The 72,089-nt window shown below is 37.5% G+C and overlaps 1 protein-coding gene across 3 annotated transcripts; it reads right to left on the bottom strand.

Annotated features, from left to right (window-relative positions):
- Positions 1–26,365: 26,365 nt before the first annotated feature.
- Positions 26,366–58,927, bottom strand: ZBTB10 (zinc finger and BTB domain containing 10). 3 transcript variants are annotated; one of them, XM_060116259.1, is made up of 6 exons: positions 58,815–58,927; positions 45,949–46,837; positions 34,447–34,545; positions 29,426–29,602; positions 29,055–29,227; positions 26,366–28,776 (listed from the first exon to the last, which is right to left on the bottom strand). In XM_060116259.1, the coding sequence occupies exons 1-6, from the start codon at positions 58,908–58,910 to the stop codon at positions 28,471–28,473; spliced, it is 1,740 nt and encodes a 579-aa protein (XP_059972242.1). In that variant the 5' UTR covers positions 58,911–58,927; the 3' UTR covers positions 26,366–28,470. The 3 variants fall into 3 exon arrangements, with proteins under 3 accessions (XP_059972242.1, XP_059972240.1, XP_059972241.1); XM_060116257.1 differs by lacking the exon at positions 58,815–58,927 and adding an exon at positions 56,917–57,931; XM_060116258.1 differs by lacking the exons at positions 34,447–34,545; positions 58,815–58,927 and adding an exon at positions 56,917–57,931.
- Positions 58,928–72,089: the final 13,162 nt, after the last annotated feature.

Genomic DNA, 72,089 nt, shown 5'->3' with positions numbered 1-72,089 from the left:
AAAAGGTAGCTAATGAAAAAATGCCCACCATATCAAATAATATGTTTTTACTCTTTGCAATAAATTTAATAATATTGCAGACTTTGACTATTATTCCTTTGTTTTATCCATAAAGTGGTCACCATGCTAGTTACTCTTTCCCAGGTGAATCCCTTCACCTCTGTATTTGATCCTCACCCTTACCCCCAAATATACCAACACCTTACTGCATTAATTAATCATGCCCTATCTTGGCCTCTCCACTGGTTCCTTTCCCTCAACCTGTAAAAAATATTCAAATCTCTTCCTATTCTGGAGAATATCTGCCCACAACCAGGCTCCTTTGCCAGTGCTTACCCTCATCATCTGTCATTTCCTCTGTTTCTAACTATCCGTTAACTCTCTGCAACCCAAAATGGTTATGTGAGTCTGTTGCACTATTGTATTGTAATCATTTATGTGTTACCCACCCAACACTATCAGACTAGCAGCAGTGAAGAGACCATGTTTATTCACCATCTATCGGCAGAACCAAGTACAGAGTCTTCCTTTCTGAAAACTGCATGCATCGTTACCACCAGGAAACTGTTGAGTAAGCGATTCCCCCCGTGCCATGACAGAAGAGCACATTTCATCTCCTTCATCACACCACCACTGCCCCTCCCTTGGAGTTTAGATCTCCTCTGACTCAAGTTTCCTAGAATTGGTTAGTCCTGTGATCTCTGGAATCTAGCCTGCCTACCACTGTTTTCCCAATAACTGACCATGTGCCCAACTCATGGTAGGGGCCTCATAGCTATTCCTCTAATAAATGAAATGAGGGAATAAATGAATGAATGTAAAAGCAGTATGGAAATAACCTGAAGTAGATTGGCAACGTTCTTGGGGCTGGTCCAGAGAAAAGACGTTTCTAGTTTTCATCCTTTGTTGTACTTGGACTAGAGCAATGTTTTTCAAACTGCTCGTTAAGATCAACTAGTAAGTTGTGAAATCAACTTTATGAGTCACAAATGACATTTTAAAATGAAATAGAATAGAACAAATAGAGAGAATAGAATAGAATAGGATGCAATGGAATAGAATGGAATGGAATGGAAGAGAAAAGAAAATATTAGTGAATTGCAAGTAGTAGAGGAAAGCAATATTTCATAATACTTTTTCTCAGTTGTATATATACATGTACGTGCCTACTCTAAACTTCCATTTAAAATATTTCTTATCTGTGTCAGAGTCAAAAAATTGGAAAACTACTTCCCTAGTAGCCTGTGCAGGATATCATTAATGGAACTTCAAAAGGTAGACAGTCGTGAGAGAAATTAGGTTATGGTAAAGATCAGCAAAGTTTGAGCTACTTATTTCTTTATTATTTTTGGTTATCATTTGGTATTTTGGGCAGCATAAAGCCTTCTAAACAAGTTAATCTTCAACTCAGAGCCACAGTTCACTTTGAAATGTCCACAAATACTTTTTGAAATAGGGGATGGATAAATCAACTATCCATATAGAATGTATTACTGTACCAATGTCGCAAAAACACACTACACAGGGCTCAATGTGGAAATAACATGCATTACTTTTTTGAGTGAAAAAATAAAGTTTGAATACATTTCAGATATACATATATCTGACACTTACTTGATTCTCAATTCTCTAAAAATGTTCTCAGGGTTGGGTCTGCCTTTACATTTTCTTCATCCATTAGCAGTTTCTTATATAAAATCTCATTTTATTTTTATATTATTTAATATAATCTAATTTCCTAGCTATACTTCCAATCAGATTGAGCCAGTGGCCTTCACTGCAACCTGTTCACGTTGATTCTCTTTGAACATGACCCCATAGTTAGAAGTTACATTAGGGACTTTCCTGGAGGCACAGTGGTTAAGAATCTGCCTGCCAATGAAGGAGACACGGGTTCGAGCCCTGGTCTGGGAAGATCCCACATGCCGCAGAGCAACTAAGCCCGTGTGCTCCAACTACTGAGGCTGCGCTCTAGAGCCTGCGAGCCACAACTACTGAGCCCATGTGCTGCAACTACTGAAGCCTGCGCACCTAGAGCCCGTGCTCTGCAATAAGAGAAGCCAACGCAACGAGAGACCCACGCTCCACAACGAAGAGTAAATCCCGCTCTCCACAAGTTGAGAAAGCCCGCGCTCAGCAACAAAGACCCAACGCAGCCAATAAATAAATTTATTAAAAAAACAAACAAACAAAAAAACCCCAACCAAACAAACCAAGATATCCTGCTAGTAGGTCTCCCAGCTTCCAGGCTCCATCCCACATCAAGTTGTTCTCTGTATTGCTATCTGTTGAATTCATGAATGAACTATACTGATAGGGAAAGTCCAGTTGTCACACATTAATATTCTGCTTATGGAACATATATTCTTTTAATATTTCCTAAATCCAGATTGCATCTAGAAGAAGAGATAGCAAGTCTGAAACAGTCAAGACAGAGAATCAGACCCGACAGCTAACTTGAAATACTTTCCGACATGTAGGAGAGCAGTTTTGTGAGGTTTTCTCAAAACCTATAGTAATTGTAAAGGGAAAACAAGGAATGAACACTGACCTCAGGTGTGATGAGATGTCTGTCTTTGGAACTATTTAAGTGCAAGCCACATGATTATTGTTTGAGTTGTGAGGGAGAGAACACCAGCACTGGGAGGTGAAGGATGAACCCACAGCTCTGAGGCCCTTTTAATTCCTAGAATCTGTTTCTAGACGTTCTCCCAAAACACACAAACAGGCAAAAGGCTTTTCAACTCCCTGGCACTACTAAGGGCAGAGTTATCTGTTAAAGACATGAAGGCATTCAGGGAGCCCTCTGACAGCCACTGATTTTTACAGATGGTTAAAGTGACTCTCAGGGAAACACCGACAGCAGGTTTTTTTGCATTTACTATTTTCTTCTTGTGCTTTTAGAGACCTGTACAAGAAAAAAAGATTGAACTCTATAAGCTTTGTATATGAAAGCCTCATAAAAATATTCCAGGGAGGGGGGAAAATGGGGAGTTGCTTAATGGGTACAGAGTTTCAGATGTGCAAGGTGATAAAGTTCTAGAGATCTGTTTCACAGTGTTTTCTCACAACACTACTGAGTGAGTAACACTACTTTAAAATGGCTAAGACGGTAAATTTTATGTTGTCTTTTTTACCACAGTAAAACAGTATCTTACTGTGTGTGTTTTTAAAAGTACTATTTAAGTAGGAAAATTAGATTAAAAATTTCATTACTCTTCAACAGTCCCTAGAATCAACAAGGGATCACAAATCAAATCAAAGGGTTTTGAAGTTCTGTGCCATATGGTCGGCATCCTAACAGTAATAATAGTTATGAGAACCCAGGCACCCAGGACCTTTAACGGTCTTATCCAAGGTGCTGCCTGGGTGCAAAATACTATTAGTCACCTCAGTCAATAAACAGACAGAGCTGGATGTAGCCCAGGGGCTAGGGTGCAATTTTCATGAGTGCTTAGTGCTAAATAAAGAAGAGCTGTGAGCCAGAAAAGGAACTTGGTAAAATTTATAATCTATAAAAGGATATGGCATAGTTAGTGATAATATGATGACCCCTTTTGTCACTCAAAATAGAGTTAAAAGAGATTAATGTAAATTAGAAATTTTACCCCATTAAGTTGAAGTGCACCATGACACTTGGAAAGTTAATTTTCACAGCGTGTGATTAAACGAGATGATACAGTAGAAAACATCCCGCCCAGAGCCAGACACAGCACAGATTTTTGTCTCTTCTATTTTATAGTGTACCTAGAACAGTGCTTGGCATATAGTAGACACTCAACGCATATTTGTTGAATAAATGAATAGTAAAGGGCTTCCCTGGTGGCGCAGTGGTTGAGAGTCCGCCTGCCGATGCAGGGAACACGGGTTCGTGCCCCGGTCCGGGAGGATCCCGCGTGCCGCGGAGCGTCTAGGCCCGTGAGCCATGGCCGCTGAGCCTGCGCGTCCGGAGCCTGTGCTCCGCAACGGGAGAGGCCACAGCAGTGAGAGGCCCGCGTACCGCAAAAAAAAAAAAAAAAAAATAGTAAGGACGTAGTAAATGTTAGCTAACAGTGTCTTAGATTTCCAACATGAAAGAAAAAAAAGCACTCTCTGTGGAAGATGTGACCAAGCTGACAAAAGTGGAACAAATTGCAGCTCAAGATACTGTGCAGAAGGAGACTTTCTAAAAATTCGGATGCCATAAGAAAGACAGTGAAACCTGTGAAAGATGATAGAGAAGCAGCTTTTGGAAACCTGAGAACACGACAATACACTATGTTGATGGATAATATTCTCACACTGAAGCCTGCAGGTTTCAGACTTTCCCTTTTCTCTTAGTGCCTCAATTTATTCAATATTCATTTGACACACATTTAATAAGTGCCAGGTGCTGTGCTTGCCCTAGAGATATGAACACGTATAAAACCTAGATCCTGTCATTTAAGGAGCTCACAGTGAGGGGGGAATCAACAGAATTCTTAATTTTTTTAGTGATTTCAGATTTTGAATAAGATTTTATATGTATGCATCAGGTATTTTGGTGTTTAAATATTTAAATAAAACATTTCTTCACAGAGATGATGTAATGTACTTTTGCCTGGAACTAGCAAATGCACAATATATCGACAAATATTACATGCTTATATTTATTCAAGCTACCACAACAAGGGAAATATGAATGAAGACTAAGAAATTTATGAAAAATTTTTCCAATGCCAGATAGGATGCTTATGTGTAGAGGGAATGATATTAAATACAAATGAGATAACTAAAATTAGACACATGTAGCACTGTGTCTACTATTTTCTTTTCCTTATTCTCTTTTTTCTTCCCTCTGGCTCAAGCAATCAGAACTGAGTAAATAATGTGTTGTTTGATATATTTTTTAAATGTGGTATGAATCCTATGAAGAGGATCCAGAAAAGCACAAAAGAACAGCATAGACGAATTAGTCCATTTCCAGGCCTAAAGGTAGCGCTGCAGCTCCACAGTACTGACCAGTGGGCTCCTTGCATAAATCATTCCCAGGTTGACCGTCAACACATTGAGAAGAGGATTAAAAGGTTAGAAAGGAAAGCTTCAGAAAAGGTGAAGGCTGGGTTGAAAGGACTAAGTAAGGCTTCAGAATTGGCTCAGACCTGTTATTTAATTTCATTCCGCCTAAGGCAAAAGATTCTACAAACACAGATGACATATAGCTAATAGTATTTGTTATTTGAGTGCTTGATAATGGAGCAGTAGAAAATAATTTTTTTTTTAGTCTTGCTCTTTTTTCATTGTATAGGTCCAAGACTCATCTGTCACATGGATCCCATAAAGGAAAAGGGGTCATGGAGAATATTTTTCCTTATTCTCAGGTTAAAGAACCTGACGTTTTGGGGCTTCCCTGGTGGCGCAGTGGTTGAGAGTCCGCCTGCCGATGCAGGGGATACGGGTTCGTGCCCCGGTCCGGGAAGATCCCACATGCCGCGGAGCGGCTGGGCCCGTGAGCCATGGCCGCTGAGCCTGCACGTCCGGAGCCTGTGCTCCGCAATGGGAGAGGCCACAACAGTGAGAGGCCCGCGTACCACAAAAAAAAAAAAAAAAAAAAAAAACCTGACGTTTTAACCAAGAAAAAGGAGCATGATAACTTGAGGATATGAAAGGCTATCAGTTTTCCTTCCCACCCCACAGAGGGCTGAGAAAAGGAGGGACTGAGAAAGTGAGGAATAATGTCCTAGCTCTCTGGACTGTTAAATTTGTACATAGACCAATACTAAAATAACTAAATATATAAAAAGGAAAATCTAGGGAAATATTAAAATATACCAGCCCTATCTCATTTTAAAAACGATCCCCCTAACTTGCAGAGAGTGGCCCAAGGAAGGACACCAATGGCTCTTCTTGAAATGTATACCCACCAGTCACTGAGCCCAGGAGATGGGCTGCTATGATTGGCCAGGTGCAGAGCTGGGGGTACAGAGGAAAAGTTCTGGGGAACCAAGCTCAGGGGTTACCATAATGCACCGCAGAAAGACAGAAGCAGAGCTGCGACAAGGTGTTTTGTTTTGTTTTTGTAAAGTAAAAAATTTTTAATTGAAGTGTAACGCATACAGAAAAGCACACAAATTTTAACCCCGGTATAGAGTTTGATGAATGTTTACAAAGTGGAAACACCCATATAACTATCACCAAGATCAAGAAATGAAACATAAGGTTTGAATTTTGTATAAGTTCACTTAGGTCTTGATTGGCTTCATTTGAGTTCCTTTCAGGGCCGATTTCTATATATGCTAACTCAATAAATGTTTCCTCAAAATGGATAAATCATAATCACCAGTGCTTGTAATCAAAGAATTAATTCAATCCTCTAAATAATAAATACAGAAATCTTTTGATTCTCATGATTTTTCTCTCATTCTAAGAAATATTCCTTTAAAAAAAAAGAAAGAAAAGAAAAAGGATATGAAATGACCCTCAGAAACTTTATGTCTTCCCACCATTTGTCAATCACCTGCCTGCTTTCAGTTCCCATGTTTTGGCGTTTTCTTCATCTCCTTACTTTCTGCAGTGCTATTGAATAAAGCCAATAGCTTAATAATTATTTTTCTATATTTTGCTGTATTTCTACTTTTACGTTTTTACTCAGAAATAAAGTTTTTAGAATTATATCGAATAATATCTATTCCGGTATGTTTTAGTAAAAGGTAATAGTTCTGGGCTTCCCTGGTGGCGCAGTGGTTGAGAGTCCACCTGCTGATGCAGGGAACACGGGTTCGTGCCCCGGTCCGGGAAGAACCCACATGCCGCAGAGCGGCTGGGCCCGTGAGCCATGGCTACTGAGCCTGCGCGTCCGGAGCCTGTGCTCCCCAACAGGAGAGGCCACAACAGTGAGAGGCCCGCGTACAGCAAAAACAAAACAAAACAAAACAAAACAAAAGGTAATGGTTCTATGTTTTTTTTTTCCAAATACAGTCATACCTTGGAAATATTGCAGGTTCTGTTCCAGACCGCCGCAATAAACAAATATGAATATCATAATAAAGTGGGTGGCGTTAATTTTGTGGTTTCCCATTTCGTATAAAACTTATATTTACGCTATTCTGTAGTCTATTAAGTGTGTAATGGGGTTATGTCTTAAAAAACAATTTAAAGCTACTTTATTGCTAAAAAATGCTAACCATCATCTGAGCCTTCAGCAAGTAAATAGTAGAAACATCAAAGATCACCATCACAGTTCACTGTAACAAACATAGTAATAATGAAAGTGTTTGAATTATTTCAAGAATTATCAAAATGTGACACAGAAACTTGAAGTGAGCAAATTCTGTTGGAAGAATCGCACTGATAGACTTGCTTGACGCCGGGTTGCTACGAACCTTCAATTTGTAAAATATGTAGTATCTGTGAAGTGCAATAAGACGAGGCATGCCTGTAATTATTTTCTGTGTAATATATGTTCATGTTAAAATTTTGAAAATAACAAAGGAAAGTATAAAGAAACTGAAAATCATTAATCCCACCACACAGGAATAGCCACTTCAAACTTTATGATTTTCCAGATTTTTTTTCTGTGAATATATACTTCTCTTCTGCTTCACAAAATTCATAACTTCTGTCAGTTATGTATACTGCTTTTTTCTCACTTCAAAATCTTTTTTTTTTTTTTTTTTTTTTGCGGTATGCGGGCCTCTCACTGTTGTGGCCTCCCCCGTTGCGGAGCACAGGCTCCGGACGCGCAGGCTCCGGACGCGCAGGCTCAGCGGCCATGGCTCACGGGCCCAGCCGCTCCGCGGCATATGGGATCCTCCCAGACCGGGGCACGAACCCGTATCCCCTGCATCGGCAGGCGGACTCTCAACCACTTGCGCCACCAGGGAGGCCCTCACTTCAAAATCTTATGGCTTTGCACTTCTAATTAGAAAACACATAATGAGGAATGTAAGTGAAATGAAACGTACCCGCTACTCAGTAGTATTTCACCTTGAGCAGACGGCAAAGGGTATAGAATCAGAGGAACTCTGCAGAATCAAAAATCATTAAAAAAAAAAAAGGCACTATGAAGTTCTAACGGCCAACTCCTAGATGCAAACCAACAGAACTCATCTGGTGACTATAAATCTCAATTAGGAGAATAGCTAAAGAACTTAGTGGATCTTTCAGAGATTGAAATTTTAGCCAGTTCCTCCACAAGCAACATATGGATCATCCATTGTGTGTCACAGTTCTACAGAGAAGCTATACAACTTCTGAATTAAGTTTAATCTCTTATGGGAAATTAATGAGACCATTTAGGAAATCAGTTAAGATATGAGCTAATAATTTAGATAGCAATCTGAGATTAATCTCTAGGAAAAGGGTCTGTCTTCCACAGTTCATGGGTTTCTCTGCAATTGATAAACATGAAGCATGGTTTCAAAGGTAACTGAATTTGTTCGAAAGTGAAGTTAATTTTGAACATGATAAATTCAGGTATCAAGACTCGTAACAGGGAAGAGAATGTGGTTGTAAACTTGTTATCTAAATTGTTGGGACTGAAATGAAGGCAAAAGCATACTAAACTTAAATCCTCTGACATAGATTTCATGTAAATAAATCTCCAGGCAATCTTACAAACAGCTTGGAGATTGGTTTACTTTAAGAGAAATATTGAAAGGAAAATAGGAGATTACTTTAATAAATTTGAATTGGAGAAGGTAGAAACCATAATGAAAATAAAAATGATTTATTTGATTATGTTAAAAAGTGGTCTATACATTTACATTTAAAAATCTACAAAGCAAAAAGGTAAGACAACAGATAAATGAAACAATGTTTTAAAGTTTTTGTACGTTTATTGTATCACAAAGACACACACTTTTCACTGAGGTTTTTTTTTTTTTAATGTAATTAAGTTTGTTGGGCTTAATTTATTCTGAGTCTCTGACCATATTGGCCAACCAACTTGTTTCTGGGTGGGAGATATGGATCTTGTAGAGGTAGGCCTTTGCAACTACATCAAATAACTCTAACAAGGTTTTTACTGAATACCAAAAATTATACTTCATCAGGGTGGCAAATAAATTACAAGGATGCAGGCTAGCACTGCTCAAGGGCATTCATGGCTTGAAAGACTCACAAATCTAGGTTTAAATTCTGATCCTGCACCTGCTGGCTGGCAGGTTATTTACCTTTCTGACCCATAGTTTTTAATCTGGGAAATGGACATAAATACCTACCACACAAAGGTTTATATGATGACTAAATAAGATAAGGTATATTAGGCCCTTGAGAGAGTACGTGGAAAACAAAACATTTCTAAATACATGGTCACTACTAAAATGCAATATTTCTTTGTGGCAGTCAACTAAGGAACAAACTATAAACAAGAAGCATATATAATGAAGCTTAGGAGCATGGCTTCCACAGGACAACACTAAGGTAAAGTCTTCAGTATCAAGTCAATTTCATCTCAGTAAAAGTATAAAAGCAATGGGAAATTTTTACAAGAAAAGGAAGAAATAGAATTTATAAAATATACTAGTGCATTCAGTGAACGTGTTCAGTTTCTAGAAAAAGTGAAATTGTTGTTATTCTAAAATAGAAATGAAGGCCTCTGAATTTTATGATTTTAGGTTTTGGACAGAAACAGCAAGCTAAGTCAGAGGTATGATTTTTTGCTTTATTCCTTAGGGATTCTCTGTCAAGAGAACGTTTTCCAAGAAGATTAGCATCTAACTGAAAGAAATTTAGGTGTGACACTGATAGACTTCATAGCAGGAGATGAAAGCTGTGAAGCGAAGCATTCAGCTAGAGAAGGAGACAGAAGACTGCAGCCCACATCTGACTGGCCACCCGTTTCTGTAGGACTGGCAAGCTAAGAGGAGGGAGAAAGCTTTTACATTTTTTTTTTTAAGAGCCCCCTCTGGGAGGGCAGCTTTTTTTTTTTTAATTTATTTATTTATGGCCGTGTTGGGTATTCGTTTCTGTGCGAGGGCTTTCTCTAGTTGTGGCAAGTGGGGGCCACTCTTCATCGCAGTGCACGGGCCTCTCACTATCGTGGCCTCTCCCGTTGCGGAGCACAGGCTCCAGACGCGCAGGCTCAGTAGTTGCGGCTCACGGGCTTAGTTGCTCCGCGGCATGTGGGATCCTCCCAGACCAGGGCTCGAACCCGTGTCCCCTGCATTAGCAGGCAGACTCTCAACCACTGCACCACCAGGGAAGCCCCAGCTTTTACATTTTTAAATGGCTGAAAAAATATTTTTTCATGACATATTAAAATTATATGAAATCAAATTTCAGTGTGCATAAATAAAATTTTAGTGGAACGTAGCTACACTCATTAGTTTAAGTATTGTCTATGGCTGCTTTCCCACTACAATGGCAGAGTTGAGTAGTTGTGATAGAGACATTCTGTGTGGCCCACGAAACCAAAAATATTTACTATCTGACCCTTTGCAGAAAATGTTTGCTGACCACCGAGCTTCAGATAGGCTTACCGGAAAGCAGTGTAGATGGACATTTTAATGATTTTGAAGTGGGGAAGGTCTTTCTAAGCACACAATCAAATACAATGCAGTTGCAAAAATGATGTAGACCCATATGTTTATTAACATAAAAAGATGTTACTATATTTTTAAATGGAAAAGGGGCAGATTATAAACAGAGTACATAATATGACCACATTTTTAAAAATATAGAAATAGGGCTTCCCTGGTGGTGCAGTGGTTGAGAGTCTGCCTCCCTATGCAGGGGACACGGGTTCGTGCCCCGGTCCGGGAGGATCCCACATGCCGTGGAGCGGCTGGGCCCGTGAGCCATGGCTGCTGAGCCTGCGCGTCCGGAGCCTGTGCTCCACAACCGGAGAGGCCACAACAGTGAGAGGCCCGCGCACCGCAAAAAAAAAAAAAAAAAAAAAAAAAAAAAAAGTATATATATATATATATATATATATATATATATATATATATAGATCAACCAATTGATTGATGGATTGGAGATTGGAAAAGGTTGATAGTCTACAGATTTTGCCACCTGTAGGTATGAACACGGAACCACCAGACTGTTGCCATTTGTAAATAACTGATATGGTTATTTATCAGCATATGTCCCTGAAAACCAGTCCAGGATATAGACATATCTGCGTAAACATTATTTGGAAGAATATACAATAAATGTTAACATTTATTTGGTAAGATTGTGGGTAATTTTTCATGTCTTTTTTCATTTACTCACACTTTTCTATATTTTTGTATTTCTTAAACTAACAACATTATTACTCTTATAATCAGGAAAAAATACTGTATGTTTATTTGGAAAGAGAAATAAAGCAAAGGACAAGAAATCAACCAACTAATCAACTAAATAGCACCATTTCCATAAATTGTAAAATAGAAAAGATGTTTGTTTCCTAAAATAATAAGAAATGCTTTGATTCTTAATTTTTATCATATAATTTTCTGACTAAAATACATGCTTATCAAAGAAAATTTGGAAAATATAGTAAAAAATAAAAAAAACTTTTTAAAGATTAAGATATTGGTATATTTATTTTTTACACAAAATTGGACACATTGTCCATTGTTTGTAGTTTGTGTCTTTATTTCTTAATATTTAGATAAGGTGATATACTATTATATTACCAATGTTCTTTGAAAGTGTTATTAATGGGTAATAATAGTTAATAATAATTAACTAATAATTAATAGTGAGCATCTACCATAATTTATTTATTCTTACATTCTTGGAAATATAGGGTTTTAAAAAAATTCTTCTCTCCTATAAATAACACTTTGAAAAAGAAACTTGTATAAAAATCATCTCTGCTGTGGCTTAGTTTTCTGGGAGTGCATTTTGGGGGCATGAACTTTTTAAATGACTCTTGAAACATATTACTTAGTTGCTTTCCAGAGAGCCTCTTCCAATAGTCCCAATCATCTCAAATTACTTCATACCTGCCAATATAAGGTATTATAATTTTTTAAAATAAATCATCCATTTTCTAGAATGTTTTAATTTCTATTTGAAAACTAGTTACACTGATTTATTTTTGTGTGTTTGTTTGCCATATAAATGACATTTTGATAGCAAGTGCTATTATCATAGAACTATACTGATGACAGTTATCTAATAAATAAATTATGGGCCAGAAATTTTATTGAAAGTTTTAAAAAAAGGTTTTTTTAACAATAGCTTTTTAAAGAAGAACTTTATCTGTGACTCTTTTTTTCTGTATAATTTTTTTTCCCAAAAAAGTGGTGGCGTTCTATTTGTCTACAAGATGAAAGTATTCTGAGCTTACAGCATTTTAATTTCAGTTGGTAAAGTGGTATAGAGTTTTTAGTATTCATATTAAGCCTAGATCATAACCATTCTTCTACTAAATCATTAAGGCTAAAAAGAACTATATTCAGTTTATAGCTCATGGTATTTGCCATTGATTCATATGTTTGTAAATTAACATTCAAAAGGATTTTTTATTTCTGTGAAATATTGTCCATGCAGTTAGTATGTGGTAGCATCAGGTAACTGCAGTGGCATGTTTGTTTACTTTTTTAAAAAAGTTTAACGTTTAATGTTTAGGCTTAGATGCTTTCATACACAGTGAGTTAGAAATATCAAGGGGAAAAAGCTTTGCAAAGAAACACACATAACTAACCTTTCTCACCAAACCTTAACTGCTACCAATCACCATTTAATATAACCCTGGTATCATTTCCAGTCTTAATTATAATGTTTTTTTATAATGCTTTCTACATTATAGAAAAGCATTATAATGCTTTCTACATTTCTGTACATCTTATCTTAGTATCACACAGTTCTTAGATCAGCTTTCCTATCTCTACTTCATGTGGGCTACTAATACTAACTAAAACTCTTTCATGTAATTTAATCAATGGCTTTGGTTGTCTTTGTTTTAGCAAGCCCTGATCACCTAGGAATAGGACAACTTACAACTGGCTATTCTCTCATTTGACAAAAGTAAAAACCAGGAGAAAAAAAGGCATGTGGAGCTCACCGCACACTGCAACCATAGAGTAACTTCCTAGTTAGTAGCACTATCCAAGTGTCATTGAACCCACTCACTGGGATTCACTCGCCAGCAATTTCTAATTTTACAAATAATTGGAAAGAGAATGTATCAGAAATAGCTTTTAGGAAGAAATTTTTATTTATGTAGAGAACATTTTAAGACATATTCAAATATTTTTACGAACAAGGATTTAATGGGTTCCACGATAATGGTCACATAAAGATCATTCCAATACACTAATGTGTAATAATTTCACAGAAGGGATGTCTATCCATTTAAGGAAATCTAGATTTCAATAACAACAAAAAATGACAAGTTTTTTGTGCATTGAAAATTATAAATTACTTGCTACTAACTCTCCATATATATACTGTATTGGAAAAATTGGTTGGAACTGACAGGTAATTTCATAGCAAGTTCCTAAATACAGTCTTGGACCACTTCGATGTGTCTTGAGCAGGAACTACTATGAGTCATTTAAAAAGTCTTGGACATAAAAGGAAAAAGTTTAATTGCACGTAGCTTCCCCTGGTAAGACTGGGCACAGTACAGCAACTACTGGTTACCTCCTGGCGAGAACAACTGAAAAATCAGCTGGGGGCTGGGCATGTGTGTTTCTTTTTTAAATGTTTGGGCATTCACCCAGCCCTGTAGCTATGACATTCCTGGGCAGGGTATGCTGGTAGTGGAAATATTGATGGGTATCCAAACGACTGAATTCTCCACTCTACAATACGGAAACTGGCAGACTTTGCCTCAAACATAAGTCCTCCACCCTTTCCCTCACCACCTCCACCCCACGTCTAAAATATTAGGTTAAGAATATAAATTGGGCCTCCCTGGTGGCGCAAGTGGTTGAGAGTCCGCCTGCCGATGCAGGGGATACGGGTTCGTGCCCCGGTCTGGGAGGATCCCATATGCCGCGGAGCGGCTGGGCCCGTGAGCCATGGCCGCTGAGCCTGCGCGTCCGGAGCCTGTGCTCCGCAACGGGGGAGGCCACAACAGTGAGAGGCCCGCATACCGAAAAAAAAAAAAAAAAAAAAGAATATAAATTACTTTAGGTTTTTCTTCCAGCAGGCACTCAAAGAGAAGCTTAAAAGACCCTAACTATCCTGATTTTGAGTGTTGTATATAGTGTTTATAGTTATCAACTTATAAATTTATACAAATTACAAACATATAAATAGAAAAACAAATAGCCTCTATTAAAAGTTGGCAAGAATGAGGATGGTACCGTGAGGGACTTTTGTTTATCAAAATTAGCTTCACTGTGAAAAGTTACATCTAGGATCAAAGATAATTTGGTGTTTTTCTACTACCAAAATCCAAACAAGCAATTGGCAACACTTTTAGACTTGGGAGAGAGTTCCTAATCAGAAGTGTGAGGTCACAGATATCTCATCTTAAAGTAGTGTAAGAAGATGGGTCTCGTCTTGAATGCCAACACCAATGGATTAGGAGTGACTGCCCATAGCACATTATGGAGAAGGATTCTAAGGCTGTGTTGGTGATCAGTGAGAAACACTGTTTTTAGCCATTAGCTCTGTCTGCCTCAAGCGTGGGAGCACAGGGTGGTGGCACACTTACCTTGTATTTGCCATTTCTGACTTAAGACATTAATTGGTGCACCCAGATTTGAATCAGAGTCTGTCGCTTAGTAGCTGTGATCACTTGGGCAAGTTATTTGATCTCCTTAAGTCGCAGTTTCCTCATTTGTAAATAGGAATAATAAAAATGCTTAATCTTACAGGGTTGTTTTAAGGATTAATAGATTAATGTTAGAAAATACTTAGGGTCTGGCACATGATAAGCACTCTATAAACTAAAGCTACTACTGTTATTATTAATATTATCATCCATGAATGTTTTTAAATCAAGTCCGTGGTTTAAAAAATTTTTTTTTAAAGTACTGGGCCCTGAAAGCATAAACAAATAGATAAAAGTGAAGCTGTTGTAGAGCTTTGGCTGAAGGCCCAAGGGCCCTACCTACTCTGCATCAGCTAACTCCACTCAGAGGCATCTTCAAAGAACTCCTAGGATTGCAGAGCATAGTTTGAAAATCCCTGAAGAAGGTTATTAAGAAGTGAAAACAATGCTCCTCTTTTGAGGTTTGCTCTGCATTTGTTAGACAGTTAGGCTTAAATAAGAAAGGTCATAGTCAGGGCAAAATGGCCAAATTTAAGGCAGAGAGAAATTCACTAGAAAGAAACTGTTCCTGGTGGTGAGGTATTAAGAATCAGGCAGTAAATTTACATGGTTACCATTAGAATAAAAAATATTTAATTGAGATTATTTTCGGCAAATAAAATAGGATTAAAATTCACTTTCAGTGATTTCAAGGATGAATGGATCTTTGGTTTCATATTTATATCGTAAAACATGGCCAGATTTAGTTAAAAGTTACTGTTTTTAGCTACAAAACAGTAACTTCCAAGAGTCAGCCAAAGATCAGAATTTAGCTACAAAAAAAGTAACTTCCAAGAGTCAGCCAAAGATCAGATGAAGGTACACAAAGGGGCTAAAGTAGGAACTCAAAAGAGTGAGTGGAGAATGTGTGGAATACCTGTCAAGCACCAATGCAAACAGGGAAAAGAAATGTGCAAACAAAATGCTCACTTTAAAAATTCACATTGTAAATAAGTTAATCAGATTTATAAAAAATGAATACTGTAACTAGCAATTATCCTATAAAGTATACTTTCTCTTCAAGGATGAATTTTAAAATAGAAATGTCTTGGTGTGTTTGAATAGCTTACGCTAATTAGTCACTGTGGAATACAACAGCATATATAGCAATTTAGATCACTGTTTACTAAAGAAAGAACAAAGGGTCTCTAATAGAGCTAAAGAAATAGACATGATCTAAATGATAATAATTATCTAATATACCAAATGGACTGGATTCATTAAAGGAAAACATTCTTTAATTATTTACCAAATTTACTTGCTCAAACAAGTGAGTTCATATGAAATTCTATAGTTTACTCTGAAACCTTTCTATATCACATCTACAGATCATGAAGACTTTTGCTTGAGGAATACTCTTTTCAATATATTTTGCCTCATAAGACTTACGTAAGTCCCTTCTCTAATGACCATAAATGAGAGAGCCACATAAATGTGTTATAACTTTACTTTTTAGAAGCTTTGGAAAGCTTTCAACTCTGAAACTAAAATATAAAAGGGCTCAAATATGTGCCACACTCTAATTATTAATCTCACAATGAAAATACTTTGAACATACTTAAATTATTATGATGGGACTCAATTACATAGTACAGTTTCAATTGCTTACAATTTTTCTTTAATGGCATGATTAAATTTTGCTTTCTGTATGTACATATGGCTAAAAAATAAATTGACAGTCTTTCTTAGAATATACAAAATGTCAGATTTTGCCTTTGCAGTTGCCTCATTAATCATCTCCAATGAAAAATTATGTTAATAAAGGTGGGAATATAAGAAAAAAGATTCTATTAAAATGCAGGACACTAATAACAGGATGATATATTGAAAACATGCTCAAATCTGATTTTTCAAGTCACTTCATTTCCATTATATATGCAGAAAATGGACTTTTACAGTGGCAAACCGGCTAATGCAAATTTATTCATTTTTTGCTTGCAAATAATATTATATCTGCATCATTTAAGCTTAGTTTCCCAAAAAATAGCCATTCTGAGGTCTAGTAGGTTAGAGTCACAATGATACTATAAAGAAATTGCTCACATTAAACATAAAAGTTATAACAAAACTGGCACGATGTGAGTTATAAATGCTTAAAGAGTAAAAACATCCCCCCTTTTCCCTCTCATATCTGTAAATGGCTAAAATTGCAATGAAATTCATCACCTACACAGGCAAAATGTCCTCGGATTCTCAGCTCACGTTCCTGGATTTTGTGCTGAAACAAAGATGAAGGATATGGTGGTAACTTTCAAACAGCATGCAGTAAACCTTACAAAAATGCATTTGGGTAACTATTTTTATGGAATTTCCTGACTCATATTTTTAGAGTTCAAACATTGAGAAGAAATATTATGCCCATGAATACTCAATAATGTTTAGGACTTAAACTGGCTACCTAATGAAGACAATATTCTCATTCTTCCATCTTGGTGACATAAACGCACCAGGACTGTACTCATAATAATCTTTTTCAAACTAAGTATAAAAATAACAAAGTAGTCATAATTATAAACCTATCCTGCTGCTTAAGGAGAGGGATGGCTTGGGCCTGAAGGACCTGAAGTTTTATAAGAATTTAATAAAAATGAAATATTTCTCACTTCTTTTAGAATATGATCTGAAATGCAAATAAAGGAAAAAATAACTCACATCTTCCTCGTAATACATTTTCTAAAGGGAGTTGAATCATTAAATTTATACATGTTAAAACTGTACTGCATTAAGAAATCAATTAATTATGAAATTCTTGAAAGCCTAGGATTAAGCAACGTTTAAATTTTTATATCAAGCTGCAAACTTAATCTTATCTTGGAGAAGCAAGTTTAATCTTATGTTAAGTGTTATATACCAGTGCCAACAAATTAATATTCTACTTTACAAGAAATATTTCTGGGTGCTTTTCTTTAAAATCTTTTTTTGAGCATTGGTTTTTCATATTAAATATTTGATTCTTAGCTTTAAAATGAAGAGAGAAATATTAAACTGGAAAAGAGTGAATAGTATGGATTTCTGACTTTATATTAATACTTACAGGAATGAAAACATAGTTTTCTAGCAATGGAAAAAATGTAAGGCCCTAAGTACTCCTCAAATATAGTGTACACCCCTTTCAAGTTCCCACAGTTGCATAGATCATTATGTGAAAGGATGTGAATCCATGTGGCATTGGGAGATGGAATAAGGAGACTTCAACTCAACTCAGTCTAGAGAAGAACTAAAAAGATAGATCTCAACCTAATATGGCTGCTATGTGAGCTGGAAATGAACTGATGAACTGATGGGATGAGTTCAAGCAGAGGCTGGATAAACAGGTGTGGTTTTTCTCAGGTTCCTTCAATTCGAAGATTTTATTAGTCTGTATAGTTAACAGAGATACATACATGTTTGTATGACATGATAAAGTCCGCTAGACATCACCTCATCAAATAGTGTTTACATGGCTGGCATACATTAAATAGCTTCAGAAAAATCAAGGTTATAATTTTTCTAAAGGTAACTTTGCTATGCTCATGATGAGACTCCATACACCAAAAACGTAAATCTAAAGACCCCCGAGGTCATCCACGATAAATTAAAGAACAGTGACCCAAATTAGGATGTGATCGAAAACCCTCTGTGCATCGAACAACAATGCATGGTGTCATTTCAACAAATCTTTGTGAACACTGAAGAGAGGTCAACCAGGTCATTGTGACCATTTGGGACTAAGAACACCAACGGAAAGAACACTGGGAGAGCGCCCTGTGAAGAATTAAAAGAACACCAACGTTTACAGGGTCAAGAGGAGGGCTGTGTGAAGGAAATCAGTCATTCAGTCACAGTAGCAAATGCTGCAGAGGTGAGGATCGTGGCCTTTAAGAGGGTAGTTTCAAATATTTAAGTCACAATCTAGGTTGCAGTGGGTTGAGGAGTGAATGGGATGCCCAGATAGGAACCTGCTGTGTTCTCAAGTGACTATGTTCTTCTCAGAGTTCCATCATATGTCCCTTCTGGATATATTTGACACTTCCGATGGGACAGTACCATATAAGATAGAAGAGGTACAAAACCTTCTAAATCTCTTAGAATCAGACCATCTGTTTTGATTAATTTTAACCTTAATTATAAGGAAAAACTGTTGGAAGAATTGTGCTCAGTATTTGGTTCATTTGCCATGTACTTGGGTCTACTATTACAAGAGACTGAGCAACACAAAGAAGATCATCCTCAATGAGACTTACAATGGGGAATTATGTGTTTGAAACAATGACATAGGCTTCTGAATCAGTTTGATAGTCTTTAGTTTGGGGAATTTTCTTCTTCAGTGTGATAGAAAGTGTTTTTCAGGTCAGATACTTTGGCTCAGTTACTCACAAGCTTAGCATTTTCAAACAGTGTCCAAGAAGACTGACAAGTCCAATTTACTGACACCTTTCCTAAGTGTAGATATTAATGAAAGTCTCCCAAAATATTTTACATTCTAAAGGCTATGGAAAGTCAAAGTCATAGTACTCAACTAAGGTTGAGGTCTGATATAAAAGAATCTTTTAACAGAGGATAAAGATAGGATTAAGTGGCAATAAAAGGGTCTAATTTAGAAAGGTACATATTTTTATCAGCAAGTTCAAGTCTCCTCTTTCAAGCTCTGAATGTATTTCTGAATTGGACATATCCTTTCTCATTTAGCCACTGGGGTATCGGGGGAGGGCACACTCTGTGTACTGAGGTATGGTATTTAACTGAATTCCTGTTAAGGTCTTATTGCTTAGTCACAGGCAAGATAGTATCTAAAATGGTGCCATCGAAGTGTTAAATCTTGTTGCTACCCCAGATTTGTAATTCTGGAAAGGAAGTAATTCACTGATGTTAAGAAGGCACATCATTCTTCAATGTATATATTGAAGTATTTACGGTTTGGCCCTATACAGAAAAGGTTTGCTGACTCCTATTATAGATTATTAGAATCCTGACCAAAAAGCAAACTGTAAAATACACCACACACACACGGAACATGAATGACTGGAAGTTTGAACATTGACTAGGTTTTTGATATTAAGAGATGAATTTTAGTGAGGCGTAAATATGCTATGCTAAAAACAAAAGCACATCAAAATTGAATAAACAAGGGGGGGAAGCGGGGTGGGGGGGTGGTAGGATGATTTGGGAGATTTGGATTGACATATATACAGTAATATATATACACTAATATGTATAAAATAGATAATAAGAACCTGCTGTATAAAAAAATAAAATAAAATTCAAAAAAAATTGAGTAAAGATCTTATCATAACTTTCCTTAAGAATAACTTGGGGTGGGGTTGGGGACTACGGAAGCCTGTGATTTCATCCTTTGAGGTGATATTCTTTCCCTATTCAGAAAATATGTGGAATGAACATTAGCCCCAACTTCTTACAATTTTACTGAACTGCTTTGTTGGATACGAAACCTCTAGGTCAAAGTCTTAATCATCTAGGTCCCCCAAACAGTAGGTAGACTCTACTAAGGTGTCCGTTTCCCTGAGTACACAGATGGGTCTTCCGAGAAAAAGAAGAGCTTGTCTAATCCTACAGACTTGTCCAGTATAGCTGACAGAGGACTGGGAGGCACCTAGAAAGCAATAAATTTTCAAGGTGAAGGTATTCTTTCTCCTCTTTATTACATTGAAGAGGGACAAAGCAAAGTGCTGTGTATGCATTACTAACTTAATCTGCACTGTTTTATATTTTCACTCCACATCTCTCAATTACTAACTTTTTAAAATTGCTGAAATGAAAGGCCTCTTTGATAAAGTTCCCTGATTGTCTAACTTTGCATCTTTTCCCATCCCAAATGTCTTGTAGAATAGAGAACAGAATATACACTGTGATCCCATTATCCATCACAGGTAACTTCTCACAAACTGGTATTCAGTACATCTGCCAAATACATGTATGACCAAAGAGGAAAAGAGTCCATCGACTGAAATGGGAGCTTACATTTTAAGTGTCGCGTAAGTCACCAGTAGTAACAAAGAAGGACCAGCAAATAGACTAGGGTGCTAAAGAGTCAGCGACCTTCAGAAGGCACAAATAGGGCAAAAGTTTAAGATGATTAATGGCACAAAAATAACTGCCTGAAGTCTAAGGTAGGATTTTAATAAACACCCTTAAGCCTATGAAATAATAAAATCTCAGCGGCCATGGCTCACAGGCCTAGCCGCTCCACGGCATGTGGGATCCTCCCGGACCGGGGCACGAACCCGTGTCCCCTGCATCAGCAGGCGGACTCTCAACCACTGCGCCACCAGGGAAGCCCAATAATAAAATCTTTTAAGGAAGCAAATCAAAGAAAAACTATACCTACATATATAAAACTCTAGTTGTTTACCCAAAACTAAAGTAATTCTTAAAATAATTTCTTCTCATTTCCTTTACCATAGATGAGAAGTGTAAGACCCTGGGTTAGTAACTCTTGGACACTGATCCAATTCCTGTAATTGCCATTCTTTGGAATGAGCTAATTGTTTTAAGTGGCAATTACTTGAAAATTTAGTGTGGTAAAACTTGTTTTGGAGAATCACTCATGTCTCTTATGTAAATACCACCATCTCAGTTTAGGAATCTAGGTGCTACCAAAATCCAAGTGGATGACATAAGAACATGGTACAGATAAACACACATTTGTCTTTCATATGGTAAAATATAAATGCAACATCCAACATTCCTCTTCACAAATACCAAAAATTCGTATCAGTAAACTAAAACATCAGATCCAAATATGTTTATTGACGCATTGCTGCAGTCTACACTACATGAAGGAATGAACTCCAATAGGGTTTTCTTCCTAGTTTTTTCGCATCTTCCTTATATACACTGAATATTAGACATTTAGATGTTAGTGGTGGCTATGCCAGTCATTAAAATTTTGCAGCAAGTGGCTGATACTTAATCTTGCCACTTGTTATGGAGATGGTGTAGGTTAAAAAAGGATCACAGAAGACTACTTGCATTGAGATGTCTATGGTAGTATTAGCCAAAGGTTGGGTTTGGTCATTGTGCCTTTGGGTATGGACACCTATGGTGGTGTTGGGATAAAGGGCCCCAAAGGCTCAGTCAGTGTGATCCCTGTGCATGGCACAACACAAACTACTTCTAAACAAAATTAGCTTGAGAACTACATGCCATAAGATACTAGCAGGCAAAAGCCTTAAAAATGTTGGTCTTTAAATAATCATTCACTTAGGAAATAATTTCGAGCTCAGACTACGTGCCAGGAATTTTATCTGAATATAATTTGTAGTCTCTAATGTGGAAGTTTTCCCAAATGTTAAATACTTATTGAATGAGTTTGTTATGAGGAAGATACTGAAATGAAAGCTGAGGAGCCCTGGTCTAAAATTGACTGCAAAGTCCTTATAGTTCTCTCTCTGGGAATCAATTCTGTATTAGTTATCTCCTATATCTTTATATATTGTCCTCTCAACAGCTGTTGGGACATGTGTCAAGAAGGCTGTCTTTTGCATGTCTTTCACTAAGACTCTAAAACAGACCTAATTATGCGTGGAAAATTAGTATTTTCTTATTGCCAAACTGATTCTATTGGAAAAAAGAAAAAACATTCAGAAGGTAGTATTAATAGCATGTAAGGCACCATGCAACTATGGAGCCTATTTTTTATTCACTTTAATTAACTGAATAGATTTCCTGTAGTCCATTTTTAAATTTCCCTTAGTTCAAAATTCACTTAGGACATAGACTAAGATCTGAAGGACCTCTAATTTTCTTATCTAACTATAGATAGATCCAATAACTGAATTTCCTACACCAGCTTCCAAACATTGGTCTGTGATGACTTGTAGTGAAAAAGAAAAAAGCTCAAGTAACAATTTTTTCCATAAAGCTAAACATGATTTTCTAAGTTTCAACTGTGTTCATTTTGGTGTCAAAGTATCCTTCATGAGATATTTACACAAAATTTTATCAACATTCTAAGCAAAACAAAAAGTTGATAACTACAATGGTACAAAAAAATTACAACAAAAAAATCCACCTTGAGGGCTTCCCTGGTGGTGCAGTGGTTGAAAAGTCTGCCTGCCGATGCAGGGGACACGGGTTCGTGCCCCGGTCCGGGAAGATCCCACATGCCGCGGAGCGGCTGGGCCCGTGAGCCATGGCCGCTGGGCCTGCGCATCCGGAGCCTGTGCTCCGCAACGGGAGAGGCCACAACAGTGAGAGGCCCGCATAACGTGCAAAAAAAAAAAAAAAAAAAATCCACCTTGAAATAGAAATTTTTGGTCTATACTGCCTTAGCCAAAATGCTTCTCAGATAATCTTTCATTTTATTTAGGACATCTCCAGTGGTGAGGGGGTTTGGTTTTTTCCTGGAGTAATCCCACTGCATCTTTATTTATTAAAAACTGCTTTTTAACCTTGAGCACTCTGAGCAGTTCCAATCCTAATCCCTTGGAACCGTAGAGAGTCTATCTATATAAACCATTAGAATATATCTAATTCTGCCACATGACAGTTTTTTTTTTAAAGTTTAAAGATACTAAGAATTATATGCAATACAGGCATCCCATTCAGTAATTCACTGTTTTCCAAACTAAATCAAAACTCATTTCTTTAATAATTAGAAGTCTGGATATCTAGTCATTCTATGATTTCCTTTGGGCTATTACTAACACCACCACCACAAAAGCCTTTTAAAAGTATGTTTTTTTCTGTATTATTAAAAAGTTTCAAAGACTTGAAATTTATATATTTACTTATAATCCATTAATCCACTAGTATGCAGCAAATATGAGATGAAGTAGTTCACCTTTGCTTGTCAACTCATTTCCAAAAGTACGTACATTTCAGGAGGAATATTTCAATGTTTTCTACAATCTGTAGAGAATTCCAAAAAATAAAGATGAAAGACAATATGCTGATTACAAATCACTGCTATTAATTAAAGCAGCTCTCCGAACATTACTAGGAGGTAGTTTGGGTCTCTTATGCACTTCACAAAAAAGAGACAAACCAAAAAACCCTTCATATTCTACAATTCAAACTTGTAAACCTTAAGTACAAAGGTATCTGAATTATACATAAATTTTACAAAGGTGTTCCCGACCCCAATTAGTCTAAATTAGTATATGTTAAAAGCAAAGAAATCTGAATTAAATGTCAGAGTCAACAAAATTCACAAAGCCAGAAGCAGTTCAGTGCTCACAAGTTTATATTTTTAGGTTTGATAAAGATTCTTGTGTATTTCCTAAATACACAGACAAAACAGTTGTGGAAGTTTACATACATGTCTTAGGACACTTATACTAGGTAGGTAAATTACATTAAAAAATTGGTCTTCGTAAAAGATCTTCCCAAAGAGCTTTTACAAACAGCAGGCAGAAGAAAGTGTTCTTTTATGTTTACAGTGTTTAAAATGCTGATTCTCCCATTTCATAATGGCCTCAACCATCCCTCTCCTAAACCCAAAATTTTGTTCTCAATAGCCAGCATATTCCAAATTTTAAGTACCCAATGTCATAAAATTCAGGGCTAGAAAACATCTTTTAAAGTGTGCTTATCCCTAATACGTTTTAAACTACCTTGAATGGTTCAACTTCACTTGAAAGTAGGGATACAGCAAGAAAAAAAAAAAAAACCTTTCCATTTAAAATCCTAAAGTGACTAAGAAAAAACACCTGTTAGTTCTAAGCATGTGTATTATGTACCATAGTTAAGTTTAAGGATCCGGGTGACTGAACGGCACAAAAACTGGGGTTCACATCTAGTTCTTCAGTTAAAAATCATCCTTTTAAAAATGAAAATGCTATAGCCAATTAACAGCATGAGCTACACTGAGGTTGGGTATCTTGTTTATAATCATGTGATACAACAACTGCTGTACTAGGAGGAAAGAGTATTAAGGATATTTGGGGGAGGAAGGATTAGACATTCAAATTGCTAACATAGCTGTTTTACAGGGAAAAGATGTCTCCATAGACAGACCCCTTTAAAGAGCTAAAATCCTACAAAAGTTGGGGCAGTAGAGCCCCCTAAAAAGAGCATGGGCTTCAGAATCAGACCTGGTCAAAATCCAGCTCTACCACTTAGTAACTGTGTTACATTAGTCAAATTAAATTAAGCGAATTTCAATGGAGCCTTTCCTCCTCTATAAAATGGAGACAATAGCACCTACTTATAGGGAATTTGATAAGATAATGTAAAGCGCATGGCACGTGCAGGCACTAAAAAAATGCTAGCTTTTGGAATTATTCAGAAAAATAACTTTTTCATCCTATGTTAAATCCTAAAAACATAAATAAAACGTATTGGTTTTAAATTTTATGATTTTTAAGACCCATCTTCCATCACACTTTCCCCTATTATACTACTCCAGTCATCTTCAGGCCTTTTACATCACATTGTATTACTACAAATTTCTAAGCCCCCATCTTTTCATTCCCTATTTTCTCCCTATTCTCCACCCCTTTCCCCACTTCTTTTCATCTTGGTTTTCCACGTATTATTAAACAACTAAGATGTGTCATGCCCCTATTATGCACCAGGCAGTGTTCTAAGCGCTTTACATGAATTAACTCATTCATCTCACTCTTCCTTCATCAGGATGGCTCTACCAAAACCAGCTCATGTTTTCCACCCAAATTTCAAAGTTACTCATTACTGTTCAGTTTTCCCTTCCTATAATGTTTTTTTTTAGCTCTTAATTGTTATGGTGTTAAAATTTAGCAAAATATCTAGTGAATATGAAAAATGAGGGCCAAAAACAAAAATCAGGGACCGTATGAAGTAACTGTCTCTGAGACTTGTAAGAAAGAACACATGATCTTGATTTGTGAGGGTCTGTTACTACAAAATGAGCAGGAAATGAACAGTTTATACTCTTCCCCTTCATTAAATAAAAGCTCTAAAATATTTTTCATTTAAAATATAAGTTACAAGAGAAAAATTCAGCAAATGTGTAACACATAATTCCGCCAGGGCTCCACACACAAAATTTTGAGTATTCCATTGTTACCTCTCTGAGACCAATCATAAGTTCTTAGTATCTATCAACTTCCTGAAATTGTACTGTAAGTCAGAAAAAGAATATACTTAAAAAAATAGAAACATCCAGTAGTATACCTTAGTACTAAACTATTTTTTTAAAAAAGATCTGGAAGGGAAAAGGCAGTCCCCTCGAGATCATGAAACAAAATAAGTTAGGCAGTCAGCAAGTAGAAAAATCTGTCAATTCTGTTTCTGGTAAAATGTTTACTTTAAAGACGAAATTTTTATATAGGCTGAGGCTAATATATTCAAGAGTATAAACATTTTTCCTTTGGATTACCTTTCTAAAAACAAACTCTTAAAGTATATTTCAGTTGACTAAAAATATAGCCAAATCTGTCACAACACAACATAAAAGGTAATGGACAATAATTATAGAATATTTTAAATTAACAGTAACAAGCCATCTACATCAAACCTTGTTTCCAACTAAAACCAAAACAAAAGCACAACAATCCCGTAGTGTACCAAGAGTGTATTTCAATTTACTGTATGCAATCTAACAAAAATTTGGTCATAATTTACCAGATATACATAAATGATTTAAGTAGTAAAAGAAAATTCAATTTAAAGAGAGTAAGTTCATATCTTAAGGAAAAGTAAAAGTACATTAAGAATGTAAAGCCAAGTCCAGTTTCTATGCAATAAGTGAACTGTAGTTCACTCAAGTGAATCTAATAAAGCAGACTTAGGTGATTTTTAGATATATATCTTTTCTCTTTAATATATATTTATATATAGACAGATCTACCAATTGTAAACTATGGTTTATTTTAAAGGAGAGGGATAAATGGGATGAAAGAAATCTTTATACTATACTTACATATTCACAAAGCAGAACATTTTACGTTTAAAATACTTTTCCATTCATAGTTATCTTTGCCCAACTAACATCTACTTTGGACCCAACCAGAATTACATTTTACTCATTTGTCTAGAACATTGAGAAAAAGATGTACTCTTCAGTCTTAAACAAAAGTCAAACCAAAACTATTCATGTCAGTTTTTCAGTTTTGTAGAAACTATGATAAAGTTTAGGTGACAAATGATGCATCTAACCATGTAACTGTACTTTATCTTTCTTTGATTTATCCAAGCAGAAGCATCAGTGTCTAACATTAAACCATTTTTCTACTGAAATCAGAGACAATAAGAAAGACTGTCTCTTAAAAAACCTATCATCTTTTCAACTTTGATGGGATGGAGCACCAAAAGGATTATGTCTGCCAAAGTGTACTTTGCAATTTTCTCCACATGACTAGCATAATTTAGTTACCTGATATAAAATAGGAAAATATACTCAATTTCTATTTAAAAGAAAGCTGAAAATATGATATCCCTCAATCTTATATAATATACAATGTTCCTGATAAATGTTGTGCATGTTAATATCAGTTATGTGAAATGCTGCTGTGAGTCAATCAGCTAATTCATCTGTCATCAGGCTAAATAAGTCTGGCAATTTCAACTTAACACATCACCCCCTTGTACCCTGAAGAAGTTAGCTAACAGAATAAAAATTGTAAAGCGTCTCAATGCTTTATTTGTAGGATTTTTGCAGATTGTTGAATCATGGTGACTACTAGAAAGACTATATATCAAGATGTAGTGACTTCGAGGAACTGAAAAATAAATTAACTAAATTATCTATCATAATTTCAAACACTGAATACCCCAGTAAGTATGAAACAAAAGAGAATGCACTTTTTGTGTTAATTTTAATGATAAAAAGGGCACAGGAGTAAAAACCTGATATTTCACTTATATTGCATAACAAGCTAACCAAAACTGGACATGAAGGATAAATTATAAAACAAATAATTTTATCTATGACTTTTCTTTCGATTAGATTTGTCTTTTCAAATAGGACTGAGGTATAGTACACTGGCAAAAATAAAAAGAAGCAAACAAGAGTAGTGCCAAAGTAACAGATACCCAAAACCGAATGCCTTGTCAGAAAACGTCATATAGTAACCATTTATCAGATTAGAGCAGCAGGAGAAAGTTACTTCTAAATCATAATCATTTTAGTGGTATTTGTCAGCCTCACCATGGTACTTTGCAACATCATTCTTCATTTGTAAAGTAGTATAATTCATGTCAAAAAGGAAAAGGGGAATGGAGGAAGTCAGTTAGTTCATTCCAATAAATTACCTCTCCAGTTCTTATAAACATGCCCATCAGCACAAAATTGAGAAATAATACCTAAGACTAGAAGAGACTTGGTTTAAGTTATGAAGCAAATTAAAATGGAAAATACAGAAAAGTAGAACCAATGGGGTTGAAAAGGCCCCTCACTGAACATCTGTATTAAAAAAAATAAAATTAATAAAAATAAAAATAGAAACAAAACTCTACTAGTACAAACTAGCCTGAGTGGTTTGATGGACAGAGTAATTAGGTCAGCTGTCACTGTACTCTTAATAATGGATTTTCTTAATTCATGTTAAAGTGGCACATGAATGTAAGCTTTTTAAGAACAGGTACTATATTTCCATAGGACCCAAATAGTTACTGTATATCCTATAAATAAAAAATATTTTTACTTTGATAATAACTGACTGAAGATGTGTGGACTCCATGTAATCCAACCACAAGGTTGTCTGCTGTACAGTCCTGTGCAAATATAAAAAAAAATTTTTTTGCTATAAGGCTTTGACCCTACAGTTTTCACAGCAACATAACTACCATCCAGCATGTACCATATTTTGCAAGCCTTCAAGTTCAACAGTTCAAATTGTTGATTCATATTATGTCCAAATGCAGCATCCTTGAGGAGTATAGTAGGTCAGTTAGTCATCTAGAGACATACAAACATCTCCGGATTCATCCCAACGAGATGCATCATTCTGATCTTCTCCATCATCAGCCAGCTCTTCATCAGCTTCTCCACCTCCGTTCCCCTCGTATTCTTCATCCCGAGGGAAATCTGTATCCTGTCCCTGATCTACACCTTCTTGCCCTCCTGGTTGTGATTTATCTGCACAGTCTACACAAACACCATAGCGTCGAGATCCATGTCTTATTCCAACACTGGCTGCTAACATGAAGATCTTCTTACACACCATACATTTGTATTTTTTATCCTTTTTATGCACCTAATTGAAGGGGGGAAAAATCCAATGTAAGGATAGTACAGACAATATAATACATTTGAACCATTCAAATTAAACCTCCCATTTAACAATGAGTAAATACATCATTATCTTTCTGTATGAAGTTCAGTACTGGTTCATAAATCACATTCATTGTTTAAAGCAATTTATTTAATAATCTACCTTCCTTAAATTTGTAGGTAATAGTGTTAAAATATCTTGAGCTTCACTGACACAAATACAGTTTATCTCAAAGATTATTTACATTTAAAGTTACTTACCAGGGAATGTCTTTTTACATGTTCTCTGCGAGTAAACAGTTTCCCACAAATATCACAGCTAAAGGATCTGACTCCCGTATGAATGAGCAAATGCCTTTTTAGTGTTCGTCTGTATTTGGCTACATAGCTACAATGAGGGCATTTTAACTTGTTCATGATTAGAGATGATTCACCTTTGAGAATTAAAAAACAAACAAAAAAAGCACTTATTATATATTAAACAGAAAATTTGCTATCAAAAGCTTGTCCATTCCTGAGTACAGGGACTATTATAGGGCTACTACTATCTGAGTTTTTTAGAACCCAGAATGTGGAGGCTTTTATTTGATAAAAAGTATTAAGAATTCTATAGATGTTTGACTAATACTTGCCATTTTCCCAAGTTTCTTGTTTTGGCCAAGATTCAGGCAATAATCCATACTTGAAATCGTTAGAAGCACCTGGTAGCAATCCATACTTGAAATCATTTGAAGTACCTGGTAGCAATCCATACTTGAAATCGCTTGAAGGGCCAGGCATCAGGCCATATTTGAAATCATGTGAAGGACCTAAAACAATTGAAAAGTGATCCTGATGTAATGATGGTAATTAAGATCTGTCTCTTATGAGAATAAAAAAAATCTATATTTTATGACAGAACAGCTTAATATAAAATAGCTGAATTAAAAACTATATTTTAGTCTACAACTGAGATGGTCTCATACCTTATTATCCCAATTTATAATATCCTGGTTGGCAGGCTATTAGAATAGAAAAACTAAAGTTTAAAATACAATTCAACCACAGAAAAAAAATTCAGTAAAATAAAAATACTGTTCAATGGTATGTGGAGCCCACATGAAACTACCCTTTTAATAGCTGCTGTTTCTAACTATACTATCACTTAAGACCAGTATCAGCTGTGGAATGGGAAACCCAACTGTGGAATGGGAGACCCAGCTGTGGAATGGGATAGTCTTCTATCAGTAGAGAAGAAATGGGCTAAGGATGAAGAATATAAATATAAGGTAATTACAAATGTAAAGTTCTTGTATTATCAGACCCTTGTTTGTTGTTTCAGACACACTGGTGCAAGGTAATGGGGAATCTGGGGGTTCATCAACACCTCTCTAATGTCATCCTTAAGTCAAGTCTGGAAAGTAGACTCAATGAGCCTTAGGGAATTTGTGCCTGGGGATCTTCAGACAAGCTAAAGTAGGAATCATCTCCTCTGCATTTAATTCCATCTTGAATATGTATGTAATTCCTCGGATCCAGGAGTCCTTTGCAATGTGAAGATACCCAGAGTCCCCCATAACTACTGCCATCCTGTTCCAATCGGCCATCAACTGCTGCCTCTGGATTATCTTCAATAGCCATCTGCTTGTCTCCCAGCTCACACTGGTGCTGCATTCCTAGAGTTTATTCTCAACACAGCAATCAGAGATTCTTTTAAAACTTTAAATCAGAGCAAGTACTAACCATCTTACTCATAGTACAAGCCAAAGACTTCCAATATACTACAAAGCCTTACCTGATCTAGCCCTTGTTTCCAAGTCAACCCCTTGATGACTCTATTCCAATCATACTGGCCTCTGTGCTGTTCCACCATGATAAATTGGCTCCCACTTTAAGGCCTTTGCACTTTGCACTTACTCCTTCCCCTGCCTAGAACACTGCTTTCTAGGATATATGCACAGCACACTCGTGCAGCAATTTAATAATTTTTCTCCCATATACACGATTTTATAAGAGAGTGCTTGCCAAATGAGTTTTCTAAGAATTCGATTTCCTGTATCTACTTGCCAGATACATTGCCTCTTTTAAAAATTAAAAGAACTTAAGATTTCCCTCTTAAGGAAAAATTGAAAGTATCAATACCCAACAATACAAAAAGGTCTTAAGGTATTTAAAAAATTGCAATTAATTACTACTATTGTAAATTGTTTTGTACCTGGAATACCTTCACCCACTTTTTTTTTAATGTTAGGAAAGCCCTCTGAATCCATAATTATATAATTTAACTGTAATACTGCTTGTGGTAAAGTTTCAGAATCCTAAAGTGAGACACCATATCTATGTGTGTGTGATAGAGATAAGGTTGGGAGTAGTAGCCTGTGAAAGTTCATCAATTTTCAGTTTCACATTTCTACATAAAGTTTGAGTTTTATGATTCATAGCTCTTGTCCAAATCAGTACAAAACAAAGTAAGCTCTAAGAGCAAGGACTGTGCCTGTTACTCACCTCAGTATTTCTAATGTCCCAAACATACACCATTCAATTATTTGTTGAATAAATGTATCTAGCAAAGTGCTAACATGTACTATTTTTTACTTGCTCAAAAAACTTGGAAAACTAACCTCATAAATCATTATTAGATATGCTAATATCCAACAAAATATTATTCACTGCATAAGAATAAAGAGAGCAGCCCTAAAACAAGTGATGAATTGATAACTCAAGATTCAGAATTGAAGATTTTTAACACCTGAAATGTTTCTCTAGACCTACAGTAAGATGCAATAAAAAGCATCCATGGTCCTGGCAAGAAAACCATATCTGGAATACAAAATGGTAGTTCAAATTAAGAAAGCCTCATCTCAAACTTCTTTCATCTCTCCAAATTCTTATAACCAGTACAAATTACTTTTAGGAAGTATAAGAGCAACTTGAACCAAGGTATTGCGCCTTTGAGTGGGAGGGAGAAAAAGGGTACTTTGGAGTTAGAGGATGCAGAAAATTAAAATACAATTGTTACAAATAAAGAACAGGAGACTTCAAAAACAAAAGAAAGCCACAACCCAAACAAACCAAAATTTAAATGCCTAGAATTGGCAGTACCAACTGACTAGTATCATGGCAGTACCCGCCCACCCAAGAATATTGTGCCAAAGCATTTAGAAAACAAATATACAGTAAAAGTAAACACACAAACAGCAAATTTCAGGTAACTATTTTGGATTGCAAAGGATACATTTAATGTTCAAACAATCTGATAAAACACCCATTTGAAAACTGAAAAGGGTATTTCCTTTGCAATTCATAAAACTGAAGGATCATTAAGTTCTATAATTGTGCTTACTGTTTAATAATCTTCTGGGTACATTATTCCATAATGGCAAACTAAGAAGAAAGCACTTTTTTTTTTTTAATGTCAAAACCGTAACACAGGGGCTTCCCTGGTGGCGCAGTGGTTGGGAGTCCGCCTGCCGATACAGGGGACGCAGGTTCGTGCCCCGGTCCAGGAAGATCCCACATGCCGCAGAGCAGCTGGGCCCGCGGGCCATGGCCGCTGGGCCTGCGCGTCCGGAGCCTGTGCTCCGCAGCGGGAGAGGCCACAGCGGTGAGGGGCCGGCGTACCACAAAAAAAAAACAAAAAACAAAAAACCGTAACACAAGGGATCTCAGTTGCAAAAATACTATTTCTCTTTTTTTGGCTGCACCGTGCAACTTGCAGGATATCTTAGTCCCCTGACCAGGGACTGAAACCATGCCTCCTGCAGTGGAAGTACAGAATCCTAACCACTGGACCGCCAGGGAATTCCCCAAAATACTCATTAATGGATTAGAATGTCCCCTAAAGAGAAAGGACTCTAAATCAAGGATTTGTTTTTTGAGAATGAAATGAATTATATGGACCGTCCTCCACTGAATATGTTTATGTGCACAAATTTAAATTTTACATCTGAATTCACATGCCCAACTAAATAAATCCATTCTTGAACCAGATTTCTAAAACAAGAAAGCAAGTGCAATAAAGTACTCTTGGCACTATTAGTGATTTTCTGTACAAGAGACAAGTGTTCAAAATTCAGTGCATCTAATCTGTAAACTGCTAACTTCAAAGTCTTTGTAAATTCTTTTCAACAGTTAGGAGAAAACCACCTTAAGGCAGTTTCTTCAGAATTATGGCTTAATTTTGGTCCGTGCACACTATATATTCAAAAGCCCCTGGGAGTTTTCTGTAAAAGTACCCCCATAGTTATCCCGGTCCCCATCAATTGTTTATAAAGATTTCCAAAGCTACAGAAACTGAGTCATTGAATATCCCATATCCCTTTATTTATCTTCAACAAATGTTAGTTTTGTCACATGTGCTTTCGCTCCATGTATACATATATATACCTTTGTGTACTATTTGAAAACAACTTGCATGCTTCATCACTTCACCCCTAAACACAGCATGCACCTTTTAGAACTTCCTCCTATATAAACCACAGTGCCTTTATCACATCCAAGAATTTTAAAAATTGTTAAGACTATCATTTAACCCAGACTACATATTCACCTTTCCAACTATCCCCAAAATGCCTCTTCATTTTTCTTTTTTTTTTGGATCAATGATATAATAAAAGATTGACATAATGCTAAATGCATTTAAGTTGGTCTCATTGGTCTCCTTTGACCTAGCAGTTCCTCTGCTTGTCTTTCTTGGCATTAACATTTTAGAATCTGGACGTGCTGGATTTGGAGAGATTTGTCTTTTTTTCTCCTCATGATTAAAGTCGAATGAAACATTCTGGCAAGTATACTATAAGACATAGGTGATGGTGCCAGCTAGTGCATCATACCAGGAGGCATACTAAATTTAATCACTTGGCTATGATCATGTTCATCAGATCTCTTTATTGTAGAGATATCTTTTCTCCTTTGGGAATAAAAGTAACCTGTGGTATGATACTGAGACCACGCGAAAATGCTATTACAGCAAAATGCTATTATAACAAAACTGTAAAATGCTATTACAACAAACTTACAACAAAATGCTATTACAACAAACTTATCCCAGTCATCATGGGATAAGCCCATCAATGGTGGCTTACTATCCAATGATGACCTTGAATTATTTCCCGTGGACATTGAAAAATAGGTGTTTTTCCAATTCGACCATTCATCTATGTTTATTAGCTTGGCATTCTTCTGTTAAGAAAGCTTTCTCCCTTTTTAATTTACCTATATTATTCTTTGGAATATTCATGGATTCTTTGTATTCATGTGCACTTCCCCCAAAGCAGTTGTTATAAATATCACTATTTAGAATTAACGTTTTCTATAGTCATCAACAACCACACTATTATTTTACATCAAAGCTAATTAAAATATATTAGTCAACCATTCTGATAGTTACCATTCGTATTCCCTCTATACACTAGCAGAAAGCCATAAGCCACAAGTTTTAACAACTCTAAATAAATGACTCCCTCAAACAAACAAGAAATACCTATCCATTTGTATTTACCAGGCTTCTAAATTCTACAATCAACATAGCTGCCACAGACTGAAAGTGTCTATACCTAATACTTTCCTTTAAGGAAAAGAAACTGCAGTAGGTCCTTAATAAACACATACACAAATACCTCCCAATCTTCAAATCCTCTTAAAGGCACTCCTGCTAAAATTCTATTGTACCTACCAGCATCACCTCCATCTTGACTGGAGCCGGCTTCAGCCAATAAATTTGTATTCACATTCCTATCACAATCTGGCCCTGAGACTAGAGCACCATCCAGATCTGAAAAGGAGATACAGAATAATCTGTTATTTACAACCACACAATAGCCATCACCCAGAACACCACTCTCTTCTTGGAATTGTTTCTTATGCAGACTAAATAGGGGATATCTGCAAGCACTGAATAGCTACTATGTGCTTAACGCTACAAGGCACAAAAGCGTACAGAAGACAAGTTTTTCAACCACAGGAACAAGTGCACACTCCAAAGGAACACCAGCACACTGGATTAAGAATGAGCTTTAGAGCCTGGCTCCATTTGTACAAGCATGTGCCTCAGTTTCCTCATATGCATCTACCTATATCATAGATTTGATAAAGAAATTTAATTAGTTAATGCAAGCCAACTGTTACAATTATGGTGTCTGATACCCAAAAGATAGCTGCTACTGCTAGTATTAAGCACTAGATGTATAAAACATTGTTTCTGTACTGGTTCAGAAGTGGAAAAGACCAATTAATACTAGATTAGTAAAGGAAGACTTCAGAGAAGAGGTAATTCCTAAGAGTTAATCTTGAAATATGGAAAAGCAGCATAAAGGGCATACTAATGAGATAGTACTTTTGGTTCCAATCTGTTATTTCCCTTGAATCTGTTCCATCTCTTCTTTTTCTCTACCGCTGCCTTAATTCAGGCACTCATCATTATTCTCCTGGATTAGTTAGAGAATTACTTCAACAGTTTCTTGGTCTCCTTGCTGCAAAATACAGGGCTCACTCTTCATTTCCCCCAACACTGCCAGAAAGATCTTTCAACAACATAAAACATGTTGCTCCTTTACTTAAAATCAATTCACCAGTTTTTAGGATAATCTTCAAACTCCTTAATTTAGAATACAAGGTCCTAATATTCAGGTTTCTATTTATGAATCTAGCATTATCCCACTGGTACTATCTACTCCTCAAATCAAAGTCTCAGAAGACATTTTTCAAATGCCACTTTTAATAGGCAATCTCTCCTCTACCTCCCATTCAAGACTCATCTTTGGTGTCACCATCCTATACTACCAAGAATCCAAGATGGAGACTAAAGTATGCATTACTTTCATTTCATTCAATAAATTCTGAGCACCTTGGAGGTCACCTGGTGATCTTAGAGTGGTACTGGTGGATCAGCTGGCAAGTAGAAAGAGTGAGAGTGGCCTGTGCTGTGAATGGAAGACGATTAGAGATACAGTACAGACAATCTGAGAAATGTGGCTGTAAAGGGCAAGAGTGAGATATAGGGTAAGAGTTTGGGTTTTTTTTTTAAGATGGAATAAACAAACATGTTTAAATACTAAAAGGAATAAGTCACCAAGAAAGGGAGAAGACACTGAAGAAACACTGCAAAAAGAAGGAATTATCAATTTTTAAGATTCCTAAGGAGTATGGGATTCAGAAGCATTAAGACAATCAGTATATACAGAGAGAAGTTTGAAGACAGGCACTTAAAGACTAAATGTCTATTGGCTTTTATTTTCTCTGTAACTTAGAACAGCAGAACGTGAGGTTACTGCCTAGAGTAAATGGGTTGGAAGTCAGAAGGAGCAGTAAATAGACAGACTCCTTTCCTGTTCCTTGAGAGCAGGGATACTATCTAGATTTTATTTTCTCAGTATTTATCATAATGCATGACAAATAAAAGGCTTTTCAACAAATGTTGTTAAATGTTGGCTTGAGTAGTCTGCCTTTTGCAACCTGTGTTACTAATTTAAACTTAAGAAGAATAATTTCTCCGGAGTTCCCTGGCAGTCCAGTAGTTAGGATCCAGTAATTTCACTGCCATGGCTTGGGTTTAATCTCTGGTCAGTGAACTAAGATCCTGAAAACCACGTGGCACAGCAAAAAATAAATAAATAAATAAATAAATAAATCAATAAATAAATTCTCAGTTTTCTGGTATATAATAACACTAAAACATCGAATAACTGAAAATTAATTAATTGAAATTTAGTGGCTTTGCTTTCCTATGAAAAGTTAAATGTATTTCAATAATCAAAAAATCAAATTTAAAGCATTATTTAAAAAATGTTACTTTTCCCAGCATCTTTTGAAAAAAGTCATTATTTTAAAGTGTACAGTCTGTTTCTTCTGCCAAGCAGGTTTGTAAATACAGGGTGTTTCTACTTACGTAATATTCTATAGTGATTTGTTTAAGGCTTTCAAGTATTAGGATTTAATTAGTGATCTTTAATGCTACATGGACACTAATACAGAATACCTCAACCTAAAACCTTAATAGATGGCAAATGTATTCTTTCTGTGTGCAATAACAAAATCGTATCCATACTACAGATGTTAAAACCCATTTGAAAGGTACGAACTACTTGGTTCTTGATACCAAAAATAAATCTTAAAATAGATGAGCTCGTCCAGGTTGACAACAGCTTTCAAAAACCACACTTAACTTAGGGATCAATACATCATATCACTGCTGTACCTTATTTGAAATCAGCCAACCCACCTAGCAACTTATTTTTAATCAGCTGAGTTGATTGAGTAAGATAGAAGCCAGGCAACCAACCCATCACTTGATACAAGAATATATTCTGGGACTTCCCTGATGGCACAGTGGTTATGACTCCACCTGCCAATGCAGGGGACACAGGTTCGAGCCCTGGTCCGGGAAGATCCCACATGCCGTGGAGCAACTAAGCCCATGCGCCACAACTACTGAGCCTGTGCTCTAGAGCCCGTGAGCCACAACTACTGAAGCCTGCGCGCCTAGAGCTCTGCAACAAGAGAAGCCACCGCACTGAGAAGCCCACACGCTGCAACGAAGACCCAATGCAGCGAAAAATAAATAAATAAAATTTAAAATACATATATTCTGCTTCACCAGGAACTCTTGGTCATCATCTTTTTCTCAAAAAAGTATAGGATTAAAAAATAAACTCTAATATACTTTGCTTTTGTGACATTCATGACCTTCCTATGGAAATCTTTCTCTTAATGTAAACTTAGCAAAAAGGGCTGAGACCTCTTTGCAAACAACAAAAGACCTTTTTTGAAGAGCTATTAAAACATTAGTTTTATAAGATAATAGGAGGTAAATGTACACTATGTAATACCATTCAAATAATCAGAGCTAAATTGTAAGCCACGTGCAATTTCTTCTAATTTTACAAACGTATGTTCTTCAGTGAACAGATAATAACTGACTCCTTCCCTAAGAGAAAAAAAAACAGGTTTTTTTTTTTTTTTTGCGGTACGCGGGCCTCTCACTGCTGTGGCCTCTCCCCCTGTGGAGCACAGGCTCCGGACGCGCAGGCTCAGCGGCCATGGGTCACGGGCCCAGCCGCTCCGCGGCACGCAGGATCCCCCCGGACCAGGGCACGAACCCGTGCCCCCTGCATCGGCAGGCGGACTCCCAACCACTGCGCCACCAGGGAAGCCCAAAAAAAACAGGTTTTATGCATAAAGTCCTTTTGTATATGCAATGTCATTTAAATGTCACTATATCTTTATATAGTTAAGAATATTCTTATCCTCAACCTTTAAGAGGAAACAAGCTAGCGCAGAGTGCTGCACTGTTTGTTAACTGTATTACACTGCCTCCTGACAAAAGGAGCACCAAACCTGGCACTAACCAGGCAATTAAAAAAAAAAAAAAAGTACAATCTGCAATGCTGGAAATGAGAGTGCAGAAGTATAAACATCTTAAACTTACTTTCCTAGTGGTACTTGTTATCTACTGAACAAAAAAAAAACCTACCTACACTCTGTGCCAAACCAGCCTTCACTTTATTAACCTCTTTATTTAATAAAAGCACCTCCAAAATCTTAAGTGTACCTAGTTATTAGCTGTCATTGTTCTTTAACTAATACATTTGTCTATCTTCAAAGCAACTTCCTCCTTAGAATGCACTTTTTTATACTTCTCTGATTAACCATGTATTGCATTCTTTTAAAAAATGACATCTTATTCATGGGTTTTTAAAAAACCTGATTACCAAGCAATGCAAAGAGAATGAGATGAAAAAGAATGGTATAAATCTCAGTCTCTACCTTCTCCCAAATTTATAACAATCATAACTTGATTTTCTTCACAAGGAAAGAGTAGCAATATTTACCCACTTCACAAAGTTGCTATGAAAAATAACATTAGTAAATAAAAATATTGCATAAATTATAAAGTGCAACATAAATCATGATGTCCTTAAATAAGTTTAATCATGGTGCATGTGGCTATAGGTTTCTCGTGGACCACACTGGGCTAGCATCATTTCCAAAGCATCTGGTGCTTAGTACAGCACCTGCCTGTAAGTGCTAAACAAAGTTATGTTGGGAAGCAGGTCTCCCTGATCGTTTGCTTTTGGTTCTCAAAACTCCAAACATAAGGCAGGTGCAGACTAATCCAGATTTTCTTAAAACGCAAGTATTCTTTAAAAGAATGAAATATGAGAGAGGACATCAGAAATCAAGGTTCTACAAATAACTACAACTCCATCATACAAAAACTCAGTAAGGTCTATTCAACTTTTGTTTTCATGTAAATACATACTAGCAACAAATTTCTCTTCTCTGAAGACAGTTTCAGAGAACTAAGTCTGATTTTTTTTCATAAACAGTTATAGATTTTTTTCTCTTCATTCACTGTGTTCAAGTTTTTTTTTCCCTTTCAGTGGAGAGTAAATTCAGTTGCAAATGAATTATACAAAGCACCCTTGACAGTTCTATAGCAGCCTAGAGACTCAACAAATAGCAGTTTCCCTTTACCCCCAAATTCGATGATTCAAATGACAGACTAGGCTCTACTGTTTCTTCTTTGCTTCTATTCAAACAAGGCTGTTATTTCTTCCATGGGCCTTAGCAGGTCTCCTCGGGACACTCCCCACTCCAATTCATGAACAACACCCTCCAAATGCCTTTGTGTTAAAGGCAAATATATACAGCTCGGATCTCTAATTTAAAACCTCTCACTGCCTCAGAGTCTGTAAAATAAAATTCACAATTTATTACCATGTCAAACAGAGAATTACAATCTGGCCCTAACGTTTGACCCAACCTCATCTACCCCTACTACACTCCCCTTTCTATTCTTTCACCCACTTACTCCAATTTCTTGCCACCTTGCACCCTCTCCTGGCAAACTCCTATACAATCTAAGATCCAACTCTATGAAGCTTTCTCCAACTCTTATGAGCAGTCAGGAACCTCCCCCATTGCACCCTCTGCCATACTTCTGATTTTAACATTGATCACACTGCACTGGTATGTTTCTACCCCACAGCCATCCTACTGTGAACAAGTTCTCAATCTTGAGAGCAGTATCACCTGACCTCTTGCTCAGTTTCTTGCGGATTTAAAAAATTTTATTACCAAATTTCCTCTTATGATATGGAAAGCTATTTTGGAGTCCCAGAAAAGTAATAATATGTGGTTATAACATAAAATGTCTGGTCACCCCAGAATATTAAAGCTGTATCAGAAATAAAAAATTTAGCCTTACAAAAATTTTCAGGGGTTGACACAGGGTTTAGACAACTTAATACCATCAACAGATAGAAGTCACAAAAATGCTTTTATAACTGAATCACACAAGGCTTCTTCAACAAACAGTTTTAGTATGGCCACACAAATTCTATCTCTTTAAGGCTTGTAACTTGAAGAGAATGATCATTAGTGTAGCCATCTCTTGGATCAGATACAACAGAGAGAGAAGGGAAAGGAACACTAGGGCAGAGGAAAGTAAAGGAGAAGGAAAAAAAAGATGGCAGAATATTCCTATTACCATATAGTTACCTATTATCATCCTTTTAAGATTAAATATTGAGGAGTCTTATATATTAGTATATTTTGCAGTCCATTAGCTAGTGGTGGACATTCATTTTTTTAAATGAGCATAAGGCCTTCAAACTACCATTTAATACCCAAATGTAACAGTTTCTAGAGAAAAAATGACTTTAAATCACTTGTAGTTCATCCTTTGTAACATACTCAACCAAAAGGATGCCTGTAACGTAGAGCAGTACATCTGGAATCCCTTAAGAAGAAAGAACTAATCCAGGTCCATAAACCTGTTACGTAAAACACTTGGGGTAAGATGTACAATGCATAAATTTTCGGATTTTAGGCAAGTAATAACTACAACACCCCCAGTGGATGTAGGGTAGCAACCTGTAATCAAAATGGTACTTCTGCAACAAAATATATGGATATTCACATTTTAGGAAATAAGTAAAAAATATAAATAGGTGGTTTTGCTGCCAATTATCAGGTTTTGTTGCCAAAATGATTTTTAAAAGCTTTGATTTATAGCCTCCAAGATTTCATAATTATGAAATTTTCTTTCCTTCTAATTAGAGACATTATGTGTGATAAACTCAAGCCAAGTTAAGTGGAAACATTTTAAGTAGTTCATACAGTAACTTTATATGGCATGGCCAAAATATTGGAAAATCTCAAATCAGATGGCCAATTTTTAAAGTTGTAAAAATGTTTAAATTAAAAAAAAAAGATTTAAGAAAGCATTTCAAGATTCTGCAACATCTGAAAATGATGTCACGTACCAATTATCACCCCAAATATAGAAGGGCATAAGTGCTGGTAATTCACTACTTCAAGTATGACTCATTAGGATATCTTAAAGATATATAATTTGAGCATTCTTTTCTCAAAGTTGTTTTCTAAATACTCGAATTAAATGCTTTTTAACCAAAAGACAATTACACAAATTAAAGAGGTTAAAGCTTAAACCTGAATTCAAATCTACTTGTAGGAATTAATAAAAATTCACAAATGCCACAAAGCTGTTTTCCCATCTCAAAGTACAGATGAGAGAAAGGAACTTCTAGATTGTTTAAAAGAACCCTAAATTATATCCTTTGATCAACTAAAACCACCTTGCGTCTGAGTATTTGTATGGCATCATGAAAAATTCAATTATCTAGATGAAATTTTACCAGCTTTTATTAGATAAAAATTAATTATATAATCTACTGTTGCATTTACTAGAAAATGCTTTTGGGGAAATTGTCAATTATACTACTTGGTGTCAACTATACAAAACCCCACGGGAGAAATTCCTTTCAGAATTCAGTACCAGAAAAGTTTGTCATCCCACAGAACTGGTACGTTTCCTCACTTTGAAGGATTTCTTATCATCTTAGAACCAACAAAAAACAATTTTAATTAGGCTAACCATATTAACACCCTTGGCTAGCACACTTCTTTATTGCTAAATTTTATTTGTATTTTGATAATTTGTTTCTTGTCAGTCATTCAAAATCTTTGTTCAAAATGAGGTATGTATTGCATGCATATATATAATGTATTACATGCAGAGTACAGTTATTTACAATGGGGGCAACTTGCCAGTGTGACTGGCACAAATAATACAAAAATACAGATTCAGAAAACCCAATGTTCCATGAGTCCAGAGTAGATCAAAAATGGGATTAACATACCTGACTTGTTCTAACAGTACAGATGAACACACTGTGTAAAATAATGTAGGCATTAGTTATTTTTGCCCCTACAATTTAATTTCTAATCTTAGATTTACATGTACTTTATTTATTTGGCTAAAATTTGTTTTCTGGCTGTAAATCAGGAAGATGAGGTTTTGAAATTTTTACATTATCAAAGGAACTCATTAAATGACTCCTTTTTTTCCTACTTTATTACCCAGAATTGTTTTTCCTAACAGTTTTAATTATCCCATAAACCCCAATAAGACAGTAAAAAAGAAGTTTCTAACTTTTCCTGAGTTCCACTTCCAAATATCTTCATATATCAAAATGATTTGAAGGGAATCCCAGTAGTGAGTCAAATAATAGGTATACTACCTTCTTTAAGATTAAAAAAATACTATCTGAATACAATCCCTGATAAACCTTCCTATCTCAATATCTCAATTATATTTCTTTATAAGGCATCCAAATACCACCTTCAACATTATATGACAAGAAGACATTATTTAGAGCTGTGATTTACAAATAGTAGGCTTAAGAATCTGGGAAGTCACAGTTCCTACAAGAGACCCACAAATCCAAATATACCAAGCACTGCTTATAGACTAAATGGATAATTCACCACGACTTTTCAGATGTTTAGAATTTTAAGTACGTTTAAAAGCATTTATTTCACTGAAAAATTTCACTCTTTTTTCAATAAGTGAAAACGAGAAAAAGTATAACCATTAATGTGGAATTCATTAAAATGTTACAAGTTTTAAATGGGCCTTATTTTTTAAAAGACTGGGTCACTAGTTTATTAACTGCCAAGGTTTTAATGCCAGACAGTCCTAAACATGGAAACTGCCTCTATTTTTACTAACTGAATGACCTTGAGAAAGGCCTTAACCTTGGTAAATACAGACCCACTGTGTTCTTTACTGGTCAGAATTTGCCTGGAGAGTTCTAGTCAATTCTGTGCATCAAAATTTCAGGGTGAAACAAACTGTCTATGACTGTTAAGAAGGGTGTAAAATGGTGTGGAGTTCACAAGGTGGGAGGTACAGCACTTAGCCTAGAAGAAGGGGACTTCAGGTGAATTTTTCAAATGTTAATATCTGAAGGGTTATCAAGTTGATTAGAGAGATTAGAGGTTAGGCTCAGATTATATTACTAAAAATGGCAGAATTAGGAAGTTAAAGAGAAGCAAATTTTAGCTCAATATAAAGTAACTTCCTAATAATGATATTCATTCTACCCTGGAACAGGCTGCTTCAAAAAGTATTCTAAGTATTAAAACAAAAGGTCAGGCTGAGGTTATAAGACCACTTATCTAGAATTTGGTAGAAAGTACACTGCACTGGAAAATTGATTTTAAATAATCTCAATAGTCTTTAAGGGGGACTAAGATGACCATGTCAGCTACGTTTTTTTTTTTTTTTTTTTTTTTTTGCGGTACGCGGGCCTCTCACTGTTGTGGCCTCTCCCGTTGCGGGAGCACGGGCTCCAGACGCGCAGGCTCAGCGGCCATGGCTCACGGGCCCAGCCGCTCCGCGGCATGTGGGATCTTCCCAGACCGGGGCACGAACCCGTGTCCCCTGCATCGGCAGGCGGACTCTCAACCACTGCGCCACCAGGGAAGCTATGTTTTTATATTTGTCATTTTTCATAATAACCCTATAAAATAAATAGCATATTCTAAAGAAGAGGAAACTGAGGGCACCGAGTTTAGCTTTATTTGATTATGGTAACATAGTAAGTGGCAGAGCTCACTTCCCAATCCTGATTCAGTTTGGGCTCTTTCCTCTACATCAGCGGATTTCAACCTTGGTTCACAACACAATCACCTGCAGAGTTTATAAAAGTTTCAACAACCAGGCCACATCCCTGACCAATTAAATCTATATCCCTAGCAGGGAGATCCAAGAATCATGATGGCCTGTAAAGTTCCCAAGTAATGCCAACATGCAGCCATGATTAAGACCCACTGCTCTATACCAAAAGTTGGCAACAATGGAACACACCCATGTTCATTTGTTTACATACTGTCTGACTGCTTTCAGGCTACAATGACAGACTTAAGTAACTGACTTTATGACCAACGAACCCAAAAATATTTACTGCTTGGCCCTTTACAGTAAAAATTTGCCAGCCTCTGGCTCTGTATCATATTATGTTCTAGCTCTTACAGGACCCATTTTCTGCCACTGAATAAAGGTGGATTCAGAGGCACTAAAAAGTTGTGTAAAATTTTAACAGCTGGAATGTAGCACATCACTGATACAACCAAACTTGTGAGTTAAGCAAGGTTCATCAGATAGTAATGTGATATCAATAACAAAACAGAATTTTCATTTATAAGATATTAGAGATAAGTTAAAAGCATACTAGACTACCAAAAATTAATTTATGATAGACTTAGTCCATTGATACAGCTAGGGGTGCTTGCTAAGATAATCACTAGCAATGTTATTTTTGAAAGTATGCACTGTGGTTCAAATTACTGCTTTTCTTCTCTTTGAATCACTCCAATTATGTGTGGCATTAATTTTAAGAACGGGGTTAGCTCTGATTAGTTTTGTCAATCAACTACTACACAAAATAATCTGCTAACTCCTTATACTGCGTGTTATCTATATAAATTAAAAAAACACTACAGGGTTCCCACCATACTACTAAATGATTAATTCATGCAGAAAAAGACAATGTAGCTCTAATTCTGAGAACTGCTTCAAGGTCTTCTACACTAAAAATTAAGACAAAACATAAGTGCTGCTAAGAAAGTCTACTTACCATTAATACTTTAAAGAAACTACCTCTGGGGTTTTATTGCTAAATACTTGATAAGTAGGAGGGGAAAGATCAGCAAATAGTATTCATTACACATGCATACTGATTTTCACATGATTAAAAATTTCTACCAATGAAAATTAAACCCAAACCTAAACAGCCAGAGGAACCATTTCACAGGATTATGGCATTTTGCCCTTTGGGAGCTAACAACAAGGATTCTCTTTAACAGGAAGTACTCCATCCCCAGATGATCACCATCACGTAAATCAGACCCTGAACAGTTATAGAGCTCTGAAGCAACACAAGCACTAAATCGTCCATGACGGTGGTAGACAAGTCTGGGGTCCACACAGGAAAATCTCAAACCCACTGGGCTACTTCTTCAAATAAGTTAAACACAGACAATCAAATTAAACGTAAAGAAAAGTTTCAAATCTATTTTCAATCTTCAACAATGGCCCCCCACTCACTCCATTTTTTTAAAAACCCACACTACAAATGTGATATGCTGAGGTTCTTATATATATATATATATATATATATATATATATATATATATATATATATATATTCCTTTGGGAATATATTGAAGAGAAAGGTCTCAGAGGCCTCTCTCTTACTTAACTAATGTAAATGAGAATGAAAATGAGGTAATAGTGGGACAAATTTAAAATATTCCAGCTTCTGAAAGATCTATGCGGAGCACAGAACAGTAGCTCTAAACAAAGTAGAATAATCCCATTAACATTTGCAAACTTCTATAAAACAATTATATGTTTACGAAGAAAATTAAGAATAAAGAGTGTTAACTAGATCTCAAAAATGTCCTGAAATGACACACGGATCACACATTACAACCAGAAGATTTTATCTTTTCCAGTACTGGGTACAAAAAGTGATCAGAGGCTAAAGATCAGGAAAGTCAAAGAACTATACATGGAGTCCATATTACGTAAAATATGGGCAAATTCCTATAGTTAACACCTTTGAGAAACTCACATCTACATGCTTAGAGAAAAAACTAAGACATGCTAAATCTTACATTTAGTATAAGATTATGTAAGATATAATATGTGCTTGTTTGAGTGATTTTCTCCCTTCTATTAAAGACTCAAATTTTAGTATTACTTATGTGTATTCTTTTTATAATGAAAAAAATACTTTAAGAATACACACAAGATTATATCCAACCAGAATTAGAACTGAAATACCTTTGTATATACAATATTTACCTGGTTCTTCCTTGATGAATGACAAATCTTCTTCTGGATAGGCAACAGGTGGCTGCATCACTGAGCAATCTTCTAAATTTGTTTCATTATTAGGTGGTATATTATAAATAAATCTCTTTGTAGCTTGGGTTTTCCTCCTTGTTTTGCCAGTATCTTGAATTCCCTGGGACCCCATATTATTCCAAATAAACACTTTTGTTTGACCTTGAGACTCATTTTCTGTCAATTCAGGTGAACCATCCTGGACCCAACTACTGTCATTCATTTGGTAGTTTTCTATTTGGCCCTCGTCGACGTTACAACCATCATTTTCAATTTTTACATTACTTGCCAAATTGGTAAGATTCCGTGTTGCCCAAAAACTGGCAATTTTTTGATCCCGTGATGAAGACAGGCCATCTCTGTTAACTGGTTTTCTATTATTATAGTCCACAACTACAGACTCTGGAGCTTCTGATTTAATGCTTATATTTAAGGCATCTTTAATGAAATTTCGGCAAGTTTGAACAACTTCACTCATTTGAAGATAGCTGGCCACTGTCATTACTTCAATGGCATTTTGGCTTGTGAGCACCAGGTTACCAGAATACAAGAAGTCCAAGATGACTGAAAAACCTTGAACTGCAGCAATATCTAAATGGGTAGTATTGTTTTGGTTAGGGCTTTCTTTGTTTGAAAAGCAATATAAAGTCTTAAAGAAACGGCTGCCTGCAACCAGGATGTTCTTATGAGCTTTAAAGATTTTTCCGCTCACCACAATGCTGACATCACAGAGAATACCTTTCTTCCTCTGTTCATTTAGTTGTCGAAGAAGTTGATAGCAATAAGAGTTCTCATTTGGCCTACTATTAAAGTCACAGTACCCCTCCTCTGATGGTATTTCTGACTCCTGTAATACATGGAAAACATTAATATTAAATTTTATTTACTTTTTAAAGCCATCAGACCAAAGACAACAAATCATTATCAGTAACTTTTTAAAAAGCACTATCAAATATACTAATTTGTTAGTAATCATTACATATTGAGACTGAAGTGTTCACAATCCCAAATATTGAGAGGAAAGGAGTGAACAGTTTAGCTTGCTTCAAGCCACTGTTATCATAAAAAAAAAAAGAAACATCCTGAGGATCGGCAGAATTTCATTTAAAGAATATGTATCACATATCATGCTATCTTTTCAAATATAGCTGAAGACATGGATTAAGAATTATTTAAGGGACTTCCCTGGTGGCTCAGTGGTTAAGAATCCGCCTGCCAGTGCAGGTTTGAGCCCTGGTCCGGGATGATCCCACATGCCACGGAGCAACAAAGCCTGTGCGCAACTACTGAACCCATGAGCCACAACTACTGAAGCCCGCGTACCGCAACTACTAAAGCCAGTGCACCTAAAGCCTGTGCTCCACCACGAGAAGCCACCGCAATGAGAAGCCAGCGCACCACAACGAAGAGAAGCCCCTGCTCGACGCAACTAGAGAAAGCCCGCGCACAGAAACAAAGACCCAACGCAGCCAAAAATAAAAATAAATAAAATAATAAATGCGTAAAACTCTTGGCAAACATTGAGTCAAATAGTTTAGGTCAACAAAGTTAATTAAATCTAACTAATGATAAAGTTAGGACCCTAATAAAAAATGTGCTTCAAACTACAGGAATAACCAAGTATATAATTTCCCAATCAATTTTCAAAATGACTTATCTCTTTAGGACCATAAATACTATCCATCAGGTAAAATTCCTGAACTCAAAATTCTTAATGTTTATAATCTTCCCTCTTAGCAATCTTATAAGTACTCATTACAGTTCATTTTAGCAACACTAAAGCTATGGTAATTTCCTATAAAATAACATGTGATATCAACAGAAAAAATAAAGGAGTGTGATCTAGATTTGGAATGCTGCCTATGCTAGTTATTAAGCGTGTGTCCTTGGGCAAGTCACCATGCCTTCTTAAACTAGAAAGCAGTAAGTACTATGAATGTTTCTAATTAAGAACTTCAGGACTTTACTCACAAAGTGACTAGGTGGTTAAGCTCCCTAAATAAGGCAGGTGTCTATTCTCTCAGGACCTTGCTCAATAACTTTCATAGATAACTGAAGTAATAATTGTTTTCCAGCAAAAAAAAGTGCTTAGACATTTCTAGTAGAAAAGATAACTGACAATGCTGACCTTATTTAAGTGTTAAAGATTCATTACTTTCTTTGGCACAAAATATTAACTTAAATACAGGTCATTACTATAAAATAATGAGATACATATATACAGATCTATGAGTATATGAACCTGGGAAAAACATGGAAAAGATACATGCTGGGAGGACTGATATGCTTGGAGAGGAAAAGAGAGAAGGAGGCATTAGGGGAAAAAAGGGTGTAGGGAAAAAAGCTGTTAGGACTGCAAAATATTTCTCATTGAATATTTTAAATGGTGGTGAGATTCCTGAAGCAATCCCACATCTCCATTTAACCCCACCATGGGTAGGGCTAAATTACAAAAATAACAGGTTTCATTCTGAGTCCTGAACACAGGGGGTCATGCATATAACAATCCCAATTCTCTGAAACTAAACCAGATCACATAATCTATCTAAGAATTTTCGTGCTGCTTCCAGGTATGAGAAGTCAACTGAAAGAACCAAAACACTAGAATTCCGGGACACTTCAGTATTTCACAATAATGAAACATTACAGATAACCCTGCAAATCTGGAGTACACGATCACTACAGAATGAAGTGCAGAAAGTGGAGAATTTCCTTTGCATTTCCAACTGACCCTTGGCAGCATCCCTATCACGTCCCAGCACCTCAACTGCATACTTATACTTCATACTTATACTTACTGCATACTTATACTGCATACTCATACTTCATACTTACACTGCATACTTATACTTCATACTTTTATACTGCATACTTATACTGCATACTTATACTTCATACTTATACTTCATACTTATACTGCATAGTTATACCTCATACTTTTATACTGCATACTTATACTGCATAGTTATACCTCATACTTTTATACTGCATACTTATACTGCATACTTATACTTCATACTTTTATACTGCATACTTACACTGCATACTTATACTTTTATACTGCATACTTACACTGCATACTTATACTGCATACTTATATACTGCATACTTATACTGCATACTTATACTTCATAATTTCATACTGCACACTTATACTGCACACTTATACTCCAACCCCACCCCCACATTCTTGCTCTGCCAGACCAAAATATTCTAAATTGGCTATATTTTCCTACTGAAACACCCAATCCTAAGCAAAACCTGCTAACAGCCACAGTTGGAGTAAAGTAATCAAGTAATTCATGATTAAGTCCCAAATGTTTGCTTTGAGGGGCTGGAGGAAAGGAAGTGAGGTTAAAAAGACATTTTAACTTTTAGATCTTGTACATAAACCAACCAGTATGTTGTGAAGTTTCAAACTATTTAGCAAAGGGAATGGGAAATGTTTAGGACTTGTATGAATATATAAAGAACTAAACCAATACTAAAAATATCTAAAATAGTTACTGCTGTAGTATAATTTTCTACAGAAGCATCATACTGTTTACTTTTACTAAAAGACTTTTTACTAATTTGCTTATGCTCTCTATTCACTACAGCAAATTTCCAAACTGCAGCATCTTTCTTTGATGCAAGCCTAAAACTAAGCTTTGCTATGCATGCCATACCTGCCCAGCAAAGCTCGTTCGGTTCGAAGTTCTAACAGGTATTGTAGTAACAGTATGAATACTTGGAAGAAGCAAAAAGCACTGATCAAAATTTAGCAGCACATCATGAAGGAGTCTGTGGAAGCAGTGAATTAGCATGTACAAGTCAAGAAGTGCCTGAAGTTTATACACTAAGCAGTTCAAAACACTTTAAAAAGGAGGTGGCTACATCATAGCAGTTATTTTAGGCCATGGTGACTGTTCTGAATTTTCTGGGCCAGTCCTAATTTCTGTAATTCTCTGCCATTATCAGACCAAATGTCCTAATTTTTAAAAATAACTTAGACAAAAGCCTATCCACCAAAATATTTGCCCATTCCATTTTTGACACAAACTATGCAAAACCAAACACGCTATTCAACCACTACTTTTTCTCATTACTATTGTGCAAGAACAGTAATGTTACCTGTTTCTACAAGCAACACCAGCTGTTTCTCCTTCAGTATTGATCAGAGCACTGTGCCATGTTTCTGTAGCACCTATTAAACATGCTCTTCACAATGAAGGGTTTACAAGTCAAGAATATATGTATTCAACAAGCGGGAGTATTATTTGAGGATATGGGTAAAACAGAGCAAAATAAGCACTAAAATAAACTGCCAATATTATTTGCTGAACCAAATAAATTCCTAGTACTAAAGACAAAAGTCATAATAGATCCCTAAGAAGTCATCTATCTCTCTAGTTCTTTCTTTAACATTCTATGTCCATTCTCAGTATATTGATAAACATGAGATATCACTGATAAGTAAAAATATACTGATAAAAAGGTTTGAATATTTCCAAAACTAGTCTTTTTAAAGACCAGTTGGAAAATTTTCTATTCTCTTTCCCGAAAAGGAAAACACGACTTAGCCCAGACATTAGTCTAAACTAGATAAACAAGGAGATTTTAAGGGAATGGTCAGACTTCAAAAATCAGACAATTTGCTATACCAGAGAATCTATAAATATGAAAAGTCTTCCGTTATTTTATTTGTGAAGATGTCCATACGTAAAATTATAATTTTAGATCTGGAAGACACCTTAATTAACTTTTCCAAAATTAAGAAAATATAGAAAAGTATACATTTGGTTAAAATCCTCACAGCTTATTATCTTCAAATTTATTTCCAGAGAGGACAAAAAATAGTAAATATTTTACTCAGAGAAAAAGCTGCTAAAAGCTTGAAAAATCCTGACTTTACTCACTTATTTAATAAGCATTAAGTGAATGCCTACTTTAGACAGGTTGTACATTGCAGACCCAAAATGAATTAGTTCCCAACCTGAAGTTATCACTACTGAGCAAGATTCTTAAGGTACTGAAGAGTATAACAAGCATGTTATGAGAGCAGAGAGGAAGTGTATCTAATCCAGTTTTTTTGGAGGTGGGGGAGGAGATGCTTTTTGAAAGAAAGATCTGAGCTGAACCTTAAAGGATGCCAAGAGTGGAATGGTAGGATGAGCACTCTAAGCAAATGAGATGGCATGAGAAAAAGAACCAAGATGGTCTACAGATCCTCACAATTCTAGATTTATGAAAGAACTTCAAGGTGATCCCAAAAAAGCCCAAGAAATGCAACTATGCTCTTATGAATGTTTTTGGAGCTAAGTGTCTATAAGTTGCATCAGATTATCAAGAGATTCGAATCCTGCACAAGATTAACCACTGCCATAGGTGCCTACACAGCTTTAGAAGTAGTGACCTGATTGAATTAGCAGATAGAGATGACTGTGGCAGCAAAGTGGAGGATAATTATCAGGGGATGAAGACTAGAGATACTGTGACCAGGGGAATCTATTGTTAATAGTGCAACACACTGCACTCGCCAAGAAACAAGGACCTTAATTAGGTAACAGAGATAATAATGGGGGGAGAGGTAGAGAGGCAGAGCCTGGAAAAAAATTTGGAAAGTAAAATCCATACTTGAGTGATTAACTAGATTTCAAGGTAGGGGAGGGGAGGGAGATCATAGGGTCTTCACAGCATTCTAGCTGGGGGAGCTAGATAATGCCACCAACCTGCAGAGAATCCAAGACCACACTACCCAGTCTCCCCACCCTTCTGAGGGGTACAATGGGAGAGAGAACTTCAGTTGCAGTGAGCTCATCTGTAGTCAATCCATAAATAAAGAAATGCTATTTGGCTAAAAAAATCAAATAATTAGTATTTACCTCCCTACCCAGAATTATAGTCCTCTTTTGATAAATGCATCAGTAGAAAAAACAATTTCCAACATAAACATCAAAGTGTAAGCTAAAAGCATTAAAACCAAAAATCTTTACTACTGAAAGATTTAAAACATCAATGTCCACTTACAAACCCAAATTCAGTTTCTAGTAATGAGGACAAACAAGGCCACTGCGAACATGATGCCAAATAGATGCCTGCTAGTAGTACTGACAAATTATGTAACAGTCAGTAGAGAAAGAAAGGAAAATCTCCTTTGCAATCTTCTATCACTTCTCTGATCTCCTTGAGTGATGGCATCTTTCCTTGCAATTTAAGTACTATCCCTAGAAATTCTAAATCTATAGGCCTGGGGTATTAGCCTTCAGGTGATTACAACTTCCAACCATTTTAGATGCCAAAAATATGCTTTATTACGAGCTCTCCTCAAAACCCACACATACACACTACACAGGTGCTTCTAAACAGCAACTTACGCGTATTTCATCGTGGTTCTCCCCTGCTTAAAACTGCTAAATAGTTTGCCCATTGTTAGCAGAATAAAATATCAATACAATCATTTCAACATAAAAAGATCGTCCATAACCTGGAGTCTGTCTACCCATTCAAACTTGATTTTTCATCCTACTCAACAACCAAATTATCTACTTCTCAGACACATCAAGCCATCAATTTCCACTATGCTCAAGCTGCTTCCCACTGCAATGCCTGGAATGCCCTCCCCTCTTCAACACTTATTCACTTAACACAATTAAGTTAGGAGCCAATTCTACAAGCTTCTCCCAACCTTCACAAATAGAACTGATGACTTTCCTTAGTGTCTTAACTGTAACTTGAATATACTTCTAACATGGTAGCTATCATTTTATGTCTGTCTCTCCTTACTAGAGTACAAGTTTCTTGAGGGCAGAAAAATGTCTTATTTATATAGGTTTATCTTCAGTGCCTTGTATCTACCTAATATGTGTATGTAAATTTAAGAGGGAGAAACAAGCCAATTCTAGATACACTGTAACATATAGTAAAAACCACAAGGAAAAGGAACCAGCTTTTACCAAATCAAACACAATGAATGACTATTAGAACCTATGTATTATACAAACTGATTACTTAATGGGCCATAGGCTCCGTAGTCATCTGTAATACCTATTTCTCCTTGCTAGTTTAAGGTTTTTTCAGTCTTTCTTCCAAAATCTTTAAAACAAACAAACAACATATTTCTGCCAAATGCAAAGAAGGCTAGTAGATCTGTCCCACCTTTGCTTTTGTTGCTCACCAACATATTCCAATTAGTAATTTTAATCAGATCACTGATCTGAATTACATATTTACTTTCTGGAAAGGTTAACTAAATTTATAACAATAACACATTTGAGTGCATGTTTTAAGCTTACTAAACTGGAAAGAGTTGACAGAATGTGTGATTTAGGCTACGAAAATTTCACAACTGGGTAGAAAGTGATCTGAACCAAGATACAGTGGTAATCACTGTTATTAAAGCAATTTTAAAGTCCTCTGGGCCAAATGGTCAACTCCTATATGAGCTAATCACTGAACCTGACTCTTAAGATATAGGCAGTTGTTACTCAAAACAGAAACTACATGTTGTCCCTTACAAATCCTTAAAAATACAAGGGTACTTCTGAAATAGAAGGCTCCAGAACACATTCTGAAAGCAGATTTATGGACTCTCCTATGAGCAATCCTTAACAACCAACATCCAAATAACAGAAGAATATCAAAGGTTTTAAGAATGTGCCACAGGGAATTCCCCGGCGGTTCAATGGTTAGGACTCCACACTTCCAATGTAGGGGGCACAGATTCGATCCCTGGTTAGGGATCCCACAGGCGTGAGGTACAGCCAAAAAAAAAAAAAAAAAAAGAATGTGCCGCAGTTTTTTGGCCACCACCATGGAATTAATGGAAAATAACTTTTCTCTTACAGAAGGCATATAAGAAACAAAAAGTAAAGTAACCCTTATTCACATACTAAGATTTGGCCAAACTCTTCTCAAAAAAACAGGCCTCCATGTGCTCCTGATTACGTTTAAATAAAGAGAGGATAAACACACAGATGCGTGTATGTGCAAAGACTGTGGAAGTAGATAGAAGAAACTGTTATTGGGAGGTGAGGGGGAACTAGGTAAGAGGGAGACTCATCTGCTATTATTTATCCTTCTATACTTTCCAATTTTTGAAAATGAGCATGTATTATTTTCATAATAATAAAACTATCTTGCTAGTCCTCTGGGTTTAAAAAAAAAGGGAGGGGAGGATAAAGGGAGTGAACTACACCCTAGCCTCAAACTTAATTCTTGCCAGAGGAACTCCAAAACTCTTATTTCAGCATTTTTAAGACAGGACAAGGCTAATGCAAGATATTTCTTACGAAGGTGAGAAAAACTGCATGTATGATGAGAAAGTCTCAATGTTCAAAGAACTGAATGGCCAGAGTCTCTAAAAGTATGAAGAAGAGAACTGGTTTGCTCTCTAGAATCAAGAGTGATTCCATGAGATAAAGTGGCTCCCAAACTGAGAAAACTGGTAACACTGAGACATGAGGTACCAAGTCCCCCCAAAAAATGTTGTTATAGTTACCTACAAGCAAAATAAGTAATGATGACAATAACAGTTATCATTTACTGAGGGATTATGTGCTGGCATATATACTTTGCATACATGAGGAAACCAGAAGGTAACTAACTCATTTTCCTGCCAAGAAAGAGGATTAGGACTCAGGTCCCCCTTCTTTAAACTCAAGAGTGCTCTTACAGATTGTGCTATACTGCCTCCTACAGGTAATCAAAGGCTACATGGCAATGGAAAAAAAAGTGATTAACTCTGCCCGTAGGAAAAAATAAGTCAGTTCTTGAACCTGACACTCATGTAATAACAAGACAAAAGGATTCTATAGGTGGTACCTGGGGTCAATCACAAGGTAACACCCCAAACTAAGGTTAGTTAGAATGAAAACAGAAATAACATCCAAAATCCAATCCAGGGAACCAATAAATAGCCTTAGACAAACATGACTACTAAACTTTATTATTCTCAGTCTAATGAAATAATGTCCTAAGAGAAAAAAGGTGGTCTACAGATTATATCTGTAAAAAGGGAGTTTAAGGGGGCAAAGGGTAAGGGAGGGATAACTCACGGATTAAGTTTAGAAAAGGTTTTACCTAGGAATGAATTCCCTAATCCAGACATATGCCTAGGGGAGAAGGATACACCACACTAAGTCTATCATAAAGTTATCCACTAATTCCCCTTCCTGATTTCAGGTTCACTAAGCAGCTAATTATAATTTGTACTCCCATTCAGATCTGCCTACACGTAGACTACGCTGAAGAAGATAAGAGTAACTGGTCCACTGGATTAGGAAAATTCATTCTGATTGTCTTTTTAAATGTTTCTAAATAACCAACTTACCATTTAGAAAAGCACACTTTCATTTTCACAAGCCTTCCACCTCCATCATACTACTAAATAACTTCAAGAATATGTAACTCTTTAAAGCCTCTAGACTCCTCTTCTGTAAAATGGGAACAGGATAATTACTTGCCAGAGCAGAGTAAGGGACATCTGTATTCGGCATACAGAAGACAAGTTTGGCACTCCAGTGCCCAAGCTCACAAAGCTAGTAATTGCAGAAAGCTGAGATCTGAACCGAGATTTACTCCAAAACTTTTTTTTTCCATTGCAACATTCCTTATAGACTTCAGTCTCATTTATCACGAAGAACTGTAAGACTTGGGACAATTTACTTAACCTTTCTGGGCCTTATATCTTTAAGTGACCTTCCTTCTAGGGCTTAGGCAACTATAACTTGTGCAAAAACTGTTGCCATAGCCCCCTGAGAAAAACAACCCTATGCTTTAACGTTAAAGCCTCAACTTCTGGGAAACTTCTGGGCTACAGGGTTATTGGATAGTGCCTAATTAACTCCAGTATAAGTGTTCTGAACAGCAAGATCACTCCAATAAAGACACAAAGGGACTTAATATCCGAAAGGTGACTTTCTAAAATCAATGGCTAGCAATACAAAAGAATAAATTCGATCCACCACCACAGGTTGTCTAAAAGTCTTCGAAGCACTGATCAACATCTGTTTGGCTTGAAAAAGGATTATCAAAATGCTAAGACTATTATCTTTAGACTAGAAATATTAAAACAAGAGCTAAGAACAACTGAAGTATAGCTTACTTGTTTTATAACTAAGAACTTATGATTTTAAGGAGTCTGGTAAATACATTCTCTACCAGTCCAAATCAACTACTTGGTATAAGTAACTTTAAACATTTCAAATATGCTAAGTTTAAAGTAAACTGCATTTACAAGAAACTTTTTGAAAAGGGGGGATTACAGAAAATCTCAGCACAAAAATCTGGGTAGAAGGAAACAAAAACTACCACAATTTACCAAAAGTATGCCTTTGGAAAGAGAAGTTCAACAAGTTTAACGGAGATGGATTTAGTAAAATAATCCACGAAAAAGGAGTCTTATCCACATAGCTTCCTCTACATTTACATACTGCTCTCATATTTCACATTATCCTGATATGATAAAAAATATTTTTCTCCGTTGGATGTTCTCCTAAAAGGGGTAGCGTCAAAGATTAAGGAAATTGTTTAATTCATTCTTCAAAGAGTTACCAGATTTGACTTCCACCGGCAAGCTGAAAGACTACCAACATAAAGCAGCTTTCCTAAAACCACAGCTAATAACATTTTGACCCCACAAAGCTAACCTTACAGGGTTAAACCCTTCCACCTCGCGTATTAAACTTTCCTTTTGATTCAACCTGATGGGCAAAGAAATCTGCGTCATGAAAAAATTAAAACAAATTCAGCGCTACAATTAGAAAATTGTTATTCCCCCCTCCCCCTCCCCCGGTAACTTTTGAAAACTTGTTCCCAGGTTTTCTAACCCCCCCACGCGTAAGCTCCCGACACCTCTCTCCCAACAGGAAAGATGTCTTCACCCAGGAAAACGGGGTTTTCAGCTGATAAACCTTTCTCCCGAAGCAGAAGCAGAATACACCGTACCTGGGCGTTGGCTTCGTGGAGTTTGTGCTCAGTAGAGACGTGGTGCCTCAGAAGGAGGGTTTTCTTGTAGTTGCGGGTCCCTCGCGAAAGCTCGTCGTGCCCCACTGGAGGCAGGTCCCCGCTTACCCCGTCCTCGGGGGTCTTCTGGCACCAGCCGCAAGACATAAGGCCAGTATCCTTGGAATAGCGCAGCCAGGGAAAATCTTTGAGCCAGGAGGTCTGAAAGGAGCACTGGAGCTTCTGCATTAGGGACTTGGGCCGCGCGAGCGGGAAGTGCTGGACAGTCTCTCCTTCGCCAGCTCCCACTCCGCTGCCCTCCGCTTCGTCCCCGCCATCGCCGCCCGACCGCCTGCTGCTGCTGCAGCTGCCGCCTTCCGCCCCGCTGCCGTCGCCCAGGCTCGCCCCCTCCTCTTCGTCCTCGGTGCTGTCGCTCAGGGACGCGCCGTCTGGCATCAACTCCTTCCCCTCCAGCGCGTCCAGCTCCAGCTCCACGGCCGCGGGCCCTCGCCCATTGAAATGCCTCAGGGGCCACGCCGAGGTCTCGGGCCGGCCGCGGCTACTGCCATTGTTGCCGAGCCCCCCGCCGCCGCCGCCGCCTCGGAAGGCCAGAGTCCGACGGTTCCTTTCCGCTAGCAGGGGGCCCCCTGCGCCACCGCCGCCCAGAGAGGTGGGGCCGCCCGCGTCTTGGGGGAGCAGCAACTCCTTGGTTTCCTCGGCGGCGGCGGCCACCCCGGCAGAGGCCTCCAGGTCTTGGGGCTCCAGGCCCTCCAATTCCACTTCCTCGTCGGCCCCCCGCCCATTGAGCTGCTGCGGCGCTGGCGGCTGGGGCTGTCTTGGCTGGGGGTGCTGGGGCCAAGCCGAGGCCTCCCCGCCAACGTTATTGTTCGCGGAGCCGCCGCCGCCGCCGCTGGCGGTGACCAACCCGCCTCCTCGGAACGCCAGCGTCCTGCGGTTCATTTCACTGAACGACATGGCGCGCGCCGCCGCCGCCGCCGCCCGGTGCCCCGGCTCGCGCCCGGCCTCGGGCCGCGTCCCGCGCGCTCCCCCTCCGCTTCGCCCCCGCCCCCACCCCGGGCGTTCCGGTCTCGCGGGGCTCGGCCTCGCCCTCCCGCCCGGCTCGCGCTCGCTCCCCGGGGCTACCTCACGCGTCCGCCGCCGCCGCCGCCGCCCGCCGGGCCGCCGCCTCCGGCCGCCTCGTAATCCTCCACCCCCGCCCCGCTGCGCTCCGGGCAGCGTCCCGCGCGGAGAAGGGGGCGGGCGGCGGAGAGGTGAGCAGCGAGCCGGGGCGCGTGGGGCCTTCGAAGTTGAGAGGCGGAGTGCGGGGAGACCCTCCGCTGCCCCCTCTTTAAAGCCGCGCGCACACACCGACCCTCCAAACAGATATCCTTCCTCCGGCGCGCCGAGGAGTCCCAACCCGCTGCCGGCTTCCGAGGCGCTGAGGGCGAGAAGCACGTTAAACTGCCGGGCTCCGCCACATAACGAACCGACAATAAAGCCGGCGGAGCGTTTCCGTCCGACCAGGCCCCGGCGGAGGTCGAATGGCAAATGAACAACGGACCGTGCGCCCACAATGCACCGGGGTAGCAGTAACCGCTGGAGGGGGAAAGGGTGGGGGCCGGGCTGGGGGAGGGGGGCTGGGCTTGGGGCTGGGCTGGGGTGGGGTGGGGTGGGGGCGCCAGGGGACCGGGAAAGGGGCCGGGCCGCGCCTCCGGCCTGGGGGCGGGGGTGCGGCCGCGGGGAAGGAAGTCGGCCGACGAGCGGGGGACAAAAGGCCGGGCGGCGGGCTGGGGGTCTCGGGGAGGGGGCGGGCGTGTGCGGCCGGGGCCGGGCTCCGCGGAGGACTAACAGCTGGGGAGTGTCAGGGTCTGGCCGTCTCCCCGCTGCCCGCACGCACCTACCCGCGCCCGGGAAGCACATTTTCCTTCTCTCGCCACGAGTTCACCTGGGACTTTGGAAATAACTGTGCGGTGGGAGCTGCGCTCCAGCCTTGTCATTTGCTGGGGGTGGGTGGCGGTGCCCAAGGAAGTGAACTTATTTTGTTCCTTCACAAAGACTGGACCGGGCTGTGCCTTTCACGCGAGGAGGTTGCAACCACGGACACCTCCTCGTCTGATGCATTGTGTGTGCGAGGCAGCACCTCAGGCCCAAGGCAATAATCATTTCACAGAAAATGCACCGCCCCGAGTGTCTTATTGCTGTGATGAAATGGAAATTTAAATAAAAGGTCGAACACGTGCGTTCAGTGGGAAGTATTGACATGGGTGTTACATCACCAGCAGCCAATCAGATAACTCCAGTCGTGTTTATACTTCTACAACCACCTTGTGAGTATTACAGTATGTCATAACGTTATAAATATTAGGCAGGGTTTTCCCCAAGAGTGGGGAGGAGTCTGCTTATACAGACGCTGCGTGCGACTCCGAAGATCGTGTGTTTAAAGGCAAGAATTGATTTGTAAGACTTGGTTTTTTTTAACTGTTTACACTGCATTTGGAATTTAGAATGATTAGAAGAACAGATGGAGCTGGAAATGAAACTCTTACAGTAATAATCGTAGTCAAGTTTTTCCGAAGATTTTCCATCTTAGAGCCCTTATACTCCTATTTAAAAATTTTTAATATGCTAAATTTAGCAAAATCTAAAGTGTTTAGATTCATTTTACTATTTTGAAATGTGAAACAAACTTGTAAAAACACAGGAAGAAAAAATAAAAGGAAAAGCAAAAAAAAACAAGAAGTGTGAAATCTTAAATTATTTTTATTCAAACCTATTTCAGGTTAAAAAAAGATTCTCAAACTATGGAGGAGCTTTTTACTCTTTTAAGAAATATAATAAGAGGACTAAATGAAACAGTGTATGTAACCTTAAAAATAACTCAATAAATTAAAAATTAAAAATATATATTAAAAGTTTAATCACAAACTAATGTAAAATATGTTCAAGATAATCACTGAGTGGGAAAAAATGATATGTTACTTCTTACATTAATATATGTCAGGATGTGCTTGGGGAAAAAATACAAAGTGTGCAGTTGTAGATTATCCTGTGTTAGAGGTTTTAATCTTCTACATTATATATTAATGGAAATTGTGTATGTTTAATAAAGAGCATGTGTTACAGTTTTTAGGTTCTCTTGTGATTCAGAAGTTTCTACTTTTAAAATAATATTTAAAGCTTTGAATATACCATGTGGAATATGGAATATGCTATGTTTTTCAAGATTAACTTTAAAAAATCAGGTTTTCCCAGACATATTATAAAATACCATTTGTCTTAATATTTTTAAATGGACTAAAAACATGCATGCACAGCCAGACTCATATGTTATTGATTATATAGATTTAGTCAAAACAACTTTCACTTGATTCACTGTAATTTTGGTATCTGTATAAATGAGCAGTGTTGTATATCAAACAAAAAATATGAGTTCTACCTTATAGATGAAATGTAATTTTAAGTACTAACTTGCCACAAAAAGATTTTGACTTTAAGATTTTTTTTCAGTAATGATCATATTGCCACCTGTCCATATTGTCACCTGGCCACCAGTGATCAACAGCTTGAAATTCCAATATAGGTCCTCAGGTTGGTACAGTTTGTGGGTTTTTAAAAGATTTTGTCCAGCTTTGTTTTAGTTGGAAAGTTTAGGACAGTGGAATCTATGATGACCTAATTTGTACGTTAGAGAAATGAGAGGATTCTGCCTGCTTGGCTGTATGTATTATGTGCTTCCATGTAATATATGGAAGAATGTTATAATAATACTGTGCTTTGTCTTTAATGCATTTTTTAAAATTCTAGGCACTTTGCAAATAAATACATATACATTATTTATTCAATTTTAACCACCACCGCCTCCTCCATAAAAGGAGGGAACAGTTACTGAAGTTAATTGCTTATCTAGGGTTAAGGTGATGGGAAGTTAAATGTACTTAAGAACTTTTTAATTTCAACTTTAAAGATTATTTTCATTCCCATACTGTTAAATTCATATCTTTGCTTCTTTTTTTTTTTTTTTTTTTTTTTTTTTTGCGTTACTCGGGCCTCTCACTGTTGTGGCCTCCCCCGTTGCGGAGCACAGGCTCCAGATGTGCAGGCCCAGCAGCCATGGCTCACGGGCCCAGCCGCTCCACGGCATGTGGGATCTTCCCAGACCAGGGCACGAACCCGTATCCCCTGCATCGGCAGACGGACCCTCAACCACTGCGCCACCACGGAAGCCCGCTTCTTTTCATCTTATATGCCTAGTACATAGTAGGCAATATATAAGTTTAAGCTAGTATTATTATTTTTGCTGATTCCGATAGCACCAGAATCACCAGAAATGCTTGAATCCAAAAAGTTGTTAATTGTGTCCGAACTCTATTTTTCTCAGACATATATCTTACCTTGTATTTTGTAAAATTCACATCATCTTCTGTCTGGAATTATGTTTAAACGTGCACTGATGAGGAATGAACAACACTAGATTCAAGTGGTACAAATAAATGACTTAAATTCTAGGGCCACTGACCGCCTAACAGCCAAACAGTGGGAGTGTGTGGTGTATGTGTGTGTATGTATTTATATTTTTATCATTTTATATGTATAAATATATACTCAGGTGTCTTCCTCTAAACCCTGAAGGAAGATCGAATCAGAAACAAAGTTCAAGAGGATAGTAATCCACAAATGGCTACGAATACCCTGTACAAGGGAACTTTGAGTAACAGAAGGGGATCTCCTGTTCTGTAAATGGAGTTTTTAAGAATTCCCCCACCCCTTCCAGCCTCCTAGCAGCAAGCCAGGATCTGTTCTCCCCTCTAGCCCCTATATTTACGGTTGGGGTTCTACCATATTTAAGGGGATTCCCCCTTATGCTTACCAGGGGAACCCCTTCAGAATGGGGCACCCCCAACACATTTGTCCCCTAATTTCACTTTAGGCTATGTGGAACTGCTGCAGGTTACCATGATAACTCTTCCACTGTAACTGTATGATGAGGCTGAGCTCCTAGACCTGGTTCAGCTGATTTCTGACAGTCAAACTTGACTGTCCTTTATTGCCTTGGTAGAGGCACTTTGCCTCTGTCAGCACTTTGCCCCTTTAGGTTCTAGGGACAATGGTCTGTGATTCCATCTGTGGCACTGACATGAGTCATCCACCAGAATAAAATACCTGAGAATAGAGACTCTGTATTATTCACTCTTATTCTCCCCTACTCCTGCACCAACCCAGCACAAAGTAGGCAATTAATAAATGTTTATTGGATAATCATCTTCCCTTGCAATCTGTTTTGGTAGGCCACTGTTTTGTTTCTTCTTCTTTCCCTTAGATAATTAAAAATACTCTTTTTAAAGATATTGACCTACCGTTTCCATTGCATTTACATTAAAAGCAGCAATAATCATATAACACACGATGGAATATCATTCAGCCCTTAAAAAGAAGGAAATCCTCTAGAGAATGGACTTGAGGATATGGGGAGGGGGAAGGGTAAGCTGTGACAAAGCGAGAGAGAGGCACGGACATATATACACTACCAAACGTAAAATAGCTAGTGAGAAGCAGCCGCATAGCACAGGGAGATCAGCTCCGTGCTTTGTGACCACCTAGAGGGGTGGGATAGGGAGGGTGGGAGAGAAGAAAAAAATTTCTCTATTTATTTTAATATATTTTAAAACAATAAAACTGAATAAATAAATGTAATAGAATTAATAGATGAGTAATAAACCTTTTGAATTTTGGAAAAAAAAAGAAGGAAATCCTGCCATTTGCAACGACATGGATGGACCTTGAGGACATTATGCTAAGTGAAATAAGCCAGACACAAAGGGAAAAATACTACGTGATGCCGCCTATGTGAGGAATCTAGTCAAACTCATAGAAGCAGAAGGTGGAATGGTGGATGCCCTGGCTGGGAAGAGAGGGCAATAAGAGGTATTAGTCAAAGGGTACAGTTTCACTTATACAAGATGAATAGTCTTAGAGATCTATTGTATAGCATAGTGCCTATAGTTAACCATACTGTACAGTACACTTAAAATTTTGGGAAGAGGATAGATCTTAAGTGTCCTTATCACACAAAAAAATCAGTAAACAGACTGGGCTGTAGGAAACTTTGGGAGATGATGGATACATTTATGGCATAGGTAATGGTAATGGTTTCATAAGTGTATACTTATCTCCAAACTCATCAAATTGTGTACATTAAATATGTACTGCTTTTCATATGTCAATCATACCTCAATAAAGAGGCTTAAGCAAAAACAATGATAATCATGGAGTTGAATATAAATAATATTAGCACCATTTTCTATGTTGCTTACAGTGAATCACAATTTACACAACTTCCTTGTGAGTTAAATCAGGGTAGCTATTATTATCTTCATTCAACAGATGAGGATACCCTAGTATGAAAAGATTAATTGACTTGCTTAAATTATTGTTATTGCTCAAGTTATTGGATGAGGCAAAATTTGCCTTTGCAAGTTGAAGACAAGGATAATGCTCTCTAGTCTAAGGTACCCTTGGCTACTAAAACACAAATAATACACTTAACGATGTTGTATCTGCATAATTGTAGGCTACACTAAATTTTAAATATTTTTACTGTTCAAATACTCTCATAGAAGAAAAGAAAAAGAAAAAAGATCATCAGTGCCCAGAACTAACCACTATTGTGCAAATACAGTCTTCTTTTTTCGTGCCTAGCCAAAAAGGTTTTTTGGTGTTTATTAATTGGACTTAGCATATTTTTGCTTTTAGTTTTTAATATGCTTTAATATGATTAAATTTTTTTTGTATTTTAATAGATATAGATATACCATAATTGATTTAACCAGTCTTGCATTGTTGAACATTTCATTGTTTACAGTTTTGGGTTTTTTGCCATTATAAATAACTCTTTAGTGAGTATCCTTGAAACTAAAACTTTGTATCTTATTCCTTTAGGATAAATTCTAAAAGGGGAATTTCTGGCAAAGGGAATGAACATTTTATAAAGTCCTATTAGTATCACCTGATTGCCCTCCAGAAATGTTCTCAAAGGTGTAAAAAGTACCAAAAGAAAATGTTATTAGGGAGGTATTTTTATAATACTGGGGAGTGAAAGACCTAGTTCTAAGCAGAATACAATGGCCAGAAACCTTAAAGGAAAAGATTGTCAGAACTGACTATATAAATTATAAAACTTTTGTTTTCCAAAATCGTAATAAAGATTTTTTAGAGTGAACTAGGAAAAAGAAATAGGGATATATATGACAGGAAGAGGCTTAATATCACTAATATCCAAAGGGCTCTCATAAATCAATAAGATAAACACATATCTAGTAGAAGAAAAAGAAATGTGCAAAGGACATGTATTAGAAAATCACAGAAGAGAAAATACAAGTGGCTAGTAAACTTATGAAAAGATGGGCAGACCTGGCCAATAATCAGAGAAATGTGCATTAAAAACACCAGGAGATGAAATTTTTTAACCCGTCAGAGGTACAGGAAGATGAATATAATTGAGAATGGGGATAGGAACAACTTTTCTGGTAGGCTATTTGGCTATAGGTATCAAAATATAAAATGTGTATATATCTTTTTACCCAGCAACTTCAGTTCTAGGAATTTATCCTAGACAAGTATTAAAATGTCTGTGCAAGGATGCTCATTGAATCACAAGGATGTGTTTATAAGCCTAAAAATCTTGAGCTTCCATCAGTGTGGGGTTATTTACATACCTTATGGCACATGCCTATAATGAATTATTGAGCCATTAAAAAGGTTGATGTGGTATTATGTAAGTCCAGGGCTTATTGTTGAGTGAAAAAAGCAATACGTTATTAACAGATATAACAGGAATAATTAATGCAATTAATAGCTACTGAGCACCTACTTTGTTAAGTACTGGGCCTATATTCGTTACTGAACAAAACAGCCATGCTCCCAAGAGAGTATATATAAGTTTGTATGTGACTACAAGCATAAAAAGTAGTTTAAAAGGATGTACTCTCCATACTGTCTTATACTGATATTATAATTTATGTTGAGTATGTAATCCAAAAAATAAAGCTGTTTTTGGTTTTGGGGAAAAAGTTAACTTTGATGCTATGTTTTTCCCCAGGACTTCTGGAAAATACTGTTCTTTCTTCTTTTTCTCCATGTATCGTGAACCAACTTTGCCCTGCCCCCCAAAAATAAACACAAAGATTTAAAAGATAAAAACCAGTGATTCTTTTCTTAGAAAATTCTAAATCCCTGTAAAACATGATTTATATTTCAAAAGCTTGTGTTTACATGCATATGTTCAGGGTAGCATCTATCTCACTAAACCATACATTCTAGCCCTGCCCTCTAATCCATTCTTACTGTGAAGCCAGTAATCTTTTTAAAATGCCAATCTGATTTTATCACCCCACCCACATTAAAACCCTACAAAAGTTTTAATTATTTTCTGTTGGTCTACATATCAAAACACTTTAAAGCCCTGCAGAGCCAAGCAAGTCTGGCTGCCTTCCACCTCTCCAGCCTCTCCTTCTTCCTCTAACCCTCTCCTCCAGAAGCTAGCCTCCTTCCGTCCTTCAGGTTTGCTTTGAGCCCTGTCTGGCCTTTGCACTGTTCCCTGTCTGTAACGCTCTTCCTTCCCTTCTTCTAATGAACCCACATTCATTCTTTTTTTTATATAAATTTATTGATTGATTGATTTTTCTGGCTGCATTGGGTCTTTGTTGCTGCATGTGGGCTTACTCTAGTTGCGGCGAGCGGGGGCTACTCTTCATTGCAGTGTGTGGGCTTCTTATTGCTGTGGCTTCTCTTGTTGCGCAGCACGGGCTCTAGGTGCACGGGCTTCAGTAGTTGTGGCTCACGGGCTCAGTAGTTGTGGAGCACGGACTTAGTTGCTCCGTGGCATGTGGGATTTTCCCAGACCAGGGCTGGAACCCATGTCCCCTGCATTGGCAGGTGGATTCTTAAACCACTGTGACACCAGGGAAGTCCCCCCCACATTCATTCTTACATCACTTCCTCAGGGCAGCTTTCCCTGACCACACACACTCCCCAACATTCAAATATCCTGTTGCAGATTCTCCCAGCACGTTTTCCTCTCTCCTTCACAGCACTTGTTGCAACAGCAGTTTTTAAACATGTCAAAATTGCAGTTTTTATTTTTGTATATATTTTTTTTTTTTCCACACCCTGCGGCTTGCGGGGTCTTAGTTCCCCAGCCATGGATCAAACCCGTGCCCCCTGCATTGGGAGTGCAGAGTCTTAACCACTGGACTGCCAGGGAAGTCCAAAATTGCAGTTTTTAAATGTGTATAATTATTTGATTATTGCATACTCCGCCAACAGACTGATAGCTCCATGCAAGCAAGGACCATTTCTGGGTTTGCTCAATATTGTATTTCCAGCATCTAGAAACAGTGACTATGACAGAGCATACAATCAGGAAGGATTTGTTAAATGAATCAATATATGAACGTGCAGACTGGCAGGCACTAGGTACACACAACCTTGAACTTTCAACAAAAGACTAAAACAGATTTTTACTGAATAAACTAGTAGAACAGAAATATGTTATGGTAGGTTTTAAGTGTTGATAATATTTGCATGTTATACAATGTAAGGCATTTCCATAAAATATGTAGTTGTAGAAAGGTTGTTTTGAAATTTTTTAAAATTAAAGCTAGTGAGTAAAAATTCCAATTTTCCACTACTACGTCATTAAAAATTTACACAAAACCGCTTTATCTGTGAAGTTATGCTTTTTTTTTTTTTTTTTTTTTTTTTTTTTGGCTGCATGGGGTCTTTGTTGCTGTGCACGGGCTTTCTCTAGTTGCGGAGAGTGGCGGCTACTCTTCATTGCGGTGGCTTCTCTTGTTGCGGAGCACGGGCTGTAGAGTGCAGGCTCAGTAGTTGTGGCACACAGGCTTATTTGCTCCACGGCATGTGGGATCTTCGCAGACCAGGGCTTGAACCTGTGTCCCCTGCATTGGCAGGTGGATTCTTAACCACTGTGCCACCAGGGAAGCCCCTGAAGTTATGCTTTTAAATTCTAAATTTAATGATAGCTAACCCTTTTGTGATTGCAGTGTCTATATTCTCATTAATCACAAATACTAGTTAGTTCACTATTCTCAGAGAGAGGAAGTAAAAAATAAAATGCCTCCTTTGTATATATGAGTTGCACAAAAATAGATTCTTTTTACAATATGAATTTTTATATAGGCTTCAAAGGATGAGAACTATGGAGTAGGGGAGGAGGTCGATAATTATTTTTATTGAAAACTGAATTATTAAAACCACATATAGATTACTGATTTTTGTAGGAGTTCCATCCCAAATATTTAGTTTACAGATACTGTTTGATTCACAGATTCACGTTCCTGCTAGGCTGATTAACTAGGCTCTGTTTAGTAGCCATAGATTCCACACAAACCCACCTCTTTCATAAATTTGAAAATGCAAACCAATTACCTTCAGAAGGATCAGGTGAGAAAACACGGAAGACAGAAAGACGGCCAGGCCATAAAGGTACAGTGTCACGAAGAAATACCCTAAAGCAGGACTTTCTACATAACTTCAGGCAATAACTTCATAGGAGGCTTACATTCCAAATAAGGTAACTCCTTTCTCCCAGAATTTGAAGGTCATGTCAAGGTCAGAAAATACCACACTTTGAAACTAAAGCTGAGAGAATCAATAACAATCATGAGATCGGTCTTTACAAAAGAAACATACCATCCCAAAGCGGTGATTAGGGTATCTCCCAAGTGTTCAAGATTGAGGGTACATCCCAGGATTGGAATGTAACTGCTTCAAAGAAAACACTTAATACTTTCAGGTCTAGTCCAGTTCCCTTCAAACTGGGGTGTTCTTAGCCCTGGAGGTATACACAGAATTTCCAAGGGATATGTGAGCACATAGATGGTTTTTTAAGATAATAAGCTGTCAGGCTTTCAACTTCCATATGCATTCGTTTTCCAAAACTGAACTGTTGGAGAATGTTCCTCTCAAGCTGGTTTTCCTTTCCCACCTCCCTTTTCACAATCATCTTTCTTCCACTTCACCAAAAGAGACAAGCGGTCCGCCCATCACTGATCTTCCTGTTTTACATTGCCCAAGGATGGAAAAAGAGCACCAGAGACAAATAGAGAAAGTAAATGTCATAATTATTTGGTAGCTACACTTTCGCAACTCTAATAGATTCCAGCTTTTACTTTCATCAAAACTCAAGAAGGCCCTAATTGAAGTGTCAGGTGTTCATTAAAAATAATTTTCAACAATAGATCACTAGGGGTTTTTTGCAGATATTTTGGAAGGAGTTTAAAGAATTGTGTGATGTAGTTGAAACAAAACCCTTTCTATTCCCATCACCCATAATTTTTTGTGAACAAATGTCCTCACCACGTGTTCAAAAAAAGAAGAACATTTTCACTATAGAAAACAATGTTTTTTTGGTTGCACTGCTCGGCTTGTGGGGATCTTATTTCACCGACCAGGGATCGAACCCGTGCTCCCTGCAGTGGAAGCACCGAGTCCTAACCACTGGACTGCCAGGGAATTCCCTAGAAAACAAATTCTTGGCACATTAATTAGTTGAAAAAACTCAGCTAATTAAGGAATGTATTTCCAATAAATGTTTATGTCATATTTAATATCAATATATTTATGTTCATTTGACCAAATGTGCACTAATAATTATAATGGTAACTCATTTCAGGATATTTTATAACATTTAGGGTCATAGAATTTTTTTAAATTTAATTTAAATTGATAATAGACTTCTGAGTATAAATATTATAAAACTCTGTGGGGAAGTAGAATGGAAATAAAGGAATAATGGAGATTTTCCATCTGTTTGTTCATTCGTGTATTTTTTTAATGAGCTCTTTTTTCCTCCATGTTTTGTTTTGTTTTTTTTTTTTCTTTTTTTGGCTGCATGGCATGCGGGATCTTAGTTCCCCAACCAGGGATCCAACCGGTGCCCCCTGCCGTGGAAGCACGGAGTCTTAACCACTGGACCACCAGGGAAGTCCCATTAGATTTTTTTTTAATTTAAGTATAGTTGATTTACCATACTCAATGTACAACAGAGTGATTCACAATTTTTAAAGATTATACTCCATTTATAGTTATTATAGGGCTTCCCTGGTGGTGCAGTGGTTAAGAATCCGCCTGCCAATGCAGGGGACACGGTTCGAGCCCTGGGCCGGGAAGATCCCACATGCCGCGAGCAAATAAGCCCGTGCGCCATAACTACTGAGGATGCACTCTAGAGCCCTCGAGCCACAGCTAATAAAGCCTGCACGCGTAAAGCCCCGTGCTCCGCAACGGGGGAAGCCACCGCAATGTGAAGCCCGCGTACCGCAACAAAGAGTAGCCCCCACTCACTGCAGCCAGAGAAAGCCCGCATGCAGTAACAAAGGCACAACTCAGCCAAAAGTAAATAAAAGAAAATAAATAAATGATAGTTATTATAAAATATTGGCTATATTTCTTGTGTTGTACGAGCATGTATTGAAACACATTTTTAAATTTTTTGGCTGCCTTGGGTCTTCATTGCTGCTAGTGGGCTTTCTCTAGCTGCGGCGAGCAGGGGCTACTCTTCGTTGCGGTGCACAGGCTTCTCATTGTAGTGGCTTCTCATGTTGCAGAGCACAGGCTCTAGGCATGAGGGCTTCAGTAGTTGTGGCATGTGGGCTCAGTAGCTGTAGCTCTCGGGCTCTAGAGCGCTGGCTCAGTAGTTGTGATACACAGGCTTAGTTGCCCCTTGACATGTGGGATCTTCCCGGACCAGGGATCGAACCTGTGCCCCCTGCATTGGCAGGCAGATTCTCAACCACTGCACCACCAGGGAAGTCCCCAGTACGGATATTTTTAAGTGAATGATTGTAGGTATCAAATAAATATGGTATAAAGATTCCATTGATTGGATTTTCTAAGAAGATATAATTTTATTTTTTACTGTCAATATTTACAACATGCCAGAAATGACATTCATTACAACAATTTGAACTTACAAGGAAAATATCTCAGATGCTACCTTAAGAATGCATAAAAGGGGGGCTTCCTTGGTGGTGCAGTGGTTAAGAATCCGCCTGCCAATGCAGGGGACATGGGTTTGAGCCCTGGTCCGGGAAGATCTCACATGCCGCGGAGCAATTAAGCCCTTGCGCCACAACTACTGAAGCCCGCGCACCTAGAGCCTGTGCTCCGCAACAAGAGAAGCCACCACAATGAGAAGCCCACACACCCCAACAAAGAGTAGCCCCCGCTCGCCGCAACTAGAGAAAGCCCGCGTGCAGCAGCGAAGACCCAACACAGCCAAAAATAAATAAATAAAATAAGTAAAAAATTAAAAGTAAAAAAAAAAAAAAGAATGCATCAAAGGTTACTTAATTTTTCAAAATTATTTTGGGGAAGACACTGATCTATTTCAGCATTTCCCAAATGCTATTTTTCACCAGTTGGTGGTAAAATGAAAAATAAATACAATCTACAGAACTTTTCGAAAAGTTAAATTTGTTCAATTTAAGACTTGATTATTCTGAAATTATATCCTTTCTGATGTTTTAAGCTTAAAATATATATTTTGAAATTAAGATGTTAACAGATGAGCAGGGTTTTGAGATATAGATATGAATGTCACCAAAATGAAAGGAAATTTATCATAAAAGTAATTAAGATGTTAACAGATGCTCTTTATTGCTCCCCAAAATATTAAAAAAAATTTTTTTTACTAACTCAAAAAATTCAGAACCCTGAGAGAACCACTGGTCTAACAGAATGTAAAGGGGAATATTTTATAAAATAGAATATTCTGGAATTGTTGAGGAATTGAGACAGCCAATTTACCACCTAATTTAATGGACATAGCAACAAGCGTTTTAAAGGTTTTTTTTTTTTCCAACTGCATGCCAAACACTAGATTTAATAGATAAAGAAGATTGTCCCGACCCCCAAGAAACTCACATTTCAGTGAGGGAGATTAATATGTAAATTAACAATTATAACAGTTAAGTATTGATAGGGATATGTACAAATGCTATGAAAACATGGAGGATAGAATGACTGTTTGAAAAATTGAATTGCTAAGGAATATAGATCCTTGAGCAGGGTTTTGAGATATAGATATGAATGTCGCCAAAATGAAAGGAAATTTATCATAAAAGTAAGGAAATTTTTAGTCGTTCAGTGTGTGTGGACTATAAAAATGCTTGAAGTGAGATTTGAAAAGAAAGGAGGGGGAAAGAACAATAAATAGTTTGTATTTTTTCCTGAAAGCAATGGGGAGAATGAAAGATTTTTAAGCAAGGAAATGACTAAATTGGATACTTCTGGGTTTTTTTTTTAATGAATTTATTTATTTATTTTGGCTGCATTGGGTCTCCTTTGCTGTGCGCGGGGCTTTCTCTAGTTGCGGTGAGCCGGGGCCACTCTTCGTTGCGTTGCGCGGGCTTTTTGTTGCAGTGGCTTCTCTTGTTGCATGCAGAGCACAGGCTCTAGGTATGCGGGCTTCAGTAGCCGTGGCATGCGGGCTCTAGAGTGCAGTCTCAGCAGCCGTGGTGCATGGGCTTAGTTGCTCCGAGGCATGTGGGATCTTCCCAGACGAGGGCTCGAACCCGTGTCCCCTGCATTGGCAGGCGGATTCTTAACCACTGCGCTACCAGGGAAGCTCTGGATACTTCTTAATAACATTTAATTCCTAATTGTCGCTCATCCAAAAATCTGATCTTTAATTGGGCCTTCTATGTAGTCATCCACTAGGAAGAAATTCCCTTAGTAAATGAAGTGGGTTATCCTGCCAGATAAATGTTCCATTGAAAAACAGTGAATTGGCAGTCTCTTCTAAATTTGATTGGTCTGAGGTAGTATCCAAAATCTCATAGATTTTAAATATAGCGATCAAGCCCAGTTTGGGGATGCCCATACCTGAGTTGGAGATCCGAGGTGGTGGTATTATTGAGATCTAGTTATTGCCACCTCTTGAAGTCCTGCCTGATAAGCTAATAAGACTTCTAACGACATCCTGTATAGTACCCTGAGGAGTACATAGCTATCAGCCTCCCACCTCTCAGGTATACTGAGAATTCCACAGTCACGATGGCAATAATTTCATAAAAGATGGTGTGATACTTTAAAAATCCTTAACACAACTTCCAGAAATGAAGACGAAATTCTTTTAAACATATGTGATCAACTAA

Source organism: Mesoplodon densirostris, chromosome 13 (assembly GCF_025265405.1).
Source record: "Mesoplodon densirostris isolate mMesDen1 chromosome 13, mMesDen1 primary haplotype, whole genome shotgun sequence".
Taxonomy (NCBI): domain Eukaryota; kingdom Metazoa; phylum Chordata; class Mammalia; order Artiodactyla; family Ziphiidae; genus Mesoplodon; species Mesoplodon densirostris.
This window is presented reverse-complemented; position numbering and strand designations above follow the sequence as displayed.

Excerpts from the sequence above, each read along its gene's own strand:
- ZBTB10 (XM_060116257.1), bottom strand. The coding sequence starts at position 57,888 with ATGTCGTTCAGTGAAATGAACCGCAGGACGCTGGCGTTCCGAGGAGGC. Across the intron at positions 29,603-34,446 it reads TCAAGATGGAGGTGATGCTG|GTCCTTCACATGATTTCAAA; the intron begins GTAGGTACAATA and ends CAATTGTTTTAG. Across the intron at positions 28,777-29,054 it reads ATGTAAAAAGACATTCCCTG|GTGCATAAAAAGGATAAAAA; the intron begins GTAAGTAACTTT and ends CCCTTCAATTAG.